The sequence below is a fragment of the Nelumbo lutea genome, chromosome 6, assembly GCF_056320005.1.
Source record: "Nelumbo lutea isolate HS-2025 chromosome 6, American lotus-T2T, whole genome shotgun sequence".
NCBI lineage: Eukaryota > Viridiplantae > Streptophyta > Magnoliopsida > Proteales > Nelumbonaceae > Nelumbo > Nelumbo lutea.
In genome coordinates, this window is record NC_142689.1 from 47,941,588 (window position 1) to 48,013,676 (window position 72,089).

The 72,089-nt window shown below is 37.6% G+C and overlaps 1 protein-coding gene and 1 long non-coding RNA gene across 2 annotated transcripts; one reads left to right on the top strand and one right to left on the bottom strand.

The window, feature by feature from the left end:
- Positions 1 to 5,565: 5,565 nt before the first annotated feature.
- LOC148848842 (uncharacterized) lies at positions 5,566 to 7,157 on the bottom strand. Its single transcript, XR_016100445.1, has 2 exons — positions 6,903 to 7,157; positions 5,566 to 6,018 (listed from the first exon to the last, which is right to left on the bottom strand). It is a non-coding gene; the product is annotated as an uncharacterized LOC148848842 (long non-coding RNA).
- Positions 7,130 to 47,989, top strand: LOC148848843 (coatomer subunit zeta-1-like). The gene is made up of 7 exons (XM_088948743.1): positions 7,130 to 7,782; positions 7,914 to 7,971; positions 29,998 to 30,157; positions 31,452 to 31,599; positions 31,703 to 31,780; positions 47,433 to 47,517; positions 47,663 to 47,989. The coding sequence occupies exons 2-7, from the start codon at positions 7,969 to 7,971 to the stop codon at positions 47,720 to 47,722; spliced, it is 534 nt and encodes a 177-aa protein (XP_088804869.1). The 5' UTR covers positions 7,130 to 7,782; positions 7,914 to 7,968; the 3' UTR covers positions 47,723 to 47,989.
- The last annotated feature ends 24,100 nt before the right edge of the window (positions 47,990 to 72,089 follow it).

Consider the following 72,089-nt stretch of genomic DNA (forward strand, 5'->3'; position numbering starts at 1 on the left):
ATGTAAAAAGATGAAAATTAGGGGACAAAAATAGGGTTTTTTTCAGTCTCATCATGTACTTCTTTCTACATGGATCAATTAGTGTTTTCAACCTGCTATTGATCTAGTTGATTAAACCATTCGAACCGTCACATGACCTTGCTTCCAACTTCAATTCTGTTGAAATTGCTATTTGGTCAAAAACTATTTAACCTAGGTGGTTTAATTGCTAACCCATTCGACCCTGTCGCTATGTCATAGGCTGCACATTTACTTGTATGTAATCTTTCAGAAGTCATAACTTTGCATTCCAATGTATGATTGAGGTGATCTTTATTTTTTTTTATTTTGGGTAATTTTTTGAGATTTATGCATCCAAAGGTGTTGTAAGGTACCTTGCTCCACTTTTTTTGCAAGAAAACTCTTTTTCTGGCCTCAAATCTTAATTATAGACTATCCATTAATAAAATATGTATTTTTACAAACATATAATATATGTGTGTGTATATATTTATTGATTGATTGATAAAATATGTATTTGTTAACAAGCCAACTAGGGCTGCCAATGGTCTATGTCTTGTTCGGGACATGCTAGAATTGTCCTGAATTGATTACTAAAACCAATATAATTATTCCAACTTCGGTTCTATTGAAATTGCTATTTGGTCAAAAATTATTTGACCTAGGTGGTTTAACCATTGACCCATTCGACCTTGTCGCTGTGTCATAGGTTGTGTATTTAATGTGTGTAAACTTTCAAAAGTCATAACTTTGCATTCCAATGTACGATTGGGGTGATCTTTATTTTTTTTTATTTTGGATAATTTTTTGAGATTTATGCATCCCAATGTGTTGTAAGGTACCTTGCCCCACTACTTTTTTGCAAGAAAACTCTTTTTTTGGCCTCAAATCATAATTATAGACTATTTATTGATAAAATATGTATTTTTACAAACATATGAAGGGACTAGAGATCCATCATATGGATGGCTGAAGACTATAGGAAGGTTGGGCAAATTTTCAAAAATTTCTTTTCTCACATCTGGGAATCGCATTCCCTAATTTAGAAAACTGCATTTTCAAGGTTTGTTCTTAATTCTAAAACCGGACCAGGTCTGAAACCAAAAGGGAGGAGAGGGATATACCTGATACGAAGTAGCAATAACTCCCAATGAAGGTTTTCATGCCCAAGGAGAAGACCAAAACCTGCTTCCAATGAAAATGACACAGTGTGTGATGAAGCAGGATCAGCAGGATGGCTCTTCAGCGAGAACCAAGATTCTTCAGCAAGAATGAACAAGGGCTGGTGAGCACGACTTCAGCTTGTTTCTTCAACCAAGGAACAATATCAAGAACCTTTCTTGATCAACTCCACAAGAGGAGAACGAACTGAGTAGGGATGGAAAGAATATGAGAGAATTATACAGGTTGTTGTGTATTAAAACTGAGGAATTTGCTCCTATTTATAGTCTTCTATGGATCAACCTCCTAATCTAATTAGGAGAGAGTTTCTTGATCCAAATCTGATATTTGGATCTGGACTCTTAAATGGATAAGACTTATCTTATCCTTTCAGCTAATCCTAATCAGATTATAAATCAGATCTTGCCTCTTTTTAATTAATTAATTTAAGCCTAGTTCGAATTGGGCTTTAGGCCCATTAAGCTTATGCGCTCACTTACCCCTTATCTTGCTGCCCAGTTGGCTCTCTTTGTATGGCGTGGGACCCAAACATTGAGTCCATCACCATGGGCTCTTAATGGGCCTAGCATTTACACTAAATGGTCCTTGGGTTCATTAATGGTCATTGCCTCCTTTTAATTAATTAATTTAAGCCCAATTCGAATTGGGCTTTAGGACCATTAAGCTTATGCGCTCACTTACCCCTTATCTTGTTGCCCAGTTGGCTCTCTTTGTATGGCGTGGGACCCAAACATTGAGTCCATCACCATGGGCTCTTAATGGGCCTAGCATTTACACTAAATGGTCATTGGGTTCAACCACCTTAAGAAAACCCAATGATGGGCAGATGCAAGATTAGCCCATTAAGTATTACCCTCAATGGTCTTACACTTAACCTCTCAACCCATAATGATCAAACATTACCTGACAAGAGAGGACCCATCCATCGGTTGCAAGGTACAGTGCTACACTCTCTACTCACATGGATCCTGGGAATTAAAACTTTTTTGCAAACATTTTGAAACTATATATATATATATATATATATATATATATATATATGTATATATATATATATATGTATATTGCAAAACCAAATCTCAACGTTTGAAATCAACTGCTAGTAGATTAGGTTTCCATCAGAGAGAGTGCATTACCTAATCATTCACTTTGTCCGACAAAGGGGCTGATCATGTCACTATGATCACCCACTCAAATGAATTCTTGGACTGTCCCAACATACCCAAGTTTTGACCCCCTCTAAAGATTTCACTAATTGGCATATCAAAGACAACCCAATTCGACACCTAGTGTAGTATTATAATTAAGTATAGGGGTCAGGTGTAACATTTTAGTTTTGCCCATTTGTCTCCAAGGTTCAGGGCAATACTGAAATTTGGTCTGATTCAGGGTTTCAAGAAAATCCACACTGCATATACCTCAGGTCTCACTCTAGTAGCTGAGACAAGCCACCCCAACCAACTTGGCGGCACATAAGTGTCAGCCTTAGTAAGATAAATCTCCCCAGATCTATCCAACGACTGTGAATATTCTAAACTAACATGAGTCTCATAAGTGTCTAGTTTAAGGGTATTACATAGAAATATACCACAATGACATGAACCAATGATGTACTTTATTCATTTACTATAAATGCCAAAAGATACATCAACCTAATTGGAGTTAAAGGTATAATCGTCCAACAACATATAATATACATGTGTGTATATATTTACTTATTGATTGATAAAATATGTATTTGTTAACAAGCCAACTAGGGCTGTCTAGGGTGTTGGTCTTATTTGGGACATGCTAGAATTGTTTCGAATTGATTACTAAAACCAATAGTACAAGAGCCGAACCAAACACAATCACTTCTATTATTTTAAAACCGGTACCAAACCAATGGGCAACTAGGAAAATCAGGTCTAACCTGATTGGACTCGATTAAATAAAAAACCTTCTTAATACCTAAGAACTATGATTTTTGTAAGAAAAAAATACAAGAGTTAGAGGTGAATCTCACTGCCATTGCCACTACCACCAATGACGAAGATGAAAAAGAGAAAATAAACATAAATGGAAAAAGCCTTGTTACACTCTAAAGTCTTCAACTTTGAATGATTTGGTTTTTCCAAGTTCAAACTAGAGAAAACACATGCTTTGGCTACAATCTACTTTGATGTTTTAGGGGTTTTTCTGATTTTGAAGTCTTCAAACAATCTTTCTTTAATATGGATTCAATGGAACAAAAATCTTGAACTGCACCTTTACGCTTTGGCCGTTGAGAGAGGAGGATTTCCTCCTTTCAGGTTTGAGGAATGAGAACACAACTTCAAATTGGAAGTTCGAACTAGAAGTTGAGCTAAGAGGTGAGAGCTTTGGCTTCCTCTTTTTTCGTTCAATTTTAGACATGGTCTCTAAAAATGAACCGGAAACAAAACCAGTTAGGGGACTGGTTTCCAATTAAGCGGTTCAACCGTTCGGTCGAACATTTCAACCCGTGATGTCATAAATAAATTAAAAATAAAAATATATTTATAAATAATAAAAATAGCATAAAATTAAATAAAAAATAGAAAAAAGTACAGAAAACAAAACTATCTAAATAAAAAACAATACAATACAAAATACATAGAAATTTTAAAACAGAAATACAAAAAAAAAACAAAAAATTCAAAAAATACAGAAAAAATAGAAAAATAAAACTATCTAAATGCAAAAATAATGAAGTACATAACAAATAGAAAAATACTGAAAATACTAAAAAAATACAAAAAAACAGTAAAATAAAACAAAAAATGCAAATAAATAGAGGAAAATACAGAAAAAATATAGAAACGTGCAAATAAATACAGAAAAAACTGAAAAATAAAACATAAAAGTAAAAATAAGTACAGAAAAAATAAAAAAATAAAACATAAAAGTACAAATAAATATATAAAAAATATAGAAAAATAAAACAGAAAATTGTAAATAAATACAAAAATAATAATAAAAAAATACAAAAACAAAAAACAAAATATTCAAAAAAAAACAGAAAAAAACAAAAAAAAAAGAAAATTGCAAATAAATACAGAAAAAACCAGAAAAATATGAACAGAAAATTGGAAAACAAATATAGAAAAAACAAAAAATTGCAAATAAATATAGAAAAAACAGAAAATTGCAAAAGAAATATAGAAAAAAATAAATTGAAAATAAATACAGAAAAAATAATGAAAAATACAGAAAAAATTAATATTTTATCACTCTTTGACATCATCTGATCATCATCATCATCATTCGCATAGCAAATAAGCAAAGAATTGAAAAAAATTATTAAAACAAAATTAATTAAGCTAATGTTAGTATGTGAATTCTGTAATTAATTAAGCAAAGGATTTAGAAAAATAATTAAGCAACATTAATTAAACAAAGAATTAAGCAATGTTATTGCCACTACAAACTCCCCGCCTGCCATTGCAAACTCGTCGGACAGCCACTGCAAACTCGCCACCCGCCGCTGCAAACTCGCCTACTGCAAAGCTTAGAAGTGTTGCAAAATACGCTAGCCACCGTTGCAAATTTGTCGTCGTCAGTCGCCGTTGGTCGGTATGTGTCACCGTCGGACGTCGGAGGTGCTGGCCGCTGCAGGTGATCAATTGGGTGTGAGGGCTGAGAAGAGGGAAGGGTTAGAACAAAAATGGGGGTTCTAACCCTAAAGGGCCTAAACATTCGATTTGGGATGGGGATATTGAAGTCATTTTATTTTTTGTTTTTTATTTTATTTTATTTAAAACAGTGAAAATAAAAAGGATAACTCGCGAACCGCTGCCCGAGTCGAAGTCCGACCGTCCAGGTCAACGATTTTCTGACTTTTTCAACGTTTTTAAGGAATTTCTGATTTCTAGTATAATCGGACCCCGGGGGGCTGACCGGTTAACGATTTTTCCAATCCGACCGTCCGGTCCGGTTTTGAAAACCATGATTTTAGACATACATAATACTTTTATTACATATAACATAATACAACATGTAAAGTACAATAAATATATATAACCGGTTCAGATCTAATCTGTTAGGGATAGCCAAAACTGGTGTCAAATTGAAAATAATCGGGACAGAAAAATTAAAACCAGAACTGGCTTGTTGAAATAATTCATAAAACTAGAGGTTCGAACGGTTCATGTTTGTTAGGTAGACCCGGCCCATTGAGAGGCCTGAAGCCAGCTAAAACCTTAGGCCCCGTTTGACTTCAATTCTGGGATTTTCGTTCTTAGAATCCTTTCAAAAAAGAATGCATCCTCAGAATTTTCATCTAGAGAACCACCAGATGTATTTGACACAGTAATCTTATTCTTGTTTCTTACAAACAAAATCACGTTTGGCATCATCCTATTTCTTAGAATCAATTCTCAAAAATGAGGTATAAGGAAAATCGTGTTAATTCTAATAAATATAAGCCCAATTGAAGTTACATTGTACTATATTGTGTGTAAATCACTATTACATTCATATAAAAAAAAGGAAGAGAAGTTACATGTTCTTTTCTCTCTCTACCCAAACTTGTGAAATAAAATTTTATTCATACCTTACCAAATTCAGGAATAATAAACAAGAGACCAACGAATAAGCCTGAGCCGAGCTGTATACGGTGAAAAAAAAAGAAGGGAGCGCGATTTTGTCGTTTCCACGTACCCGTCTGATCTCTCTCTGTGCGATAGATTGGATTTAGTAAGTGGTGATCCGTGTGATCGCTGCTGGTCACAACGCAACGGCATTACCCACGTTGTTTTCTTCAATGAAACTGATGGTGGAGTTCATAAACAAGAGACCAACGACACCCACGAAATCCTGCCGGTCAGGAGGCTTTCCCTGAAAAAGACAGGTGACAATCTCCGTCAGACCCGAAAAATCCATTTATTTGGGCTCTCGGGGATTTCAGCTCTGCAAGTCTCTCTCTCTAAACCGAAGACAGATTAAAACTAAATAATTTAAAAAAGAAAAAGAAGAGAAAAGGGGAAGAATTGCAATTTCTTGTATGGCCGAGAGGAATGGAAAACAGAGGAAAGTAAGAAGAAGAAAGGAGAGGAGAAAAAGGGTAAGGGGAAAAAGAAAGATCGGGGGAGAGAGAGAAATGTGAAGAAGAAATCTAAGATAGAAGGGATTATCACTGCTATTATTTGTGTATTGTGAGATCCGGGAAGATGAACAATGTTTTTCTCCCAACGGTGGATTTCAACGAAAGACTAACTCATGGTCATAGTACAAAGGGATCTTTGTGCAAAACAAAGTATAGGGGTCTTTGTCACATACCTCATTATAGTTAAGGGTGTCTTCGTAATTTACCCTAAAAAATCTAGAATGAACCTATATAATCAGGCCTTCATGTCTTCCCAACTTCGATTAGAACGTTACAACACCACCACAGCATAAAAAACAAATCCAAAAGCTGCTGTCTGAAATTGCAGCTTGGGTTTACAACAGAGGAGAAAAACGTTGAAAACACGTAGAACAGAGAAGCAAATGGTTAAAAGAGAAATAAAAAAAAAGTAAACCAGTGCGAGATAATGAGTAGAAGTTTGCTTGCCTAGATTTTATTGTGAGGTGGATGTTTGAGATCTAACGTTTAAGAACAATAGAGCTTGAAGAAACCTGGAAAAATTTTCAGAACGGAGGCAAAGTAGATGTCGGTTGAAAGAGAACAATATGTGAGTCTATAATAGCAAAAAGTTTGAAGAAAACGATGAGATCTTTACCTGGAAAAATTATCCAGGTGCCGCCCATGTTCTCACGTGTAATCGTAAACGACTTTTTCTCGTTTTCGAGAATCTCAGATTTGAAGTAAAAATCCCATCCAGAAACGGAATAATTTTTTTGAACCAACAAGTCCAAAAAGCATTTATCCGATTCGAGAATTATGTCTACCTCTACCCATAAAATACTATTCCATAAATTGGGAACATTTCCCCCTCATATAAATACTATGTAAAGGATAAGGTATTCTCCATCATGGCTGTAATAAATATGGACAGAATTTGTATTGGGGGGACTCCATTTATCCTCGTTTGGCATTCTTATACGGAATCGTTTATGGAGATTGTAGAAAAGAAGAATGTATTTGGTTTTGCCCAGCTTCCATTTCTCATTTGAAATGGGATGAAAAAACGGAAAAGATATATTGCAATTCACTTCAAAATTCTGAATTCCACTATAGAGTTACAATAATTTAAAATGTCAAATAAACTCACCCTATACATCAATAATCACCCTCACCCTCAGTCAACAACGATTCCGAATTGGCATATGCCCCACTTGTAGGTTGGCCTAAGAGCTCTAACTCTGGGCTGAACCGTTATTCTCCCATAAACAAATCCGCCAGAAATTCTCGATTGAGGTGGAAAAATCTGGATTTAGGAAATGAAAATTCTCGATTGAAGTCATTCTCGCGTCGTCATCGTTAAAAAAACGAACTCATGTGACAAGGGTCACACGTGAAGAGTGAAGACACTAACATCTTTCAAACCAAGGATTGCTTTCTTCCCCCGTTGTGAATCTCATTTCAATCGTTTCTTTCTTTGCTTTTCAGTCTCGGAGCTCATTTACAATCCTCTCCAGCGCCGTCGTCGTCACTCACAGGTATGTAACGTTTTCAAATTGATACCATTCCGCTCAAAGAGTCTCTTCTTTTTGAGAGCTTTTTGTCTAGATTCTTTATAGATCGATTCGATTTATAGTAGAAAACCTAAAGGAGTATCTCGCGTTTGCAGAGTGAATTTGGATCTGCTCGTGTTTTGATCCTTCGTGCAGCATAACCCTTCGAATATGGTAGTCCGCAAGCTTCTCTTCTTTTTTTCTTTGAACCGCTTTTGCTTTTAATTTGGTTGCAGTTTTGTTCGTTTTAGTATTTCTGAACATGAAGGTTTATCGGTGTGAAGCATATTCGGAAGGTTTGATCTGAGTCTAAATCCAATAGATATAGATTTAATTTAGTATCTCTGTAGAGGGAAGTCATGAATTGGAATTGAAATCTAAAAATTTTCTTTTCAGTAGCAATTTTGGGGTTTTGTTGTATTGTTAGGGAGTATCTTTCTTTATGAGACTTGTGATGTTAAACATGTCTTCATCGGATCCGCTAAACGAAGAAGTAATTCGATGAAGAACCTAGTCTTTCTCTTTGACTCGTTCACCACCCGGGAGGGGTGGGGGATATATCGAAGAAAAAATCAGTTCAGATTCTACTAAGAATCTTTCACATCCATACACATGAACCTCAATAACCTTTTCGTTTTGGCGGATAAGCTGATCTGATGCAGAAATCAATCATTGGATCTACAGGCCTAAGTACTTATTCCGACCTTCTTAGTTCTTTCTAGCTGCATTTTGGCAAAATAACCTTGGAAAAATTAGTCTCATACATAGCCCAGTAACCAGTATTACTAAGAAGTCTTGTTTCCCCAATTTTGTATGCCTTATCTTCCTTTTTTTGTCCAGTTCCTTGTTTTCCTCCTTGCCATCCAGATTCCTTAATCATTTTGCATAATTGCGTGCCATTAATTGTGCTAACATTTTAAGTTTAGAAATGAGGATCTCTTCTGACATGTTTAATAGGTGAATCTCAAGATTCTAGGACCTTAAATATCATAGGGAACACCAATTCAGCTGAGGACAGCCAATGAGAGGATGTCTCAAATCTAGCAATTGGGAGGTCCACTGAGCTCATCGGTTTCATCTCAACAAAGAAGAAATATTTATTATTTGATGCATAACACAGTGTTAACCACAACGCTGACCATGGAATCAACAATTTTTTTTCTTTGTTTCTTGTTTATTTATTTATTTTATTCACAGGTAACTTGGATGGTTTGTACTAGTCTACCAGACCACCTACATGAAAAACTCCCCAGAATACTTAGTTGTTTGAGGGTTTCCTGTTTTCTGTTTCATATTTAATTTGTAAACTAGATACAAAATGGATCAGATGCCCATTTCAAACAGTCCATCTGTCTTGATCAATCCTGTTTCAGAACATATTTTCTTAGATGGTGTTAATATGATCAAATTGCTGCTAAATTCTAGGTTTTCAGGGTTGCTTAAGATAGCATAGTGGTGAATATTGCATATTACATTATTTAACTAGTGGTGAAGTCTGTTGTGAGTTCAATTGGAACATATTATTCCTCTATTTCTTTTGTGATAAATAATGAGATTAAGGTGGCGTTTGATTAATCTGAAAATTCAGATATGAAAAGTTAAAAAGATATTGTCTGAAATCTGAAAAGAGGCATAGATGCTTTTCTACTTTTTAGAGGATCTGAATTCATAAGTTTGTTTGTTTTGGATCAACCCTTTACCATTTGAAATTTACTGATTTTACTATTTTACCCCTAAAACATACTATTTGGAAATGTTGAGTTCAATTTGCATTATAAAAAATAATTTTCAACCACAAAATAATATTGGAATAATATAAATAAAAAATAATAAATTAATAATTACTAATTATAAATGAAACGATTAAAATAATAAAAATGATTATAAAAATATTAAAATAATTAATAATTTACACAAATAAAAATTAAAATAATTTTTAAAAATTAATGAAATAATTAAAAATTACTAGTTAATAAAAATAATTATTAACTAGGGACATTTCTTCAAGAAACTGGAGGTGTGTCGGGCTATGCCTAAGCCTGTGAAGGAGCTGTTTATGAGTTGGAGATTGGAGGCTCTTAGCAAGAAAGGCAGGCTTGTTTGGAATACTATTCCGCAGGCTGTTCTTTGGTCCATTTCGATGGAAAGAAACAACAGAAATTTTTATAATCAATCAAAAAGTCCAGATGAGATTGTGCATAAAGTGGTGGGGAAGATTTGCTCCTGGGTATCGGTGAATGAGGAGTTTAAAAGTCAGAATGTTTCTCTCCTTCTTTGTACTAAATCATGGATGTTCTTGTAATCTGTTTTGGGCCCAGGAAGATCTAGTTGGCTTGAGTCTTGTTGTAATCTGCTTTCTCACTGAATAAAATTACTTTACCTTTTTCCCAAAAAAATAAAAATAATTATTAATTAATAAATAACACAAATAATTTAATAAAAATAATTAATGTTTAATAAAAATATTAAAATAATTAATAATTAATAAAAATAATTAATAATTAATAAATAACACAAGTAAGTTTAATAAAAATAATTAATGTTTAATAAAAAGTATTAACATAATTAACAATTAATAATTAATAATTAATAAAAATAATTAATAAATAACACAAATAAATATAATAAAAACTAATTAATGTTGAGTAAAAAATATTAAAATAATTAATTATTAATAAAATAATTTATAATTAATAATTAATAAAAATACAAATAAATATAATAAAAACTAATTAATGTTGAGTAAAAAATATTAAAATAATTAATTATTAATAAAATAATTTATAATTAATAATTAATAAAAATATTATTATTATTATTCACCGAACCATCGTTGTTGCATGTTGTAGCGACGGTGGCAGTGGTGGGAAGATAGGGGAGGGAGAGAGAGAGAGAACCAACACGGGGAGAGATAGACACCGCTGCAACTTGCAGCGACGGTGGTGAGAAGACAGGGCAGAGACAGGGCAGAGAGAGAGAAATCATAAGATGATGAACACTGTGAAAGCCCTCTTAGCAGAAGCCATGCGATCCCACTGATGAAGCCCTCTCTATCCCACTGGCGAAGCCCTCTCGACCCACCAACGAAGCCCTCTCGACCCACCAATGAAGCCATCTGTCTTCATAGAAGATGAACCGGTGCTTTGCCCAAACGAGAGAAGGGAATGGCCTAACTGAACTCCGGTGAGAAGGGGGGTAGCTTGCTTCTGAGCTTCACAGAAGCCCTGATTATTTGGCGAAGTCAGTGGCGATACTACGCCGGTCCTCCGCTTCACGTTGAAGGTGGGATAGGCGGTGGAAGGAGCAAGGGGTCTGGGAGGTGAAAGAAATGGAGAAAGAGGGTAGGGGAGTTTTACAGAGCGGGAAGGAGCAATCGACAACATGCGGCGAGAGAGGGAGAGAGAGAGAGAGAGAAGACAGGGAGAGAGAGAGAGAAAGAAGATAGGGGGAGAGAGAGCTGGCGTTGCAACTTGCAGCGACGGTGGCGGGAATACAGGGCAAAGAGAGAGAGCGAGAGCGAGAGAAGACAGGGGAGAGAGAGAGCTGCCACTGCAAGTGGCAGTGGCGGTGGTAGGAAGACAGGGCTAAGAGAGAGAGAACGAGAGCGAGAGAGAGAGCAAGAGAGAAGACAAGGGAGAGAGAACCATCGTTGCAACTTGCAGCGGCGGTGGCAAGAAGACAGTGTAGAGAGAGAGAGACCGAGAGAGACCGAGAGAGAGAGAGAGAGAGAGAGAGAGAGAGAGAGAGAGAGAGAGAGAGAGAGAGAGGTCAAATGTTTAGGTTTTTTGGGTTTGGGGGTATCAGGGCTAACTCGGGTCATTTACAAAAAATTGTAAGGATATTTTGGACTTTGGGACGGCTGTGAAACGCGCCTGAGTGCGTTAAGAGCCAGCCCACGGTCTATGATTTTCAGATTTGAAAATCAGTTTCAGACCAAAGTTAAGAGGTACAACCAAACAAGGGGTGAGGTCTGAAAAGTAGCATTTTCAGATTCAGACCTCTAAAAAGTGCAATCAAACGCCGCCTAAGTTTAGTGTTTGAAACTTATTTTTTATGCATGTTTAAACCATCATGTTGTATTTTTAACTTTAATTATAAGGTGTTGACTGTTGAGTGAGGGTCTAACATGAGAGGTCTAATGACTTACTTCATTTTAGATTTGAAACATCTCAATTGGGACATAAATGGTTATTATATGATGAGGTGGTAAAATCTCAACCGCTAGCACAATGATTTAAATGGCGCGCCTAAGGCTCGCCTAGGCACACAGGTGAGGTGCATTTTAGGGTAGGCGCCTCGCCCAACATCCCAATCGGGAGCAAGCATGTGTAGCTCTCTTATATGGTTGGCACATATATGGTTACTATATGATGAGGTGGTAAAGTCTCAACCACTAGCACAATGATTTAAAAGGCTCGCCTAGGCACACAGGTGAGGCGCATTTTAGGGTAGGCGCCTCGCCCAGGTCCTAGGCGCAACACTTTCAAAAGGTGCACGTCTGGTGCGCCTAGGCATGCGCCTGATGTGCCTTGCACCTTTTGAAAATTTTATGCCTTTTTTCCTTTTTTGATCTAGCGGCTGGGCCGGGGGCAGAGCCCTCGGACCTCGACCATGCCTCTTGAGGCGAGCCCAAACAAGTCCATGTTAGGGTCCTAAATTTTTAGCTCTATTACAAAGAATAATGTTTCTATAATTTTAATTGCTTTTGAAGAAGATATTTTATTAAAATGAATGAATGAACAACATTAGCAAATGGGACCCTAACATGGACTTGTTTGGGTTTGCCTCGGGGGGCGTGGCACAAAGGCGACTCATAGAATCAGGAATGTAATATGTTTTACATCACATTAGCTATTTGAAGTAATGCAATTGAGGAAAAAAGGAGATTGTGGGTGACTAGCACTAGGTGGAGATGTAAACTTGTATATGGGTGTGTGCAGGATATACATTTTGGTGATCCAAATGAGTGAACAGTTAAAGAATAATCACCATCAGAGAGGCATGCTTTCACTCATGTGCAAAGACAATACTAGTGTTAAACCTAAGAAGTTTTTAAGACTTGAGGTTTCTTTCAATCATTTTAATATATCAATGGTTGACTTTATGTATGAACAATATTCTAATATGTTGGATCTTGGATGATTAGAAGTGATACTTGGGTTTGGGAATGTTCAATAAGGAATTGATACCCTCAAACAAGATGTGTCATGGCTGAAGAATTGTAACCGAACTAGGAATCTTGTAGAGGCTTCATAATTAAATTAGGAGTCTTGTGTTAGCTCCTAGACAAAAGCAAAATGATTGCAGGAAGCTTTCTAGTTTAACTAGGAACCCTATGAGAGGTGTCCTAGTGTGATGGGGACTCCTATAGAACATCTGAATGAGAATTTAGAAGGTTTGTTTGGAAAGAAAACCCTGGTGGAAATCATATGAAAGGAAAGCAGATGACCTGCCTTTTGCACGATCCAAAAGACTCTACCAGCTGGGCAAATTCTCCCTTATCATTTTTATTCTTTTCTACCAAGAACTTCTGCAAATTTAGCTTAGCTTTCCACCCTATATCTGTAATGGCGAAGATGATCTCATCCAATAAACCTTTTAGCCATCCTGCTACCTCCTTGTTTAGAATCACCATTGCTCTTTTGTCTTCTCTGATCTTGATAGTAGGACCTTCTATTTTCCTTGAACAGAAAGTAATTCTTCTCCATGCCAGAGTCTTCTTCCACCTGTTCGCTGGAAAGAACTTCTCCTCCATGTTCTTTTTTTTTTATGATTTTCCTATTTGTTAGGGTTCAATCAACTCGCATGTTGGTGTGACTATTTGATAGTGAGGGGGAGCTCTTGTAAGGGAAAAGAGGATTGTAAGTACTCACTTATAAGCTTCAAAATTTTATTGTAGGCCAATTTCTGAGAGGTGGACTTTGGGTGGGTTGGATTGGGAGTGTCTGGATGAGAATCAAGTTCATTCATTAGAAAGGAATTTTGAGAAAGCTGAAGTTAAAGAAGCCATATTCTCTATGGATAGATCTAAGGCTCCTGGCTTGATAGTTTCACATTGGCTTTCTATCAAGATTGCTGGGAGATAAGAAAATTTTATTTGATGAAAGTGTTCAAGGAGTTCCATAGGAGGGGAGTAATTAGCCTTGGGATGAATTCATCATTTTTAGCTTTGATCCCAAATAAGAATGCTGCTACCCAACCAGGGGACTTTAGACATATAAGCTTAGTGACTAGTATCTACAAGATAATTACTAAGGTGCTATCTCTAAGGCTCAAAAAGGTTATTTCTTCTATCATTTCCCTTTACCAAGGATGCTTTGAGAGTTTGGGCTGATGTGTTGGGTTGTGAAACAGGGGAATGGCCTCTGCATTATTTGGGACTGCCCTAGGTGGAAATCCTAGATTGGTTAGCTTTTGGAACTCAGTAGTGGAAAGGTTTGAAAAAAGGTTGGCAAGTTGGAAAAGGAATTATATCTCTTAGGGTGGTGCATTGGGTGAAAACACTAAAATTGTTGGCTGATTTTAAGATAGATGAGTTTTTCAGATCATGGGGAACGATCGCAAACACTACATCTAGAAAATCTACTGTAATTGAATCCTGGTCCCCTACGGATGCTGGGTGGGAGAAACTAAATTTTGATGGAAGATGTTTGGGAAATCTGGGGCCAGCGGGCTTTGGTGGGCTGATTAGGGATGAGAATGAAAATTTGGTTGCCATGTTCTCAGGTCCTATTCAGCATGGTAATGTGGTGAACTTCTGAAATGAAGGCTGCAGTGTTGGCCAATCTCCTAACCCAACCCACCTGAATAGACATATTTCTTGACATCCATTTGAACCTTCTTAAATCATTCTTTAGCTGCTAGGTCACTCCTTCCCCTTTTGCAACCATTTTATCACAGTTTTTGAGTCTCCCTCGATGATCAGTCTATTAATCCCCAGTTCTTTGGCCTTCTCAACCCCATATACTACAGCTAGAAACTTTGCCCCAGCTAAATCCCCCTCCTCCACAGGACCGGAGAACAAAGCCATACTGGAACCATTTTCATTTCTAATGCCCCTCCCCAATACCTAAAAGGCCTGGGTTACCCACACAACTCCCATCAAAATTCAGCTTCTTTCAACCCTCTGTTGGAGGGGACCAGGTCTCACAAACCTGTCACCCTCATAGTTGATGAAGTAGCAATAAATCCCCAAACCTTGAAGAAGTCTTCAACTTTAAAATCTGAAAACTGCTTTAAACTTTTTACCCAATGTGCCACCCTCAATGTTATTGTTTCTGTAGAGAACACTGATGTGGGCCCCATAGCTACGGTTCCACTTTGTTCGTAGGGTAGAAGATGTTCTTAGTCTGCCTAGGGTTAGCTATTGGTCATTTAGTTGTTTCAGTTGTTATTTATTTGTCTTATTTTTTGCTCTATTTGTTATGTAAAGACTAAGGGCAGATCTGTCCTTTCCATGTAATGAGCATAACCTATAAATATTAATTAAAGTGGCGGTGGCAGGAAATTAAGCTTATGCTCCTCCTTTCAACCCTTGTGTTCTATTGCTTCTCCTCCCTCTTCCTCTTCTTTCCTCTTACCTTTCTTCTTATCTTCGATCCTGAAATCCATTAGGGTTCAAGACTGATAATAGTCCTGAACTTCTACTTGGTATCAGAGCTAGGGCTTCTCATGTGAGTCTAGTCCAGCCGACCACATGAGAACCATCTAAGGCTGGAAGCTGAGAAAGCAGAGTCCCAAAGATGCTCAGATACATAGAAAGCACATCGGGACAAACAGAGTGTTTGAGTTCCTGGCAGGACTGAATTCAGAATATGATATTGTGAGGTAGCAAATTTTGACCAGAGATAGTGTGACCCTCTCTCAGGCATACTCCTTAGTGCACAGTGAAGAGACCAGGAGGAAAGTCATGATGCAACCTCAGCCGCTTACACCTGCCTTGGTAGCTGTCAAACCCAAAACAGAGGGTGATTCAGAGAGGGGCAGAAAGAAGGAAGATAAAAGGGATGTGGTGTGTGAGCATTGCAAGAAACCTAAACACACAAAAGAAACATGTTGGAAGCTGCATCCACATTTGGTCTCGACAAACTTGAGAAATAAAAGGGGTAATGCTCATGTGGCTATGACTACTGATTCAGCATCCTCATCTGGCACGAGAGGCACACCATTAGAGACCTTAGCTGCAGTTCGGGCTGCTCTAATACAATTGGAGAAGGAAGTTGGCAGTTCAGCTCAGTTACCGCAGTCATCATCAGCTCCGGCCACATTGGCCTTTGCACACTCAAGTACTCAGCCTACCATGCCTCCGTTCCAGGTACTACTGAACCGTGTTGGGTAATAGATTCAGGTGCATCCGACCATATGATTAGCTTGCCCTCTTTGTTTACTACTTATCACTTATCTTCTGGTAGGGATAAAGTATCTATAGCTGATGGCTCTCTTGTCCCTATTTCTGGCAAGAGTGACATCAAACTGTCGGATACTATATCCTTGTCCTCTGTCTTGCATGTTCCTAAACTGGATACTAACCTCCTTTCCATTAGTAGTATTACTAAACATTTGAACTACTCAGTAACTTTCTTTCCTGACCGATGTGTTTTTCAGGACCTGGAGACGAAGAAGGGGTGATTGGGACTGGCTGTGAGACGAATGGGATCTATCTGCTCGGGGAGAGTTCTCGTCGGAAAGAGTCAGTGGATAAGAAGTTACTTGTTTCTCAGGTTGTGAGTCCGGTTATGCTTTGGCATAACCGATTGGGTCATTTATCTTTTCGGTCCTTGAAGAGTCTGTTTTCTATTTTGTTTGAGTCTGTTGAGTCATCTCAGTTGAAGTGTGAAAGTTGTGAGTTTGCTAAACATTGTAGAAACTCTTATTCATTGAGTAATAAAAGGAGTAATAGTTCTTTTGATATTGTGCATACTGATGTTTTGGGGCCATATCACATTCCTTCTATGGGTGGGTACAGGTATTTTTTGTTATTTGTTGATGAACACACCCGGTTTTTTTGGGTTTATCTTATGCGATCACGAGATGAGGTGTCTGCTCTGACCCAAAACTTCCACCAAATGATCCTAATCCAATTTGATGCCAGGATAAAAGTGCTTAGATCTGATAATGCAAAGGAATACTTTGCTAAGCCATTGGCATCGTACCTCCTTAATCATGGGGTTATCCACCAGAGCACTTGCCCTCATACACCTCAGCAGAATGGGGTTGTAGAGAGGAAGAATAGGCACATCTTGGAGGTGGCTGGAAGTATTATGTTTACCTCCAATGTACCTATTCGCTTATGGGGTGATGCTATCCTTACGGCGGTATATCTTATCAATCGGATTCCTTCTTGGGTTCTTGATATGAAACCTCATTTTCCCTTCTATACCCCAATGAGGAGTTGTTCACTATTCCCCTCAAGACATTTGGTTGTACCTGTTTTGTTCAGCTTCTCGGTCCCCATCACTCCAAGTTTGAACCCAAGGCCTCCAAATGCATCTTTCTTGGTTATGCACAAACTCAAAAGGGTTATTGTTGTTATGATCCTGTCTCAGGGAAGAAGTTTGTATCCATGGATGTCACTTTCTTTGAGGAAACACCCTACTATTCTCAGGTCTCTCCTCAGGGGGAGAGTAGTGAGCGTGGAGATTTGGGCCCTTTTCTTCAGGGGGAGTGCAGTGAGGACAGGGTTAATACCTTTGGGGCTGTTCTCTTACCTATTCCATTTGGTGATGAGGGCTGTAGTAGCGAGGGTGGTCAAAGGGATCGGGAGTTGAGAGTTTATCACAAGCGATGCAGGCAAGTTGATCCTGGTCATCAGCAGTCCCAGCCAGCTCCATATGTGGCTCCAAGTCCAGATATTACAGTCCCAGGGCCCACAGAGACTCCTTCCATTGTTGCTACCTCACCCTCTACAGATGACCTTGACCTTCCCATTGCCCTCCGTAAAGGAAAACGACATTGCACCACATCTACAGCCCACTGCATCTCCCAGTTTTTGTCCTATGATCGCCTATCTCCCTCCTATAGGTCCTATCTCACCTCCGTTGCTGATGTCCCTATTCCGAGAACAGTGCAAAAAGCCCTATCAGTCCCAGAGTGGAGAGGTGCAATGCAAGTTGAAATGGATGCCCTGTTGAAAAATAATACCTAGGAGCTAGTTGACTTGCCCAAAGGAAAGAAACCAATTGGATGCAGGTGGGTATTTACTGTGAAGCACAATGCGGATGGTTCCATTGAGGTACAAAGCTCGGCTAGTTGCAAAATGGTTCACTCAGACTTATGGTATAGATTACTTGGAGACATTTGCCCCGGTAGCCAAGATGACCACCATTCGGGTTCTATTATCTCTTGCAGCAAGCTACACTTGGCCTTTGTACCAAATGGATGTTAAGAATGCCTTCCTGAATGGGGATTTGTAGGAAGAGGTTTACATGCAGTTGCCTCCTGGATTCTATGATACAGAGGAAGGTAAGAAGGTCTGCCGGCTCAATAAGGCATTGTATGGTTTGAAGCAGTCACCTTGGTTCGATAGATTCAGGCTAGCCCTTGGGAAGTTCAGTTATGTACAGGCCCAGTCAGATCATACACTGTTCATCAAGAGGGTGGAGTCGTCATTGACACTACTTGCAGTTTATGTTGATGATATTGTGGTGACAGGAAATGACAACCATGAGATTGAGTCCCTCAAACAGCTCCTTCATCAAGAGTTTGAGGTGAAAGATCTGGGTACACTACGGTATTTTTTGGGTATTGAGGTTGCTAAATCTAAACAGGGGATCTTTGTCTCTTAGAGGAAATATGTTTTAGATCTCTTGGTTGAAACTGGAAAGCTAGGTGTCAAACCTGCAGATACACCCATTGAACAGAACCACAGGATTAGTGCAGAGAGTGGGGAGCTGCTTGAAGACAAAGTTATGTTCCAACGGTTAGTGGGAAAGCTCCTATATCTATGCCTTACCCGACCAGACATCAGTTATGCCGTTAGTGTTATCAGTCAGTACATGCATTCTCCTAGAACCACGCACCTTCTAGCAGCAGAAAGAATACTAGCATACTTGAAGAGATGCCCGGGTAGAGGTATACTGTTCAAGAACAATGACCACATGAAGGTGGAAGTCTATACGGATGCCGATTGGGCTGGGAGTGTTGATGACAGAAGGTCTACCTCTGGATATTGTGCTCTTGTGGGAGGTAACCTGGTTTCTTGGAGGAGTAAGAAACAGAGTGTTGTCTCCCGATCTAGTGCTGAAGCTGAGTACAGGTCAATGGCTAATGGAGTGGCTGAAATTCTTTGGCTGAGATCACTACTTGAGGAGTTGGGTATTGAGTATGAGAAGCCCCTGATGCTGTATTGTGATAATCAAGCGGCTATTAATATAGCACACAACCCAGTGCAGCATGACAGGACTAAACATATTGAAGTTGATCGACACTTTGTACGAGAGAGGGTCTCATCACAAGAAGTGTGTCTCCCATACATCACCTCCAATATGCAACTGGCAGATATCCTCACCAAAGTTGTACCACAGAAGAAGCTAGAGGCAGATCTATCCAAGTTGGGAATGATAAACATTTATTCCCAACTTGAGGGGGAGTGTAGAGAACACTGATGTGGGCCCCACAGCTACGGTCCCACTGTGTTCGTAGGGTAGAAGATGTTCTAGTCTGCCTAGGGTTAGCTATTGGTCATTTAGTTGTTTCAGTTGTTATTTATTTCAGTCTTATTTTTTGCTCTATTTGTTATGTAAAGACTAAGGGCAGATCTGGCCTTTCCATGTAATGAGCATAACCTATAAATATTAATTAAAGTGGCGGCGGCAGGAAATTAAGCTTCTGCTCCTCCTTTCAACCCTTGTGTTCTATTGTTTCTCCTCCCTCTTCCTCTTCTTTCCTCTTACCTTTCTTCTTATCTTCGATCCTGAAATCCATTAGGGTTCAAGACTGATAACAGTCCTGAACTTCTACTGTTTCCACTAAAGCCTCCTTGCATTTTTCTTTACTTTCAAATATTCTATCATTTCTTTCCTCCCAAATGGTCCAAAGTATTGCTACTCTATTGCACCTCCAAATAATCCTTCCCCTCCTTGTCTTACCACTACAACCATTAGGGTTGAATAAACCTTCCAACCGGTCAGGAGAAGACCACCTGCACCCAAAAAGGGAAGTAAACCAATTCCAAATAAAACTGATAAAAGGGCATGATAAAAGAAGGTGGATAGCAGTCTCACCATTCAACTTACACATGACACACCAATTAAGGGACAAGCACCAATTTGGCCTTTTCCTTTGAAGTACATCAAAGGTATTAATACAACCATGAAAGACTTCCCAACAAAAAGCACTGATTTTAGGGGGAATAGGATGGCACCAAATTTCTTTGATTGGAAACTGAAGAGAGACTGTGGTAACCATCAAATGAAGAAAGGATTTACAAGAAAAAGATCCATCAGAATTAGGACCCCAAATTCTAGAATCTGACCCACCTTCCCCCAAGAAAACTGAATTCAGCAATCCTAACAACTCAAAGACCGCAAGTAGTTCAGACTCTCTAAGATTCCTATTAAAACCAAGGTTCCAATTCAATCCTGGAAGGTGAGAATGATGGTTTAGGAAATCAGAAATAGGCTTACCTTTGAATAGACAGATCACAAAGAGAAGGATTTCTCCCCTAAAGGAGTATCCCCAATCCACAAATCCTCCAAGAATCTGATTTTACTACCAGAATACAAATCATACTTGATAAAATTAAAGAACATAGGGAGGACATTATGGATGGCCTTCTAGGGAGCAGCCAAGTTAGCCCTACGTAGACAGTCAGCATCCCATCCATTGCACGACATGCCATGAATGCTTGCAACCACTTTGTGCCATAATTTCTCATTTTCATTTGGAAACCTCTAGAGCCATTTGTCCAACAAAGCCTGATTCTTCATTCTAACATTACCAAGGTAAGCCTAGGTATATTTTGTGCAATCATCAAGGTATAATACAAAATATCGTATCCAAGTCTAAAAATGACAGGAGATGACCAAACATCACTATGTATTACTTGAAAGTGAATAGTAACATGCTTAGAAGAAGATGGAAAAGGCAAAATATGACTTTTCTAGACCACAAGTTATGCAAGATTTACTAATAGAAACTGAAGTAATAGTAAGCAAATAACCAAAAGCAAACAAACAATCCAAGTTCTTAGCGTGTGTTTGGCCTAAATGTCTATGCCATAAATGCCACACATTATTACAATAAGGAGGCAAAACATCACTAGTAGCAAAAAAGTAACAAGAAGTTGGAGATGAAGGTTTTCTTCTCAAACTCAAAAGTAAACACCCTCCCAAGCCTATGCCCCTTCCCCTTCACTTCTCTAGTGTGTTGGTCTTGTATAATGCAACCATCATGAGAAAATAGAACTAGGTTACCATCAATCAACAAGTTGGCTAATAAATATGATATTGGTTGTTAACAAAGTTTTTGGGAGATGGAGAGATGGCTGAGAAGTAGAAAGAAATAAATCATTGTGACCATCAATTTTTAGAGACTCTCCACTAGTAGTAACAATCTAGTCATCACGAGAGTAGGGTTTGGGAGTCTGACCAAATGAGGTGCAAGTCATATGATTTGAAGCACTCGAATCAATAATGCGCATATGGCTAGGTGAAGAACTTGTGGTAGAAGACTTGCCAAACAAGCTGATAGTAGATAAAGCAGAAGAAATAACCGAAGACATAAGCTGCTGTATCTTCTCCATGGTTAAGGTGCTAGAACTAGAAGATTCCCCCTTTTGAGATGGAGTGGAGGAAAGAATATTATCGGATGACTTTGCAATTGCCTGAAGTGCCTTATGCTGGTCTTTCTTGGGGGGCCAAGTTGGGCATTCAGTAACGATATGCCCCTTTTGGAGTAGGTACAAAAATTCTTCTTCTTATAGTGAGAGGTTACAAGTCCAAACTCTTTGCGTTTATAACATTGAATCTTGGAAAAATCCTTCCCCTTAGGTTTAGTGACTAAGAACACTGTCTAGATTATGTTCTCTCTTGCTATCAAGAGATGACTAAGTATGCAGTCTAGTCTCTTCTCTCAGAAGTTCACCAAGTATAGTGTCTAAATCAGGCATATTTTCTCTACTGAAAATGCTAGACCTTATCATCTCATAATCTGGTCTAAGATGCATAAGAAAATGCATTATTATCCTTTGATCTAAGTGTTTCTTCATAGTCTTCACACAATAGTCGGTAGTAATAGCCCCAAGATGAACAAGTTGATATTCTGTCTAGAGATTAACAAATCTGTATAGTATTCCTGGATCTTCCTCTTTCCCTGAGTATATGAGAATATGTTCATTTCAATTTGATATTGTTTGGACATGTTTAACTGCTGATAGACATTCCCTAGATAGTCATACATCTCCTTAGAGGTAGGAGATGTTTAACCGACAACAACTAGGGTGATCAAAACAGACCTAATCTCTTCTACTGATCGGAGAATATTGTAAATCCTAGTAGAGGGTAGGATTACTGCATACAATAAGTGTCAAGCAATAAGGAAATCAATTAGAGAGCAACCTGTTCTGATACCATGTTAGTTCTAGGCGAGAAAGGCAGGGAACAAGAAAGACACTTGAATTGGAGGGGTGTGTCCAGTGTACCACAAGCTTAGAAAGAAAGAATATATATTGAGTGAATGGACAAGAATAAATAAAATACAGCAGAGCATAGAAGTAGTGTATAAAGAGAGATAACCCCCATCTTCTCTACAAATGAAGCTGGAAGAAGCTCAAACCACTACCAACTAAGGGCCTTATTCTTTGAAAGGTAATACCCTACCCCCTTGTCTCTCCTTTGCTTCCGCCACCACCTTCCCCTACTAGTCGCTGTCAACCATCGCCATTGGAAGCCCCCTTTCTCTTTTGCCTTCGTTGATGGCACCACTTTTGTTGTTGTAGATTTGGATGCATCAATTTTGTTGTGTTGCTTCAAAGCTCAGGATCCTCTTCATCATACTCTTTTGTGAAACTAGATGAAAAATAGCCTGATAGGGAAGCATACGACGTACAATACACAAACAAGGTGGGTCAAAGGGGGCTCATTGTGTTGTCCAAAGAGCAACTCCAGAATGAATACAAGTTTGGGATCAGTGATCTCCCAAATACTTGTGCTATGTGACTTGGCATGTTATGCTAGTTGATTGTCCACGAGGTTACTATCCATTGACACCAAGACAAATGTTGGTTATTTTCATGGCAAGGATTCTAGTGAGGAGCAGGAGCGGTAGTGATCCCATCTTGTTCTTCCATCTTTGAGAATGAGAGGATTGGATCAGATATTTTTTTTGAAAATTTGTAGAACAAGCAAGGGTAAATCTTTTCATAAATTTCGTCTATCATTAATGGCCCAGTACTCTAACATTGGTACTAGTAGTCATATTAGCAAACAAAAGGTATGCTTTAGTATTTGTCAAATAGATGGTAGGTTTAAGTATTTAACCTTTTAAGTTTAATTAAATTTGGCAAGGCATATGAGTCTTGAGAAATGACATTTATCTTCTAAAGCTAGATATAAGTGCATATTAGGAAATGGAGAGTTGCATTTCCATTTCCCATATCTATGTTCGTGTCCATATCTGTATCTAGGCATCATAACCCTCCACTTGTTTTTGTTGAAGATTTAGTCAGTTTTTGTGTTGTTTTAGGAGTAGTTGTTTTATGTTATTTGTTAGATAGGAAGTAGGGACCACAACAGTTATGTTGGGTCCATTATTTATTATTTCTTTAAGTCTTTTATGTGTTTTTTAGTGTTTGCCGCCCTATAAGGGCATAGTAGTCATTGTACTTTTCTTATATTTCTAATATAAATATTAAGTGAAGGGGGCGACAAGATTATGCTCTCCTTTTCTTTCTCAAGTTCTTATCTTCTCTTCTTCTCTCTTTCTTCTCTCCTTCAAGAAAATACTTTTTCTTTCATAGTTTTTTAATTCAGCAGTTTTCTACTTGGTATCAGAGCTTTGGCTAGGGTTCTTGGAGTTTTCTCATGCAGCCTTAGATCGGCTAACTGCATAAAGGGCTGATCGATCTATTGCAAATTGCCCAGTTCTTGGATTTTTTGGTGGGATCTAGTCATCAGGAAGTTGATCTACTTTTCGGCATCAAAATCAGGAAGAATTGGAGTATGGGGAAGAGTCCTAGAAAAGCTGGACTCTTGATTTTTGGTCTGATCTTGGGCGCTCACGTATCGTTGGATTTCTCTTGTTTTTCTGTTGGGGGTAGTTAGGTTTTTGGAGTTTTCTGGGCCTCCTGGAGTGGCTGATTCACTTTTCTCTCTGGTGGGAGACAGTGGGAGGAGAGAGATTTCTCTCCAGATAGGGTTTTCTTCTTCCGGAAAGGTTTGTTTCTATGTGTGTGAGATCAAATTGCTCTTGGAAGCTCTCAAACCTATTTTTTCTTACTGTTGAATTGTTTGAAGTAAGATGGAGAGTTGGAGTATCAAGCTGAAATCCACCGGTACCATGGGACTGGGTGTTGGAGGTAGTAGTGATATTTTTGGGTTTGGAATCATTACTATAGTGAAGTTTGGTGGTACAAATTATTTAGAATGGGCACAATCAGCCAAGATGGCTATTGGTGCCCGTGGAAAATTATGGTACATTAGTGGAGAGGAGAAGAAACCTGATACAGATTCTTCTCGATGGGTGTAGGAGAATTACATGGTGATGTCCTGGCTATGTAATTCTATCGTACTTCACATTGGCAAAAATTTTCTATGGGCTAATATTGCGAAGGAGATTTGGGATGGAGTGACTGAAACTTATTCTCAGAAGTAGAATGTAGCCAGAGCCTATCAGTTAAGGAATCAGGTTATTAGTATAAAATAGGGAGATAAACCCCTTGCCATGTATTTTTCCATGCTGAAAACCCTTTGGCAGGAGAAAGATCACTTAGAAACTGTGGTGTGGGAAGGTGTAAATGATGCAACAACTTATCAGAAATTGGTAGAGAAAAATAGGGTTTTTGAGTTCTTGGCAAGACTAAACCCTCAATTCGACATTGCTAGGCAGCATATCCTTTCTAGAGAGAGTGTGACACTCTCTCAAGCCTATGCCTTTGTTTCTATAGAGAAGAGGAGGAATGTCATGCTGAGACAGCCTGGGATTGACTAGTTTGCTATGGTTAGTACAACCAACCCTAAGCCAAATGGAGACAGTGGGAGTAGTAAGACTAGGAGGGAGGATAAGGACTTGGTGTGTGATTATTGTAAGAAGCCTAAGCATACCAGAGACACTTGCTGGAAGTTCCATCCACATCTCATACCTGCTCGGATCAAGAATAAGAAGGGAAATGCAAATGTGGCCATTACAGGTGACTCTTTGGCCCCTTTTCCCAAACTGATTGGGAGTCCATTGCAATTGCAGTAGCAGTAGTTGGAAAAAAATGGAAAGGTTTGGATAGCTTATGAGTAAGAAAGATGCAACTAGTTCTAGCCCTTCAGATGGACAACAGAGTGCAGGAGCCAACTACACCACTTCTTTTGCTCGTCCAAGTAGTTCATATGCAACTGCAAAATTTGCATCCACTTTAGGTAAGGAGGGACCTCCCTAGATTATAAATTCATGAGCATCTGAGCACATGACTAATATACCTACCCTTTTCAGTTCTTATCAGTTGTGCTTTGGTAGAGACAGAGTCTCTACAATAGATGGTTCACATATTCCCATTGCTGGGAAGGGGACAGTTAGAGTGACCAATGACATTACTTTATTTTCTGTCTTACATGTCCCTAGACTCCATACCAACCTTCTTTCTGTTAGTTCCTTAACAAAAAATTTGAATTGTTCAGTGACCTTCCTTCCTAGTAATTGCGTTTTGCAGGATCTGGAGTCAAAGAAGATGATTAGGAGTGGTCATGAGATGAATGGATTCTACCTTTTGGATGGGATTCCGAGACATTAGAGCCACCATGTTAGGAGCAGCAGTAGTAGTGGATCAGAGTTAGCGAGTTAGATTATGCTCTGGCATAATCGGTTGGGTCATCTTTCTTTTAGTTCATTAAAATTCCTTATTTCCAAAGTTGTTTGAGTCTGTCTAGTTATCTATCTTAGAGTGTGAGAGTTGTCAATTGGGAAAACATTATAGACATTCTTTTAAACCAAGTAATAAAAGAAGTGCTTTTGCTTTTGATGTTGTTCACAGTAATAAAAGAACCACTCTTTATCAGTCCTTCTAAGGCTCTAGATTCAGCAGATACAATTCCAAGTATTCCCCTTGAGCCTGAGCTTGAGCCTGTTATTTTTTTTTGATGATAATGTTCCTGTTCCTAATACTATTGTTGCAGCTGATCCCATTGACCTTGATCTTCCCATTGCACTTTGAAAAGGGAAGAGAAAGTGTATAGCCCATTACATTTCATACCATCTCTCCTACAGTGCATTATCACCCTTCTACCGAGTTTTCCCTTCTTCCTTGGATTTTGTGTCTATACCCAGGAATGTTATTGGGACTCTCTCTGAACCTAAGTAGAAAACAACCATGCAAGAAGAGATGGAAGCCTTGGTTAAAAATCAAACTTGGGAAATAGTTGATCTTCCTCCAGACAAGGAGACAGTCGGATGTAGATGGGTGCTCAATATGAAGTATAGGGCCGATGGCAGGATAAAGAGGTCTAAGGCAAGGTTGGTTGCAAAAGGGTATACTTAGACCTATGGCATTGATTATCTGGAAACCTTTGCACTGGTTGCTAAGATGAGTTCAATCCGTATCCTCTTGTCTCTAGCAGCCACCTATTCATGGCCCCTATTTTCGCTTGATGTTAAAAATGCATTCCTCAATGGTGATTTGTAGGAGGTATATTTGGACCCCTTACCCCAACTGGATCTTTTTCTTGTGCTTTCTTCTTTAAAGTTTTAAGCTAGTCCACTGATCCTGTTACCCCCCTCCTTGGTGCAGACCAATTCCTCATAGGGTTGGTAGTTTTTGTTGGGAAGCCTATCTGGAAAGAATTAATACTGGTGATTTGCTCCAAAAAAAGAGACCCAATACTTGTCTCCTCATTGGTGTGTTCTCTGCAAAGCGGAGGGGGAAATTGGTTTCCACTTACTGGCATCTTGCCAATATGCAAAGTCTGTTTGGGAGTGGGCCTTTTCTCTCTTTGGGTGTAGCTGGAATCCCCCATCAAACATGTAGAGTCTATTCTCCCCTTCTTTTTTCAGGTGGACAGTGAAAAGAGGAAAGATTATGTGGAAGGGACTGAGGGCTGCAGTATGTTGGTCACTATGAGAAGAAAGAAACTCCAGGATCTTCTCAGAAGTCGAGAGGGGGGTTGATGAACTGAGGGCCACAATTCATATTAGGGCCGTACAGTGGCTGAAATCCTTAGCGCTATTTACAGATTACACAGTGGATGATATGCTGAGGAAGTGGGGAGAAATTGCAAATTGTTTGCAGAGCAAATCAGCAATGAGTGTGCTTTGGACCCCTCCACCTGCTGAATTCTTAAAACTGAATTTTGATGGCAGTAGTAGAGGGAACCCTGGACAATCAGGGATTGGAAGTGTTTTCAGGGATGAGAATGGGGTCATTTCTGCATTATACTTGGGTCCAATTGGAGTGGGGGACTTCCTTAGAACTGAGATTTATGCAGTTATGGAAGGGATACAGAAAGCTAAGGAGATGAATATCAGAAAAATCATAATTGAAGGGGATTCAGAGGTGGTAATAGGGTGGCTGAATAAAGATAACAGTAGCCTATGGAATTACAGTAATGAGAGGAAAAGGTTTAAGTGGCTGGTGAGGGAGATGGATGTGAAGATGAGGTGGGTTCAAAGATTGGCTAATTCCTTGGTTGATGGATTAGCTAAACGGGTAGAAAGGGACTCAATGTTTTGGGCCAATTTGTAAACTATTGTTTCCATTTCCTCTTCTTTTCTTAAGTTCTCTAGCTGTATGTGGAAGACAAGAGTGCTTGTCTTCTTCTTTGTAATCATCTATATCCTGAATTAATGAAATTGCTAATGAATGCGTTATTGATAAAAAAAATCTGAAGCTAGAATCTTATACAGATGTAGATTGGGCAGGTTGTTTAGATGATGGGAGATATACATCAGGAGTATGTACCTTTGTAGGTGGAAACTTGATCTCATGGAAGAGTAAAAAATAGGCAGTTGTGGCTAGGTCAAGTGCAGAGGATGAATATAGATCCATGGCTCATGGTGTCTCAGAACTACTTTGGGTTAGATCCCAATTGAGCGAGATTGGGGTAAAAGCAGAGGAACCTATGATGTTACATTGTGACAATCAAGCTGCAATCAATATTGCCCACAATCCAATTCAACATGACAGGACAAAACACATTGAAGTTGGTAGGCATTTCATAAGAGAAAGGGTAACAACTGGAGAAGTTTGCTTGCCTTATGTCTCTTCAGAGTTGTAGTTGGATGATGTCCTCGCTAAAGGGGTTGCAAAGAACAAGCTTGAACATGATTTACGCAAGTTGGGAATGTGTGACATTTACTCCCAACTTGAGGGGGAGTGTTGAAGATTTAGTCAGTTTTTGTGTTGTTTTAGGAGTAGTTGTTTTATGTTAATTGTTAAATAGGAAGTGGGGACCACAACAATTGTGTTGGATCCATTATTTATTAATTCTTTAAGCCTTTTATGTGTTTTCTAGTGTTTGCCGCCCTATAAGGGCATAGTAGTCATTGTATTATATTTCTAATATAAATATTAAGTGAAGGGGGCAGCAAGATTATGCTCTCTTTTTCTTTCTCAAGTTCTTCTCATCTCTTCTTCTTCTCTCCTTCAAGAAAATACTTTTCTTTCATAGTTTTTTAATTCAGCAGATTTCTACTTGTTTCAATCATGTTACTCTTATAGATGATACCATTGCTCCTATGGGACCATCTTCTGATACTCCTATGCTAGCCTCCATCACTGTACAAGGAAGGAGATTATGTCCATCACCCATGAAAAGTGAACAACTTTGACAGTTTGTTCCTTCCTCAAGTAACACGACTACTCATGTTAGGGGGCAGCAAGATTATGCTCTCTTCTTCTTTCTCAAGTTCTTCTCATCTCTTCTTCTTCTCTTCTTCAAGAAAATACTTTTCTTTCATAGTTTTTTAATTCAGCAGATTTCTACTTGTTTCAATCATGTTACTCTTATAGATGATATCATTGCTCCTATGGGACCATCTTCTGATACTCCTATGCTAGCCTCCATCACTGTACAAGGAAGGAGATTATGTCCATCACCCATGAAAAGTGAACAACTTTGACAGTTTGTTCCTTCCTCAAGTTACTCTTATAGTAATACCTATGCTCAAACAGGTATTGCATGCCTCGCCTCACAAAAGCATCAGACATACTTTGGGTAGTTAATTTTGGGGCTCCAGATCATATGACTGAATTTCTAGGATGGTTCTCTATCTCATTCATCTACTTCCTAGTTTGTTACCCTTGTTTATAGTAAGCACTACATCATAAATTTTTGGTATTGGTAATGTGACCCTTGGCTCACCCTTATTTTATTTTAAACATTCCCAAATTTCCTTTTAATTTGTTGTCCTTAGTAAATTAACCAAGTTTTTTCATTGCTTAATATCTCCTAGGTGAAATTCATGCAAGAACATCACCCAATCAAAATGCTTGTTTTCTCACTCTCAAATTCAACTCTTATATTACGATCATGATAGGAAGTCCAGGAGCACTATGTTTCCTCGTTTTGAGTGATTAAAAATCAATACCAGGGTACAAAGAACCATCTGATACCTCAAAGTGGCATGAACAAATCTTAAGTGGATGTTAAAAAAATAAAGGCAAGTCTCTGAAAGGGGCAGGCTCATGTTAGGTCTTGTTAAGTATCACATATATTTTTTGCATATTTTATCAATTTTCCTTTTGATTGTTATGCCCAATGAGAATGTTCAGATGTTTTGGTTTACAGATATAAAAATTTGAAACCGGACTCAATATTCATGTTCTGGAGTTTGGTATCCACTTGTACCCAGTGTTGGTAAACAAGAAAAAAAATGATTTAACCTATAAAATAAGGTGGCAAGCCTACAATGGCTAAGCTATAATATGAAAGAATACATCTTAAATAATAAAACAATAGTGTCTTGTTTATAATGCCATATATTATTCCAGGTGCTTTTTTTTTTTTTTTTTTCAATGTTTTGTTTTGTTTCTAATCATAACTCCTGTATTCTTCTTTTCCACAGGAAACTTGCCCTCTGGTAAAGAATATACTACTTCTGGATTCTGAAGGGAAACGTGTAGCTGTCAAGTACTACTCAAATGACTGGCCAACAAACAATGCCAAGCTGGCCTTTGAGAAATCTGTCTTTACTAAAATTCAAAAGACAAATTCCCGTACAGAAGGTGACTTATTTCTCCGTTAGCTTGTTTGTTGTCAGTCAAAAATCAGATGTGTCAACAGTGTTTTCAGTTTACCTGACTTTCTCAGCAATTAAATCAGTCAACTGAGATAATTTTTTATTTTTTGAAAGAAGATAATGGAATTTAATTAAGATAGAAACTGGTACATGAGAAGATGTACAACAGCATCAAGGCTCGCACAAGGGAATGCGAGAATTACATGGATAGAACTGTCACTATACAGAGACTCCCTAAGAATACCAGGTTTAGCTAGAGCATCTGCCCATGAATTTAACTCTCTCAGGATCCAAGTAAGATAAACTGTCATTGTAGCCAAGTTGTCTCTTGCCCTGGCCAAGTAGTGAGTCAGCCTCCAGGGGGCCCCCACCGTTTCACCTAGCCAAGTGATTATGTTTGCTGAGTCACCTTCAATGGGTAAAGTGGAAATGCCCAAACCTCTTGCTATCTGTAATCCAGTTAAGACTGATAAAACTTCAGCATCAGCTTTAGATGAATCAGCTATCTTAATCAGACCACTGAAAGCCTAACAAATGTTGTCATTCCTCCTCCAATATCAGCTGCATCTGGGTATCCTAGAGCATTTCCATCAAAATTTAGTCTTATCACCCTTCCATTCTAGAGATAGGGCCCCTAGAAGGAAGCAAAGTCATTGAAGAAGAGTGTAAAATTCTCCTAGTTCCCACAAAGAATTTCTAAAAACTGGTCAGAAGTACATGGCCCTCATACTCGGCACATAATTTGTACAAAAATTAACATCTGTGTGCTAATTAACATCTGTGTGCTTAAATTGATGGAGCAGGACAGTCCATCAGAGCCCTGTGAAATGTTCTTGTACATTGTTGAGCTGTACTGCTTATCCCTTGAGATCCTATCCCTGATCTAACAGAAAAGCCAAATATGCCTTTTTCTTATGCTTTGGCTCATCTCCTGTTGGTTGTGTTGCAATGATGCTTTATGACTAATTATTTATTCCACCTCAGGATGGCATCAATCTTAGCTCTTTGTCAAATGGTCTCTCATCTTCTGAAACTGTTTCAAAAGTCTTGCATTTTTAACAATATTTCAATATTGATAGTAGCACACAAGTTCCCATTAGAATAGTAAGAATTACAACAGTAACAAATACTTCTTCCAAGTTCTTAGAATTATATGGTAGAGTTTTGGCATCTAGTCTATTATGTTTAGTTGGCTTGCAAAGAGCTAATATATTCTGATCCATAGTTCAAGTTTTTGTTTCTTCTTAACTAATGAATATGCTTCTATTTCACCATCACAGCTGAGATTGCAATGATTGATAGCTACATTGTTGTCTACAAATCTAATCAAGATCTATACTTTTGTGTAACCGGTGGTGATGATGAGAGCGAGATCATTTTAGCAACAGTTCTTGATGGGTTCTTTGATGCAGTCACTATTCTCCTCAGGTCCTGGTTGTCATAGTTGTGCACTTTTGTGTTTTCTTCTTTGCCTTTGGTTTGTTACCATCTCTAATTTGGTTTCTTACCATGCATATTCTTGATCTACCAGAGAAAATGTCAATAAGATTGCAGCACTTGAAAACTTGGATCTCATCTTCTGTTGCCTTGATGAGATGGTTGATGGAGGGTATGGACAAATGTGCCTCTCACATAATTAATGCGTAGTTAACCCTTCACTGATATTTGTGTTGTGATTTATCTTGCATTATTATTTAGATATGTTATTGTTCTTTTTCTTATTTCACATAGGCTGGTTTTCTTTTCCAAAAACAAATGTTATATTCCCCAAAAGAGGTATGCACTATACAGTACTGACCCTTGAAGAAGTGATGCATGGGAGATTAAAAAGAATCTTCAATTTTTGTAGATCATTACCTCTAATTAGTACAAACATAAGAAAAGGTCCCTCAAGGCATTGTAGAATCAAGAGCATCTGCCTGTAGGCTTTAGTGGGTAGTATCTTCACAATCCCCATAAAGGCCTTTGTTTGACTTTCTGAAAGGCCTGAAATCAAAACCATGTGTCCTTGGTGCAAAGTATTGGCTCCAATCCACCAAATGAGTGAAACGACACTTGTTTTTTCTTTATCAGTTCTATTGTACATTCCTTTTAGCCCATAGGAAGCAGGGAAGAACAAAAGAAATTATTCTGGAATTTACAAAATGATACCTCAAGTGAAGTCCCTGCTTATGGTATGGAACATTTCCCTTATGTATGGCTGATCTTCCAGCCTGCAGATCATGTTGAAGGGTTCAAATTAGGCACCTTTCCAGACATCACCTTAACAACTAGATTCAACAAGAAGAGCTTTGTCTGCTCAGTGTAGTTAGCAATCATCGATGGCATGTCAATGGAGAAGTGAGTGGACGATTGAGAAGAAGAGCTTCATCTTAGAAGAAGGTAATAGTCGAAATCAATTGATTTTAAAGCTCAGGAAGAAGGGAGAGCCACTAACTTTTTATTAGGAGAAGCAGTTCAGTGGCTGAAAGGCTTCACTGATGGAGCTCTACTTGCTATTAAGATGGATGGGTGGAAAAGCTATTTGAATCTGCCAAATAGAAAGTATCAAGTGACCTGAAGATACAACCGAAAAGGGTGCTTTCTGGAGATTATGGGATTCTTTGGAAGAAATAGACAACAATGCATTTGTATCCCAGAAGGAAAAAGAGGCTGGGGTTGGAGATTGGTGTCTCAGAAGCTTCAAAATTTTTTGGTTCTTAAGGCAGATGATTTGGCCATCTATAGATTGCTGGCTTTCAATGGAGGAGAACCTTCTGAGCTCTTTTCCGAGAGTCCTTGGTGTGAAGGAGATCCAGAGTGCAATGATCTCGAGTAAGTCCGTCAACACTTCTCGATGGCTAATAAGTGAGAGGAAGTACAGAAACAAATATTGGTTGTTAGTCTAGGAAAGCTTAACGATGGTAGAGGTTCGGAAAGAAGACAGATTTTAAAGGCTATGAAAATGGTTCCTGATTGGCAGTTGATTGTGGAGGCTATTATGAAGAAGCTACTTGTACCCTCTTGAGTATCGGTTTATCCTTTTGATGACAAAGATCTATTCTGGATACAGGGTTGATAATGGTTAATTTCAGGTCTGCAGAGACTGATTTAGGGGTGGTGGAATTAGAAAATTGGACATTCTCATTAGGTGGAGGTTGTGGCTAGAGCTTTTGAGATAATGATTTTCAGATTACCTTTCACATTATGGAAGAAAAATTCCTTTCAAAGAATCTCTCAAGCTCTTGGGGGTTCTCTTCTAGAGGTCGACACAACCATTTTGTGAGCAGTGAGGATGAAGATCATTGGAATTACACCTACGGACGTTCCTCGTAGTCGTACGATTGACATTCTTGTCAATGGTCTTGGCACCAAGTTTGGTTGGTGACGGAATATGAGTTGCCGTTATGGAGGAATGGGACGGAGATTGAAGACAATGATGACCTGGCATTTATGAGCACACATGGCGATAGAGGTAAGAAAGGGGATAAAGATCTGTATGGCATGCTTTTGGAAGGAGAAAAGTTGAATTTGGGGCCCAACACGAGGTAGGCCTAAAAAATGAAAGTGATACTAATTTTTCTAGCGGTAAATTTAATTCTATGAGTTAGATTTCCAACGCCAAAGTACTAGGGATGGGGCTCGGTTAGGGGTGGCAACGAGCTGAGCTTTTCATGAGCTGCTCGAGCTCGGCTCAGCTCGAGCCCAATTCATTGGCTCGATTATAAAACGAGTTGAGCTCGAGCATACTAGAGCTTCGCTAGTGAGGCTTGCAAGCTAGCTCGAATATATATATAATAAAGTTATAGAAAATAATATATATAATAAAAATATTATAATTATTAATTATTATAATTCTTAATTTTTTTAAATATCAAATAAAAATTATTTTTATTATATAATTTTTTATTTTTATAAAATATTTTTTCTTAAAATTGAGCTCGAGCTTATGAATTTTTGACTCGAGCCAAGCTTGAGCTCAAGGTTCTGGCTTGAATTGAGCTCGAGCTCGAGCTCGAGCCTTGTAGCACAATCTCGAGCTGAACTCGAGCCTGGTACTATTCAGCTTGGCTCGGCTCGAATCCACCCCTAGGCCCGAATATGCCGATCTGAGCCGGATGGGGGCCTACCCCAATCAAATCTGATGCTTGGGAATATTGGAGAAATATTTAATATGGCTCCACTAGATACTGTGCCAATCCAGATGTTCATGCAGGCCCTAGATAATGGGTGTGAGAAAATTGGTCCAAGTGAATCATTACAAAGGCATTTGGCTAAGTTTATAGATAGTAGTTCTTGTCTATCATCGTCTAATGTTACCTAGTTGGTTTGATCAAGGTCTTACTGTCCTAAAAGACTTTTAAGAGGTTAGGTATTTAAGTACTAATCGTAGTGGCAAAAGGGAGATTTGTAGGTTTGGAAGAGGTAAAGCGGACAAAAGATCGAATTTAGGCCCCAATAGAACAATTTTTAAAAGAGATAGGACGTTTGGAAGGTGTAGGTGCCATAGACTCCATGTTCAGCATGGCTTGGTCAAACCTTTGAAGGTCTAAAGAGAATGATAGGGAAGAGAGGAGAGGAGGAAGAAAGAGAGATCTTCTGATCAATCCTAGGGTTGGGGTTATATGGTTGCCCCCGTGGGGAAGAGTTGTTCCCCACGGTTATATAGGGAGGACAACAAGGTTGTAAGGAGAACGATTTAAAAGGAGACCTTTCTTATTAGGAAAGGGGATCTTTATCTTTATGTTGACTATTAAGGGAGCACCATTGGGATTTCACCACGTGTTCAGCAAGATCCTTCAAAGACAAAGTTTCCTTTCTCTTGAAGATTCTCATGGGGCACGTGTAGGGTACGTTCCCTTATGGGTTTCCTTATAACCACGCGTTAAGGACAAGATCTGAATCTGACTAGCGTGCTTGGATGTTTGCTCGATCACCTTCGAGATGCCTCATCGTAGCTCGTTGTGACCAGAAGGAATGTCAATCTTCTGTAGGCGGGTGTTGTCGGCTTTAGGGGTGTCAATGGACCAGTTTTGGGTTGGACCCCGTCCAAATCAAAATCCATTTGGATGGATTGGATGGACCAATAAGACATATTGAATTTGGACGGACTGGATGGACCAATATGACATTGGATTGAACCTGGTCTGTCCATAATGAATTTATATTAGATTGAACCAATAACCGGTCCATTGATAGAAGATAAGAACATAAGTGTCAGTGGTCCAGTTTGAGTTGAAATCAATATAAATTAACAAGAATTTGAACAGATTGGACAACATCTGGATCAGTCCAAAATGGTCCAAAATATTCATTGGACTGGATTGGACCAGGTCCATTTGTAATGGACTCTCATTGGACTGGATCGGATTGGACCAAATCCAGTTCAATTGACACCCCTAGTCGGCCTCGGGGTTTACCATTCATTACAACATGGGCTGTCGTTTCGTGTCCATCGCAAGGTGCTAGTAGTAGTGTATAGGGTTTATCTTAGACTGGCGATGCCATTTTATGTCCATTGCAAATCTTGGGCAACATTTATTGTTCATCATAGGTTCCAAGAGGTGTTTTATGCTCATCGCAGGTCTTGGTTGGCTCTGTGTGCTCATCGCAAGTGTATGAGCTTTCCATTGCTTTGATAGAGTGTTTTTGTACCATTATAGGGGTATCTGGGCCGGGATTTCTCCATAAGGTTTTTCCTTTGATGTCCTCATCGTAATCTAGTGATGGTAAAATACATGTAAACATGTACTTACAATTGGCCCCCCTACTTATTGATAAGAGTATTCTTACCAATAAGCATCCTTCATAGTTGTCTTCTATTTGATCTTACAAGCATGATAGGTAAGGCAATGTCTGGCAATTTGCATCTTGTAATTTGCATCCTTTTGGGGGTGACGAAATTATTCAGTGTTTATTCATCGAAATTAGGTGTCGCTTGGCTGGCGGCAAAAATTGAAACAAATCTTTGTTCATTTCATTATTTTCTATGAGAGTGTAACCATTTTGTTGTGTTGTGTCCTTAGGCTTCTAGGTTGGCTTTGTTGCATGTCATAAAATGCGGAACATGAAGATTTGTACATGGTGGTTCTGAAGGGAGGGAATGTTGTCATTAGTGCCTTTGTTCGATGGTGGTTATGATTTGATGTGTCTTCTTTCATATTAGCCCCTCCGTTTCTTGATAGAAGTCATTGTATCAAGAAACACTTAAAGTAAATAGCCAGTTATTTTAATGTTTAGCCCCCCTGTATCTTGATAGAATGTCTTCTATCGAGAAACACCTAAATGCGGTTTGTTGGGTGTAGTATCTTTGCTGTCCCCTTATGTTAGTGGGAGGGAGTTGAGTCACCATGTGTGCTTAGCGGGCAGCCCCCCTACATTTTGATAGAAGGCATTATATCAAGAAACAAGTAGAGCATCTAGGCAATGGTTTAAATTTTCAATTCCCTATGGCTAGATGGAAAGAATTCTGTCAAGAAGTATGTCAAATTGAATTCATAGCCCCCCTTTTTTCTTGACAGAAGGCATTCTGCCCCCAAAAAAAAAAACATTCGAGAGAGAGATGGTCGAGTCCATTTTGGAGCCCCCACATTTAAATTCTTCTAGGGTTGGGCTGATCATGTTTTGTTGAGAGGTATATATAGAAGCTCAAGCACATGGGTACATGCCAAAAGTTGTTGAAACACCCAAATGCTTGCACAGCGTTGTTAGTAAGTATATGTTACGAGATTTGATGTGGTTGATGTGCCTTGGCAACCCTATAATCTTGGTGTGAGATGGGCTACTATTGAGTTCTTTTGCAACTGTTTCGATTATAGTAAGCTTTGCAGTCTACTATATTTGTGTTTGTTTGTGATATAGACAAAGATAAAGTAAATTACTATTGCTTGGGACTGGGTACCTAGAGTTTCATAAGCAATGTGCAATGCCTGGGGTTGCTAGGGCTTTGTGAGGCACTCACTTGGGGTTGCTAGGGCTCTTTGAAATATTCACCTGGGGCTGCCAGGGATCTTGTAAGGTTCAAAGTATCGATACGATATGAGTTTCGGCCGTATCGTATCGACACTTAGAAACGGTCGAAACACCTAGAAGCAGGCGTTTCGGACCGTATCGTTTTCAAAAGATATGATTGGGTGTATCGTATCGATACTTTGAACCATGCTTATAACTTATTCGGTTGGGGTTGTCAAGTTTAGTGATATGAGCACTTGGGGTTGCCAGGGTTTTGTATGTGAGCGCCTAGGATTGCCAGGGTCTCCAAGGGTTGCTAGGGACTTGTGATTGAGCACTTGGGGTTGCCGAGGGATTGTGATGAGCTCTTGGGGTTGCCAGGGAACTACGATGTGCACTTGGGGTTTCCAGGGAACTGAGATGTGTGCCTGGGGTTGCCAAGACCTTCCTGGGGTTTCTAGGGAATTGAGGTGTGCGCTTGGGGTTTCCAGGCCATTCCTGGGGCTATCAGGGAATTATTATGCACGCCTGGGGTTGCCAGGGCCTTCTTGGGCTCTCTAGGGAACTGCGATGTGCACCTGGGGTTGCCAGGAAATTATGATGTGCGTTTGGGTTTGCCAGGGCCTTCTTGGGGTTGCCAGGGTCTTCCTAGGGATGCTAGGGAACAAAGATGTGCGCCTAGGGTTGCTAGGGAATTATGATGTGTGATTGTAGGTGCCATAGACTCTATGTTCAGCATGGCTTGGTCAAGCTTTCGGAGGTTCAAAGAGAACGACAGGGAAGAAGGAGAGATCTTTTGAGAAACCCTCGGGTTAGGGCTATATGGTTGTCCTCGTGGGGAAGAGTTGTTCCCCTTTTTATTGGGAGGACCCCAAGGCTGTAAGGAGAATGATTTAAAAAGGAGAACTTTCTTATTAGGAAAGGGTATCTTTATCTTTATGTTGTTTATTAAGGGAGCACCATTGGGATTTCGTCACGCGTCCAGCGAGATCCTTTAAAGACAAAGTTTCCTTTCTCATAAGGATTCTTGCATGGCACGTGTAGGCTATGTCCCCTTATGGGTTTCCTTGCAACCACACATTAAGGACAAGATCTGAGTTTGACTGGTGTGCTCAGGTGTTTCTCGATCGCCTTCGAGATGCCTCATCATAGCTCGTTGTGACCAGAAGGAATGGCGATCTCCTGTAGGTAGGTATCGTTGGCCTCAGGGTCTACCATTCGTTATAGCATGAGTTGTCATTTCGTGTCCATCGTAAGGTGATAGTAGTGTATTGGGTTTGTCTTAGACTAACGATGTCACTTTATGTCCATCGCAAGTCTCAGGCAACACTCATTTCATCACAGGTTCCAAGAGGTGTTTTATGTTCATCGCAGGGCTTGGATGGCTCTGTGTGCTCATCATCGCAAGTGTATGATCTTTCCAGTGTTTCGATAGTGTTTTTGTATCATTACAGGGGTATTTGGGCCCGGATTCCTCCATAAGGTTTTTCCTTTGACGTCCTCATCGTAATCCCAGTGATGGTAAACTCCATGTACTTACAAAGGGTGCGCATCTTTGGAGTCTAAAAAGAGAATGGGGAAGAGGTGGGTTTGGGTGATCGCCAAATATGATAAAAGTGGGAAGAAGAGGTTGGTTAGAGGAATAGGTGATTTTCTTGCTGATGAACAGGCTTTTGTGGTGGAGAGCGAACTTGGGAGGTGCTTACTTGCTACCAAAAGTTCTATGGAGGGTTGCACTATGTATGAACCTGGGGCTGCAGAGGTGGATCCTCAAGAATTAAAATTCGATTCAGAAATTACAGCTGCGTCAAGCCTTGAGGGGGACACTCTTAAGGGGTCTGAGGGGTTGGAGGAAGGAAAAAAGAAAGATGGGAGCAATCAATCTATCTTTTTTTTTTTTTTTTTTTTGATAAATAACATCAATTCCATTAAAATAATGAATAGATATAAGAAGATCCCCGTAGAGGCGCGAGGATCAGCCTCTCCAAACAACAAATACACAAACTACAATAGAGAAAACATGAATGTTGAAATTAAAACAATAGTTACAATTGTGCCCAGAACAATGTTTCCCCATTTATCCCTTGTTTTGCCAAGACATCAGCAAAAGCATTAGCTGATCTCCCAACCCATTGTACTGTTGTAGACATATTTCTTGTCAGCCATTTGGATTTCTTTAACTCATTTTTGTAGCCCCAAGTGACATCCTTCGGGTTATTTAACCAGTCCACCATCGTCTTAAAGTCTCCTTCATTTAGAAACTGCTCCACGCCCACTTCTTTTGCAAGAAGTATTCCTTGTATTGCAACTAATAGTTCTGCCTTCCCAATTCCTAAAGGGCCAGAGTAGATTAAGACAACCTCTCCAGCCTCGTTCCTTGGTACACCTCCCATCCCAGAGGGACCCAGCTTACCCTGGTTACTCCCATCAAAATTCATTTTCAAAGAACCAAGAGGAGGGGGGACCCAACTAGTCACTGCCCTTCCCGATGAACTTGACGATAATCCCAAAAAGGAAAACACGTCTGGAGAAGAGGGGATTACGATTGCTGGCGGTGGTGGGGGTAATAAGAGTAGAAATCACTGTTTGGAAATCTAGATGAATTCCTTTTGAAGAGAAAGAAGAAGAAGATGAAGAGTTTCAACAGTAGAGAAGAAAAGAGAAGAAAGAGTAGGATGTCAACCAAAATTGAAAATTAGTTTTGGCCGCCAACCCCTCATTATATTTTATACTTAACTTAAAAGAATAAGAGATTACAAGAATGCCCTTAGTAGGGCGGCTACTAAAGTAGCTGAACAGTCACAACTTAAAAACATAAGTTAATGGGCCTAAAGCCCAACAACTTCCTAACACAAAAATATAAGAGCTAAATAACTAGGCCCAATAACTAGAAATCGGCCCAACTCAACACTCCCCCTCAAGTTGGGAGTAAATGTCACACATTCCCAACTTGCATAGATCATGCTCTAACTTGTTCCTTGCAACACCTTTTGTGAGAACATCAGCAAGCTGCAGATCAGAAACAATATATGGGAGACAAACTTCCTCAACTTTCTCTGATGAAATGTCTATCCACTTCAATGTGCTTTGTCCGGTCATGATGAACTGGGTTATGGGCAATGTTGATTGCTAACTGGTTATCACAATACAACATCATAGGTTCTTCTGCTTGTATACCAATCTCTCCTAACAGGGAACGGATCCAGAGAAGTTCTGAAACTCCATGTGCCATGGCCTTGTATTCAGCTTCAACACTTGATCTTGCCACTACTGTCTGTTTCTTACTCTTCCACGTGACAAGGTTACCACCAACGAGGGCATACTTTTGAAGTAGATCTCTTGTCATCAAGGCATTCTGCCCAATCTGCATCTGTATAAGCCTCAATTGTCCATGATCAGCAAACAAGATGCCTCTGTGCGGGTGTCCCTTCAGATAAGCAAGAATCCTGTCAACAACTTCCCAATGTTGGACTCGTGGAGCATGCATATATTGACTTACCACACTTACTGCATAGGAAATGTCTGGTCTTGTCATACACAAGTATAGCCTTGTTTTCAACTCCGTTACCCTCCATACTTCTCAAAAACATACTTCTCAAAAAGGGGATAGAAGATTACTATAATATGCAAGAATATCAAATAAATCACTTTTGGTACCAACGACACCCTTCTAGTGCCCTAGATGGTCCTTACACAAAAGATTCCTTTTCTGCGAGATGGGAGAAGAGAGAGAAGAGGCAGCCGCTCTCTCCAGAAACCTCCAAATCAGGCAGGACTTGAACCACCCCTACAGAAAAACTCCAAGGAACCCTAAAAAATAAGGGCGCCACTTCCTAGGTCAAAACTGAAGAGTCCAACAAAAACAGGACTCCCCCTTTCTCCAGTTTTCCCTGATTTTGATGGAAAACCCTAGACCAGCTACATGGCAAAACAAATCCACTAAAAAATCAAAAAACTGGGCTTACTTGAGATCTTTAATCAACCTCTTAAATCATCATGTAGTCGGCCGATCTAGGGTTACATGAGAAAACAACTCAAGGAACCTTCGGCCTGCTCTGATACCAAGTAGAAATCACTGTTTGGAAATCTAGATGAATTCCTTGTGAAGAGAAAGAAGAAGAAGATGAATAGTTTCAGCGGTAGAGAAGACAAGAGAAGAAAGAAAAAGTAGGATGTCAACCAGAATTGAAAATTAGTTTTGGCCGCCAACCCTTCATTATATTTTATACTTAAAAGAATAAGAGATTACAAGAATGCCCTTAGTAGGGTGGCTACCAAAGTAGCTGAACAGTCACAACTTAAAATCATAAGCTAATGGGCCTAAAGCCCAACAACTTCCTAACTTAACAACTTAAAAATATAAGAGCTAAATAACTGGGCCTAATAAGTAGAAATCGGCCCAACTCAATAATAAGGATCAAAGTAATATTGATGACCACTTATGTTTTGAGGTGCTGGTTGGAAAGTTAATACTAGAAAAAATCGCATCTCAAGAAATCATAATGTTGTGCACGTAACAAAAATTTTTTCTAGGCTAAAGCTCGGATTGATCGGGAAAGGTCCTACAAAGTACTACAAATGGGTTTATAGGAGAATGGGTGCAAAAGGCAATGTGATAATTGGAAGTGATCAAAGGGGGTCTACAATGCAAGTTCAACCATCGGATCCCCTATTAGGGAAGGAACATCTAGTAAACAAGGTGGATGTTGAAGGTGTAGGTACATAGTGGTTGCTAAGACCATTAAAGTACAGAAGGTGTCAAACCAACACTACATGGACGCCTGCGATGAATTGATAACCCATTGCACGTTTGCGATGAGTTCATACATCGCAAATATGCGATGAACTCATACCCGGGACAGGTCGCAATGAACTTCGGCTAGCACGAATATGCAATAAGGTTTAGACATGCGCGAACCTACGATGATCTATAAGACGTGTGCGGATTTGCGATGAACTCCAAACACGTACGGAATTGCGATGAACCCCGAGCACGCGCGAAGTTGCGATGAACCCGAGATTGTTACGGAACCATGGAATCACAGAAGATCAAGAATAAACGCCGGTTACACGTGTGCCTTTAAATTACGCATGTGAGTTTTATGAAAGTACGCCTGCCAAACTATGATGTCACCTGCGCCACGTCAGTTTGATAGGGTCGCATACGGAGAGAACCCGGAAGGGATATGATCCTCTAATAATGATAGTCAAGCAAAAGGAAATATCTCATTTCCTAACAGAAAAGATTCTCTTTCTTAACAGGAAAGAACTTCCTGGATAACCTCAACTTTCTCTCTATAAAAGGGGGAGAGCAATTCTTCCCCAGGGGGTTGACCTGTTCATGGGCCAGGTAGCCTGATGGCCCGTCCCGCACCCTAGTTGGGCTTGGTCATGTAATTAGGCCCGTGGGACTGACCTTAGGCCTAACATAGTAAGCCTGACTGTGTTTCGGGCTAGGCTTGGGATTTGTCAAAAAGCCCGGCCTAAGCTCGACCCGACCCGACCCGATTCATCATTATATATTTTATAAAATACATAATGTGTATTTTATATATTATATAAAATATATAAATAATATAATATTTATTGATTTATATATATTTATAATCTAATAAATACATTTTTTATTTTTTTCTTTATAATTTCTCTCTCTCTCTCTCTCTATTCAGTCGCTTCAGCATTAGTAACATCATGGGCTAAATTTCGGGCTCGGGCCCAAGTTGTAGGCTTGATGGTTGGGCTGGGCTTGGGCTCGGGCCTTAGAAAAATCTGTTAGTACAGAGTGAAAGCCCGACTTGAGCCCGGCCCGGCCTGGCCCGACCCATGAACAGGTCTACCAGGGGGACAAGAGAACAATAACTTTGGACCTAGGGTTTTCTCACAAGGGGACTTTCCCTTCTCTCCACTCCCCTACTCTCTTCCCTATCGTCTTCTCTGGACTTAGAGGGACTAGACCGTTCGCAAGTTGCCTGACCACCCCCAACCTATAGAAGGTGCTGACTCTGGTGAGAACTTGTTGATACAAAAAGCAATAGAAAGGATGATTCAGGTGGCATGCCTATCTAGAAATTAGTGGAAAAAAGCTTAGGATTATTTTTTTGGGGTGGCAAGGAATTTGCTAAAAGGGTCTTTCAATTGGAATGAAGCAAGGTTTGGGATGGGGACAATTCAGGGCAAGAAGATGCTCTAGTGGATGAAGATTGAGGTTGTGAGTTGAGGCTTTGTCAGTTGAGCTGTTTGTTTGGTAGTGGTCTTAGTTCTAGGGGATTTCTTTTCTTGTTTGGGGTGTTTAGTTGTTCTCTGGTAAAGATTGATTTTTGTTTGTTTGTGTGCTTTGGGTTGGATTTGGGATGGCTGTTGTCTCTGAAAGGGTCTTTTGATGTGCCTCTTTCTAGGGTGATACCTTATCACCTTTGCTTTGTATTCTTTATATTTTTAATAAAATATTTTTTTTTCTTATTCTTAAAAGAACAAAAAAGATAAAAGGAGGCTTTCTTGTTTTGTACTTTGTAATACCTGCCAACTCTGATAGGTTCATTATATGGTGTGCCACAAGAACATCATTTTTTTTGTTAAGATGAGCAAGTACTTGGCATATGGAATTGCTTCTCATGTCCAACAGTTTAAGCAATTTTATTGGGAGGTTGCATTACAGATGATCAGCATAGGAGAGATCCTTCAAAGGAGACTGAAATTTGGTCTATCTCCTCATGTGTGTTTTCTTTGCCTAAGTAGTAGGGACTGGGGAGAGTATTAGGCACCTTCTCTCATCCTGTTAGTGTGCTTCTCAGGTACAGAACCATTTCTTTATCTTTTCAGAGTCTTTTGGGTGCTTCCATCAAATATCCTTAGCCTGTTTTCTGATCAGTAATTTGCTATTAGTTGTTAGTAGTTAGTATAAAAATCAATAAGACTGTTACGTAGTCAATTTCATGGAGCTCATGGGAAGAGGAATACAAAACTTTTGAAAACAAGGAACATAGTGTCCAGAGGCTGATAGAACTTACCATTGGTAACAATCTCTCTTTGGCTGCTGAGCAGTTAGGAATTCAAAAGAATCTCTATGGGTGTAACTACAAAGGGGCTGGAAGATAGTGGTTGGGTATTCATTAAGAAGATAAGTGATTGTTGAATGGAAGGCACCTGAGAATGGAAGAGAAACTAAGTTGTAGGTGCAGTGGTAAGGTGATGGAGTTTGGTCAAGTCTTTGAAGGTCTGGAGAGGACGGCAGGGAAGAGAGAATATGAGGCCAGATATTGGTTGTAGTGGACAGTGGGAGAAGAGTGTAGAGAGAGAGAGAGAGAGAGAGAGAGAGAGAGAGAGAGAGAGAGAGAGAGAGAGAGAGACCTCTGAGATGCCCTAGGTCAGGGTTACATTGGTATTATCTGACGTGGGGGAGAGTTATTTCCCTATTTATAGAGAGGACCCCAAGGCTATAAGGAGACCTTTCCTTTTAGGAAAGGGGATCTTTATGTAATCTATTAAGGGGGCACCATTGGGATTTCGCCACGTGTCTAGCGAGATCCTTCAAAGACAGTTTCATTTCTCTCAAGGATTCTCACATGGCACGTGTAGGCTACGTCCCCTTATGGGTTTCCCAATGGTCACGTGTTAAAGGACAAGATCTGACTGGCAATGTTATCGCAAGTTTCAGGCTACGCTCATTGTTCATCGTGGGTCCCAAGAGATGTTTTATGCTCATCGCAAGTCTTGGAAGGCCTTTCGTGTTTAACGCAGATCCCCGATAGCTTTTAAGCTCATTTTAATTTCTGCGATGGATATTAAGCTCATTGCAAGTTTGCGATGGTTATTAAGCTCAGGCGACGCCCATTGTTCTCCGTGGGTCCCAAGAGATGTTTTATGCTCATCGCAAGTCTTGGATGGCCTTTCATGTTTATTGCAGATCCCGGGTAGCTTTTAAGCTCATCACAATTTCTGCTATGGATATTAAGCTCATCGCAAGTTTGCAATGGTTGTTAAGCTCATTTCAGGCATAGGTGGAACAGTCAGAGATGACAATGGACACATTGTTTGAAGTTTCTTGGGACCAGCTTGATTTGGAAACTCCTTGAAGTCATGAGCAGTGACTGCAGTTCAAGGGCTAAATTTTTCTATAGGAATACAAATTGAGGGAGATTGCCAAGTTGTAATAAATTGGCTAAAATCAGGGGAAGTATCTTGGTTTTACCTTTTTTGGTTAGAAATTTAAGTGAAGCCAAATTGATAAAAAAAAAAAAAATTAAAGTGACGCCAAGAATTTCTTGAATTGCTCATTCAGATTGACCAGAGAAGCAAACAGTTTGGCAGATGCTCTAGTTAGGGCAGGGGTTTAATGAACAGTTGTGTTGAGGTGAGCAGAGCCAGGCAAATCCATGTAACAGAAAACAGTAGTTAACATGTGTGTGTGTGTGTGTGTATTTGCTAAGTAATGCTTCAATTTATTCATTTGTGTAAAATATATACAAAGGGGTTGTGCCAAGCACTGCAAATTGTACCAGTATCTTACCCTTTCACATTACATTTATAAGTGTGACAACCCCGTAGTGATCATCATCATCCAAGCCTTATCCCAACTATATGAGCTTGCTTGCTTGGAATCTTTTTTGCCAATCTGTTCTGTTTAATGTCATATTATTGTCACTTAAATCCTTTCTCACCACTTCTATCCATGTCCCTTTTGGTCTACACCTTATGGGTTCTGTTAATGGTCTTCTATGCACGTGAGCAAACCATCTTAGTCTACTTTCTTTCATTTTATCATCCATTGGAGCTACTCCTAGGTTACTTTGAATGACTTCATTTCTGATCCTATCCTTTCTAGTTTTTCCACTTGAAAAGATAGGATCAGAAATGAAGTGTGGCAACCCCATCCCTTGATTTATGTTTCCCCAAAAAAAGCTGTTTCTTTTCACTCCTTGTCTGGCCATTTGCATTTGCCACATTGTTTGGTGATCTCTTCACCCTCTCAGCTGATGCCCTTAACTCCTTTCATTAACTCTGCTCAATCCCTTCAAAGTCTCTAAGGATTAGAGCTCATGAGACGATCATTCCCTGATTGGAATTGGAACCAATCATGGACTGCTCTTCACATCTCTTCCTTTTAAAAATTTTATTACATCTTTCTTTCTATTGACAGCAACAAATTGCAAAAGGAGTTCAACTCTATAAGATTCACCCTCTGCTACTAAAAGATCTCGCTGGCCAAAGTCCACTGAACCCACAAGGTCACCAGGGATGACCCAATTACAGTAGAACAGTTTCACAAAGTGCTACCACACCCTGGTAGAAAATCTAGATTGAACAAGTTGATGCTGCACCATCTCCAGAGACTAATCGCATAACACATTCATCTGTCATAACTTTTTCCCTTTCAAACAGCAAGTCTATGAGTTCTGTGTTATTTTAAAGAAATACCTGCATCATTGTGGGATTAATGAATCTAGTCATACATGGTTCATGGTCATGTCAGTGCTCATGTGACTAAACCAATATTTTCTAGCTGCTTATTGTGGAATATATTATAATCTAATAGTATAGCAACAGCCTGCATTTTGATGTTGCTAGTGAAAGACACTGCTTTAATGATGCCTATCAGATTTCCGTGCTAAACAAAGTGAAACCTTCCTCATTGCTCACCAGTAGCCCTCAACTTCCTCTTGGTTTAAGGATTTTGACAAGTTCGGCTCTGCTCAACCTCCCTTTTGCACTTTCTGTTATCTTTTTCTGCATCTCCTTAGCTTCCACAAAGAGAATTTACCATCAAAGCAAGCGCTAACATTTGTATGGGGAAAGGCTAATAGGATATGGAGAAGGGAAATAAAAACTTCACCCAGACACCCATTCTACCAGAAGCTAGATCCACCTAAGCCAGACTGCAAATTGAAACTTGGATGACCTAGGTCTTCAAGATGAAGCCTTGCCTATTCCTGATATTCTTCTATTACTTTAAGATACTTCTCCACAATCTTGAACAGGATTTAAAGTCCTTTTAAATTTATATCTAGAGGGGGAGATAAAAGTCCAAGGGCCATTTGATTATGGATGAAGTGACTGAACTGAATGACTTGTTACTTTGTCCTTTTAAGGTATATAAGTCATGATGGAATATTATTATTTATGGTACAGGAATCATCAAAACATGCCATTCAGCACCTAATTTCTTTCTTGGGGCCATTTGATAATGGCTGAATTGGTTGGATTGAATTGCCTATCCATTTGCCTTTTCTCGGTCTTGCAAACAAATCAAGTATAAACGTTTAGTGAATAAATGTCCACGGTTCCAAACACATACTACAAGTGGTTGATTTGGAGTGATGGTTGTGTTCTTGCAGGATCATTCTTGAAACTGAAGGAAGTACAATTGCAAGCAAAGTTTCATCCAATGGTCTGGAATCTGCAACATCATTATCTGAACAGGTAAAGCAATTCTTTTTAACCAATGAATGGAGAATAGAAAAGATAAAAACTACAATATAATATAAACAGAATAAAAGATCAAAAGATTCTCCCATCTTTCCTGAATCTCCTTCAAATTCTCTAACCAACTTTTTTTTTCTCGCAGACAATAACCCAAGCACTAGCTACTGCACGGGAACATTTAACAAGATCCCTTCTTGGATGATGGCACATAAGCAGAGAAAGTTTCATCATTTCCTTTTCTTCATTCTTGGTGGGACGGAGGTGGTGATAGAGTAATACTTTTCCAAGTGGCCTTTTCCCTCTCTTTTACCTTTTCTTTGGTAGAAAATCAGCCAGGCTTGTGGGCTGAACCTGAGACCTTTCAAACTAGTTGGCGAATTTTTTTTTTTTTTCTTAATGGCGCTTCTGTTACTGTATGAATGTTTACAGTCAAAATTTTCGATTACATTTTACAGTCAAAACCAACAAACCATGAATTGTTTTTTTTAGTGGTAGAAACAAACCATGAGTTGTAAAAACAAACCATGAGTGATGACTGATGAATTCAAGTGGCGCTATACTAGGCCGTGACGTGGTGTATTGTAGATTGATGCTGCCTTATACAAAAGGTTGGGCAGTAACTGCAACTTGCAGCGGCAGCGGTTCCGCCGTTCTCTCTCTCTCTCTCTCTCTCTCTCTCTCTCTCTCTCCCTCCTATCTTCTCACCACCGCCTCTGCAAGTTGCAGTGGTGGCGGTTCTGCCACTCACTCTCTCTCGCCATTGCCACCGCCGCTACAAGTTGTTCCGTCGCCCTCTCATTCTCGCTCTCTATAATAATAATAATAATAATAATAATAATAATAATAATAATAATAATATTATTATTATTATTATTATTATTATTATTTATTATTATTATTTATTATTTATTAAACATTATTTTTTTATATTTTATTAATTATTAATATTTAATAATTATTTTTTATTAAGCATGACTAATTATTATTTATTTTTATGAAATAATAATTTTTAATTATTTCATTAATTTTTAAAAATTATTTTATTTTTATATGTGTAAGTTATTAATAGTTAATTATTTTAATATTTTTGTAGTTAATAATTATTTTTCTAATTTTAATCATTTCATTTATTAATTAGTAATTATTATTAATTTACTATTTTTTTGTATTTTTTCAATGTTATTTTGAGGTTGAAAATGATTTTTTTATGAAATAATACAAATTGAACTCAACATTTACAAATAATATGGGTAAAATAGTAAAATCAATAATTTCAGATGCTAAAGGGTTGATCTAACACAAACAAACTTATGAATTCAGAGCCTCTAAAAAGTAGAAAAGCATTTATGCCTCTTTTTAGATTTCAAACACTTTTAATATATTTTTAACTTTTCATATCTGAATATTCACATTTATCAAACGTCACCTTAATCAAAATCCAATTTGAAAATAAAAAACCAGACCAATCGTTGTCCATTATAATGCAATCTGATCCAACTCCTTATGCAAGACATGACTTTAATTAGGGATGGTAATTTTTCCTGTAGGGATCTTTCTCTTCTCTGCCCCAAATTGGGTGGATTTTCTTTGATTTCAAGCAAGGATGGGAAAAATTATTTTTGCTCCAAATTAGGGACGGAGGAGATAGACTTTGCATATAATTCTTTCATTCCAATGATAAATTATTAAAATACTAGTAATGAAGCACATGTGTTGCATGTGAGAAAATTTTCTTCATATTAATTACTTCAATTTTATAAATATTATAATTAAGATAGAAATTGAAAATTAACAAAAGTAATAATATGATTAAAAATAAATTTAAATGTTTTTAGAGAATAACATTTATTATTATTAAATTTTGTATTGCATCTTTATCATAAATAAAAACAATTTTTATTTTAACAGTTATAATATGACGAATATATAACATCAGAAACGTTCTCAAATGTTTTTGACAACTCTGTACATTTTTTTTTGTGTTCTATCTTTTTTTAAATATTTATTATTCAATAATAACATGGGTTTCTTTGAAAAGTTGGATCATTGACCCACCATCTAGATAAGAAAATAGTTTTGCTTTTGGATTAGTTTTAAATTATGGAAAATTATAGTCAGAATCGACTATACATTTAAAATTAGACTACAAATTGGTCTATAAACCAACAAAACTCTAATAACTAATTCTACATTTCAAATTATAAAAACCCTTGCCATGTCATCATAGGCTTATGTTATTGTTGCCAACATGAGACTCTTGATCCATGTTAGACATAATAAAAAGTTTATCCCTCACTCTCCCACTCTCACAGTCATCTTTATCTGCTCAACGACTATGTAATTTGAAAATAAATAAAAATGATTTTTGGTTTCTGTATTTACGTTCTTTATATCAATTTCTCTCATTGTCTCTCTCTCTACCTATTGTTCTCCCTTAATCTCTCTCATTCTCATTCTCAGTCGATCTCTCCTCCCTTAATTTCTATCGTTCTCCCTCAGTTTCTCTCTTACTCCCTTTTTCATTTTTCTTTTATTTTCTTACACACTTATATGGTATTAATCAAGTCGTATAAAAGAACATGAAACCAACTTGGTATGGTTAAAAAATCATTATACCAATAAAAATTCACAAGAAACTTTTGGCTATGAAATTTACACTAATTGGAGAACGATAGATATTGGCAGAGGAGTTTTGACCAAGAGGGAGAGTGAGGGAGAAGAATGAGAGAGATTAAGAGAAAACGATAGAGAGAAAGAGAGAGAGGTTTTGATTTGGCTACATACCGAAGCCGAGAGAGTATGAGAGATAGAGGGAGCGGCGGGAGACTGAGAGGTGATTGTGAGAGTGAGAGAAGGGAGGGAGATCGAGAGATAGAGGTAGTGGGAGAGAAACTAAAAACCTAATTTCGGTATAGGCTTTTTGTTGTGTCCAACATGGACTAAGAGTCTCATGTTTGCAACATCCACATATAAGCCTCCGATGACATGGCAGAGGCTTTTATAATTTGTAGTGTAGAATTGATTATTAGAGTTTTGTTGGTTTTTGGACCAACTTGCAACCTAATTTTAAATGTACAACCGACTTTGGCTATAATTTTTTCCTTTAAATTATATATTTCATTTACATTATATAAAATATTTTTTACTTATCACACATAATTTTTGTTTGTATATGGTATTATTTGACTCAAACCACTAACCCACCATCTAAAAAGAAATAGTTTGATTTCTAAGTTGACACTAAATTTTGTATTAAATTTATATAATTTTTTAAATGATTTCTTATGTATTAAACTTCTTTTTGTTCAATATAATGAATGCATAATATTAGAGATGTACCTGATATTTTATTTTTTTATAAATATATAACATTAGATATGTGTCCAAAATTTTCTCTCTCTCTCTCTCTCTCTCTCTCTCTCTCTCTCTCTTTTTGTGATACTTTGTATTTTCTATTTTTAAAAAATTTATTATTTGGCTATGACATCATTTCATTTTTAGGTAGATTTTAAATTTGGCATTCCATTTTCATCATTAATAAAAATACTTCTTACATTTCATAGTTATTTATTTTAAATTTTTATTATTTAATTAATGGTTGAATTGCTTGGCCACCACCGAGAGGGAATAAAATGGTTTTGTTTTCAAATTAATTTTCAAAATATTTACTTTTATACTATTAAAATTAATATTATGGATTTAATTACAAGATTTTAATAATGTGAAAAATATATATCAAATATAGGATTTAATGAGAGAGAATAGGAAAAAATTTAATTCCAACTGGTTTTAAATTTTACATTCAATTCCATCATTAATAAGAACACTTCTTATTTATCATACTTATTATTGTTTAATATGTATGTTAAAAATGTTTTCAATTTTTTTTAATTTCTATTTTTTCATATCTATTTTTTTTTTCATTTTATTATTTAAATGTGGCAACATGGATTGACCCATTTGACACAAAATGATTTAATTTCTTACTACCACCTAGATGAAGACACTAATTTTGTTAGGCAGATTTTAAAATTATAAGCTTTTATGTTATTTGAATTATTAATTTATTAAGTATAGATTTAATTAATAGAACTTAATGATGAGAATAAACAAAATGACTTAAAATTTATTAAGTATGGATTCAATGAATATGAGTGCAAGTTAATAACTTAAATGTTGGGTTTAATGAGAGAGAATTGAATGCATTGAATATCTTAAAATTACCTCTTTTCAACTCATTTAACATCAAGAACCAATTACCCTATTTGCCCTCATTTTTTGTCAATAAATTTAAATATACATGGGTAAATTTTGTCCTTAAAAAATTCAAAAAATATTAGAGTTCATTCGTACTTTTTAAAGTAGTATAGATGTGTGGCTACAAGACCCGAAGGAGAGGACAGTTTAAAATATGATGTGTGGAGTCGCCAACTAATTTTTTTTGGAAATGGGAATTTAAGAGAACCCAGGGTTTTTACAAGAAAAACATTTTGTTTTCTTGGTGACTCGTAACCCAATGGAGATGAGACTCTTAGGGTTCGGGGACCAAGGTGCGGTTTGGGAAAGTGTTAGGCAGCCAACACATGCCCAATTAAACCGGCCTTTACTTTGCCAATATTCCAAGGAAAATTTTATAAGTTTTGGGCATTAAAAAAAAAGAAAATTTCTTTCGAGCAATAATTCAACTTAACAAACATAACACAAGAGAAAAAAAAATCTGATCTAACACGAGAGAGATTTATTCATAACAAATAAGTAAAGAAACTATGTGAAAGTAGTCAAGAATTCAAGAATCAAGTACTTGCAAAAAGAAAATTCACAATGGAAATGCATTATTGGTTAGAAAACTGGATAACTAGCAAACTAGAAGCACAATGATTATGCGAAATCTCTAAATGCAACCTTGAGAATGTTGACTGTAAAATCCTAAGCAATTTTACTAAGGAGATTTCTTAATTTGTATGCTGAGATAAAAAAAAAAAAAGGGCCGAATCGATTATCTAGGATATGTACTAAGCAAATCATCTAATCTAGAAACCTAGATGTGTATTAAAAAAGACAACACTATCGGTTAAACTTATGAGTAATTGGGAGGGTGCAAGCAAATCAATTAACCACACTATCTTGTATTCTTGTACATGCTGACGTCAAGATGGCACTAAAAACATATTAATGATAATATAACTCACTCTAGGGGATAAAGCTAGGAAATGAAAGTCTAACGGTGGGCTTAATAATAATCTATTGATGAAACCAAACAACATTGATTAAAAAAATGACTCGCTGATATCTAATTAAACAAATTAATAACTATCAAAGAAATCTGAGTGGCACTAATCGAATTTCTTGTACTAACCAAACTAGTGAATGAGACGATGCAGAAAATTAGACAGAATTGTAACGACTATTTATTGAAAACAACGAGAGAGAATCTAGCAATGTAAAGCTTGTTTTCGGTTGGCTGGAAAGCCAACCCTACTTGGCTACTTAACAAGAAAAGGAAAAATAAAAGCAGATCCTACCTAACTACTGAAAAAAAAAAAAGAAAAAAACTGATCCTAACTAGCTTCTAAACGTTAACAGAAAAGAGAAAGAAAAAAAAAAAACTAAGTGGAATCGGCAAGTATGCTGGTGCATTCCCATCACCGTCTTTGGAGTATGGTGATCTCAACTTCTATCATCAAACGTCCACCATGCAGCTAATGCCTTGGAGTCTCCCCTCATGCCTTTTGCTCAATTGATTACTAGTCTAGGGGAGTCTAGGGAGAGGTATGCTTGAATGTACCCCAATGGTAAGGACACCTCTGGAAATTGGACAAAGCTACAGAATTATAAGATTCACGCTCCAAACGGATTGAAAAAGTATGGATTTAATTTTTTCTAAGAGGGTCTTCAAGCAAATGGTGGATGACTTCGACTAAATTTGGAAATGGGAAAAGATAGAGAGAGTGGGGATGGGAGTGATGGGTTTGAAGCTACTTGGGATGTGAAGGGGGGATTCTCAAGGACAATGGGAGTAGAGCTCTTTCCCTAAGCTAGATTGTCTTAAGTGTGAGAAAGAGGGTGTATTTATAGATTTTTGAGAATGGAATGGAGGGCTGAGATAAGGAGATAAGCATATCAAAGGCTGAGGTTTAAAGAGTTTTTGGAGGGAGATTGATTGAGAGAATGAGCTGTTAAGACAGTTTTGGGAGAGATCCTCTCAATCAATCAAGACAAGAAGTGGAAGACTTCACCAATTTGCCTAAATTGGACATCCCAAGTTTAGATGATTGGCATGATTGATTTGAGGCTCCTACTTGGTCAAATATTGAATGGTTGTATAGGCTGAGAGGAAGCATTAGTCGTGGGATGCCCTAGGTTCGAAGTTGTAGGAAGAGGATTCCAAATGGAAGGCTTGGATTGAATCTAGCTTTGGGTCTCAAGATGGAGGGGTTAACAGTATCAAAATTGGACGATCTTGATACCATTGGACATGGAATTTCAAGATCAGTCAATCTCTAAGGTTGGATTTCAGATTTCATGTGAAATAGGGTTAAGGATAAAAAATGATCCAAATTGGATGATCAAAATCAGTTCCGGTTTTGGGTCTTGAGATGAAGGGCTAAATGATGTCAGATTTGGGTGATCTTGGTGTCATTGGATTTGGATTTTTGGTATCTACGTATCTATGGTTTTGGATTTTTGAAGCCTCAACTTTTGTAAAATTCCAAAAATACTCCTAAGTCGGCTGAGAGGTTAACTGAAGCATGCTTGAAGCTCGAAGTGCTAAAAAAAGACTGAAGGACGCAAAAATGGGGTTTCTACAGATTGCCCCTCTTTGTTGGAAGATCCAAACTACAAAGCTTGAGGAGACAACCCATTTTTGCGCATAAATGCGATGGAATGACTATCCTATTAAAAAAAAATGTTGCTTGAAAAATTTTTTCATGGCAAGAGTGTTGATGATTCAAACAAGATTGTTTTTTATTGAAAATGACTCCCCTGGAATCTCCTCCTATGGTATGCTTCTATAGCTGTCTAGCACTTGTTTGGCTGTTGACAGAAGGATTGTAGTATGTAGGCCAATCCCCGGATCTCCCCAAAGGGGCTTTTGAAATGAAATCTCTCACCCACAACATTTATGTAGTTGTCTAAGACTACAGTTGCTCCTACAACAGAGGAATTGCAGAATTTCTCACTGGCTAATTCCCTAAGATTTTTCGGGATGCATGATTTGATAGACAAATGATGAAGAAAAAGAAAGATGACCTTTGTCAATGAGAAAATCTTTTTTGCATAAAGCTATTGAGTGTGAGAAAGTCATTCCAACGTATTTCCTTGTAAAGTATAATTAAAAGACATTCAGTAGGTTCTTACACTTGAACCATGTATGTTTGACATGGGCAAGTCAATATGTAGGATCTTTGGACATTTGGCTTTGAATTCCGAAGTATACTTTGATGTTGGGAATTGGGTCAGCCACCTACTATGAGGATTAGGGGTGTATACGACTCTGGGTGTGAGTAAGGAGGTAAGGCTACGTACGAGGATCTCCTTGAAGGACAAAGAAAAACCAAGAGCAGGAGGTAGGATAAAGGCTAGGGTAAATGGGGTGATAGAATGATGATCCTGTTATGAGTTGGACCCCTATTTATAGGGAGAGATCTTGAAGTCCTGAAAGGAAGGAGTCAAAAGTGTTTGATTTCCATTAGGAAATGGATCTTAGATTCGACATCAGTTGTTAGGGAACACTACTAGGGTTTTGCCATGTGTCATATGAGATATCTCAAGGACGAGCTTTCCTTTCGTTTGAGAATTCTCACAATACACGTGTGCTAGTTCCTTTCGTGACCCTCTTAAACCGAACTGGCACGAATGCCGCCACTACTTATCTCGTGTGTCTTTATTTAGTTTACGAAGCATCCTGCCACATGCGTCGTCAACAACACGCTTATTCCTTTTGCTTGTTTTTATTCTGCAATGAACTTGCACCCATTGTGGGTGTACGATGAACTTAAGCTCATCATAGATCTGTGTGGGTCTTGAGCTCATCGTAGCTCATTTCGGGTTAAGACCTCAGCGCATGTCTACGCGGATTTTGAGTTCATCGCAGATGTGCGATAACCAGACCTACACAAAGAAAAATTAAATGAATAAACCTAAATCAACACAAACAATCCTGTCTAAAAAATCTAAAACATTTTGAGGGAAAAACATGACATAATCAATTTAACCAACATAACTTATACCACTATCTAGATAACCTAATTATTCTAAGTTAAACAAACCCAACATAATTAGAGAAGCAGGGAAGTCAACTCAATTCCATAAAAAAGTGAAAATTGACATACTAAAATCATAGCAAAGAATAAACATGCATCAATCCAAACAAGCAAGTTTAAACCCGTTTTAACTTAGATGAACCAAACAAATCTCGATAAGCTAAATCTACTCACTAGGAATTATAAGTTCCAAAACCGAAACAATTGGAATAGATTCAAGGTACTCTCCCTGGTCGCATAGACGTCCCTATGCCAAACAAACTCACTACACTTCTAAAAACCAAAAAAGAACTTTTCGTATTTCAAAGCGTTAATTATTCTTGGCACCTACAATTACTCAATCAGGCAATTCTTCAAAAACCCTAAGTGATAACACGTTATTAGTTTTGAAAATTATAATCCATTTTGACTCTCAACCTCTTAAAAAAATCCTCACAATAGAATCCCGTACAGCACAACACAAACCAAACCTAGCATGGCCAACCCCAATTCGAACCAACAAAACCATGCAAGGTCGGCCGAATTAGTCACTCAGTAACCGATGTAATAGAAGCGTAGCAAGAAGTAATCCACTTTTTCTAACAAAATCCAACCAAATCTATCAAGACATTGCCAAAGGGAAGCCAAGAAAGCAAAACGTAGTTGAAATCAATCCAATCAATCCAAGACCATCCAAACTGACCTAAACTATAACTAAACGAAATTCAACAAAATCGAAACAAGATGCAGACAATATTAGATAACTCACTTTCAAACCAGCCTATCCTAATACAAATGAATCCAAATTGACATAAATAAAACCATTTGGTAGACATCGAATATAGCTTAGCTTAATTAAGCACACTTTTAAAATAACGGGAAATTGAGTCTTGCCAAACCTAGGTAAAACCAACTAAACATTATCCAATACTTACCAAGCCCTGGCCAACCAACCAACCATCAATCAAAACTATTCCCACTTACAAAATATAACCAGACCGACACAAAGGAAAATAAAACGAATAAACTTAGATCAAACCAAACTATCCCATCTATAAAATCTAAAATAATTCGAAGAAGAAACCTGAAAAAAATCAATTTAACCTATAAGAATAGGGACTTTTGCAACTCTAATCTCATTAATCTAACTTAAACAAACCCACATAACTTATACCACTGACTGGATAATCTCATTATTCTAAGTTAAACAAACCCGACATATTTAGTGGAATAGGGAAATCAACTCGAGTCCAATAAAAATATAAACCCGACCTACTCAAATCAAAACAAAGACCACAAACATGGATCAATCCAAACAAACCCGTTTAAAGAACGAGAAAAAAACACAACATGAAAACTTGACATAATCACATCAACCAACAAGGGAACCAAGCGTATTAAAACACTAAAGTCACTGTTTAAACTTAGATGAAACCAACATATTTAGAGAAGCAAAATCTACTCACTCAGGATTATAAGTCCCAAAACAGTAACTATGGGAACAAATTCAATGTACTCCCCATTGGTCGCATAGACGTCCTTGTGCCAAACAAACTCACTAGACTTCTAAAAACCAAAAAATAAGTTTTCATTTTTTGAAGCACTAATTATTCTTATCACTTACAATTACTTAGTCAGAAGAGTCTACAAAAAACCCTAAGGGATAATAAGTTATTTATTGATTTTGAAAAATCCAAACCATTATGACTCTCAACTTCTTAAAAAAATTCTCACAATAGAATCTATTACAATGGAGCACAAACCAAATCCAGCATGGACAACCCAAATTCGAACCAACACAACCATGCAAGGTTGTACGAATTTGTCATTCAGTAACAGATATAACAGTAGGTTTGGTAGAACTAATCCACTTTATTTAACAAAATCCAACCAAATCTATCAAGACATTGATAGAAGGAAGTCATCAAATCAAAAGGTAGTTGAAATCATTCTAAACAATCCAAGGCTATATCCAAACTGACCTGACCTAAAGCTAAATTAAAGTCAACAAAACCAGAACAACATGCAGATAATTTTAGATAACTCACATTCAAACAACCTATCCTAATAGAAATGAATCAAACTCAACATAGATAAAACCATTTGGTAGACATCGAATATAGCTAAGGTAAATCAAGCCCATTTTTAAAATCCTGGGAAACTGAGTCTTGCCAACCCTAGGTAGAACCAACTACATTTTATCAAATACTATCCAAGTCCTGGCCAACCAACCAACCATCAGTCAAATCTATCCACACTAACAAAACTTATAAGAACAATAAACTCTCTTTACTAATTGAAACGAACCCAACACACCCAGATAAGCTTGGAAATCAAGTCAACACCTTTAAAAAATATAACCAGACCTACACAAAGCAAAATTAAATGAATAAACCTAGATCAACCCAAACAATCCCGTCTAAAAAATCTAAAACATTTCAAATAAAAAACATGACGTTATCAATTTAACCTATAAGAACAGAGATTTTAACAACTCTAACCTCGCTAAACTAACTTAAACAAACCTACATAAATTATACCACTGCCTGTATAATCTAATATTTCTAAGTTAAACAAACCCAACATAATTAGAGAAGCTGGGAAATCAACTCAATTCCATAAAAAAGCGAAAATTGACATACTCAAATCATAGAAAGTATAAACATTCATCAATCCAAACAAACCATTTTAAACCCGTTTTAACTTAGATGAACCCAACATATTTAGATAAGCTAAATCTACTAACTCAGAATTATAAGTGCCAAAACAGAAACAATTGGAACAAATTCATGGTACTCTCCATTGGTCACATAGAAGTTCCTATGCCAAACAAACTCACTAGACTTCTAAAATCCAAAGAAATTAGTTTTCATATTTCAAAGCGTTAATTATTCTTGGCACCTATAATTACTCAGTCAAAAGAGTCTTCAAAAACCCTCAGTGATAACACGCTATTAGTTTTGAAAATTATAATCCATCATGACTCTCAACCTCTTAAAAATATCCTCACAATAGAATCCATTACAGCAGACCACAAACCAAACCTAGCGTGGCCAACCCAAATTTGAACCAACAAAACCATGCAAAGCTGGCTGAATCAACCATTCAATAACCGATATAACAGAAGCGTAGGAAGAAGTAATCCACTTTTTTTGAACAAAATCCATCCAAATCTATCAACACATTGCCAGAGGTAAGCCATCAAAGAAAAACGTAGCTGAAATCAATCCAATCAATCCAAGACTATCCAAACCGACCTAAACTAAAGCTAAATGAAATTCAACAAGATCGAAACAAGATGCAGACAATTTTAGATAACTCACTTTCAAACCAACCTATCCTAATACAAATGAATCTAACTCAACATAAATAAAACCATTTGGTAGACATCGAATATAGCTAACGTTGATTAAGCCCATTTTTAAAATAACAGGAAATTGAGTCTTGCCAAACCTAGGTAGAACCAACTACACATTATCCAATACTAACCAAGCCCTGGCCAGCCAACCAACCATCAATAAAATATATTCCCACTTACAAAACCTATGAGAACAATAAACTCCCTTTACTAATTGAAACGAACCCAGCATACCCAAATAAGCTTGGAAATCAACTCAACACCTTTAAAAAATATAACCAGACCAACACGAAGGAAAATAAAATGAATAAACCTAGATCAACCCAAACAACCCCGTCTAAAAAATCTAAAATATTTCAAATAAAAAAAATGACATAATCAATTTAAAAAAATCCTCTTAAAAAATCCTCACAATAGAATCCATTACAGCAGAGTGCTAACCAAACACAACATGGCCAACCCAAATTCGAACAAACCAAACACTGCAAGGTCGGCCGAATCAGTCTTTCAGTAACCAATATAACAGAAGCGTAGGAAGCAGCAATCCACTTTTTTTTTAACAAAATCCCACCAAATCTACCGAGACATTGCCAGAGGGAAGTCATCAAAGCAAAACATGGCTGAAATGAATTCAATCAATCCAAGACTATCCAAACCGACCTAAACTAAATCTAAATGAAATTCAACAAAATCGAAACAAGATGCTGGCAATTTTAGATAACTCACTTTCAAACCAACCTATCATACTACAAACGAATCCAACTCAACATAAATAAAACCTTTTGGTAGACATCGAATATAGCTAAGGTTGATTATGCCCATTTTTAAAATAACGGGAAATTGAGTCTTGCCAAACCTAGGTAGAACCAACTACACATTATCCAATACTAACCAAGCCTTGGCCAGCCAACCAACCATCAATAAAATATATTCCCACTTACAAAACCTATGAGAACAATAAACTCCCTTTACTAATTGAAACGAACCCAACATACCCAAATAAACTTGGAAATCTACTCAACACCTTTAAAAAATATAACTAGACATACACAAAGGAAAATAAAATGAATAAACCTAGATCAATCAAATCTATTCCCACTTACAAAACCTATGAGAACAATAAACTGCCTTTACTAACTGAATCGAACCCAGCATGCCCAGATAAGCTAGGAAAACAACTCAACTCGTTTAGAAAATATAACCAGACCGATGCAAAGGAAAATAAAATGAATAAACCTAGATCAACCCAAACTATCCCATCTAGAAAGTCTAAAATAACTCGAAGAAAAAACATGAAATAATTAATTTAACCTATAAGAACAGAGATTTTTACAGCTCTAATCTAACTAATGTAACTTAAGCAAACCCACATAACTTATATCACTGACTGGATAATCTCATTATTCTAAGTTAAGCAAACCCGATATATTTAGAGAACTAGGGAAATCAATGTCCATCAAAAAATTAAACCTAACTTGCTCAAATCAAAACAAAGACAATAAACGTGGATCAATCCAAACAAACCCGTTTAAACAACGAGAAAAAAACACGACGTGAAAACTTGACATAATCACATCAACCAACAAGAGAACCAATCATATTAAAACCCTAAAGTCACTGTTTTAACATAGATGAACCCAACACATCAAGAGAAGCAAAATCTACTCGCTAGGAATTATAAGTGCCAAAACAGAACCTATAGGAACAGACTCAAGGTACTCTCCATAGGTCAAATAACGTCTTTGTGCCAAACAAACAGTCAAGACTTCTTAAGACCAAAAAAGTAGTTTTCATTTTTTGAAGCATTTATTATTCTTATCATTTACAATTACTCAGTCAGAAGAGTCTATAAAAACCCTTAGGGATAATACATTATTGGTTTTGAAAATTATAAACCATTATGACTCTCAACTTCTTAAAAATATTCTCACAACAGAATTCGTTACAATGGAGCACAAACCAAACCCAGCATGACCAACCCAAATTCGAACCAATACAACCATGCAAGGTTGTCCAAATCTGTCATTCAGTAACCGATATAACAGAAGTGTAGGAAGAAGTAATCCACTTTATTTAACAAAATCCAACCAAATCTACCATGACATTGACAGAAGGAAGCCATTAAGTCAAAACGTAGCTACAATCAATCCAAACAATCCAAGACTATCCAAGCCGACCTGACCTAAAATTAAATTAAATTCAACAAAACCGAGATAAGATGCAAACAATTTTAGATAACTAACATTTAAAGGAACCTACCCTGATAGAAATGAATCAAACTCAACATAGATAAAACCATTTGGTAGACATCGAATAAAGCTAAGGTAAATCAAGTCCATTTTTAAAATCCTGGGAAACTGAGTCTTGCTAACCTAAGGTAGAACCAACTACACATTATTCAATACTAACCAAGCCCTGGCCAACCAACCAACCATCTATAAAATCTATACAAACTAACAAAATTTATTAGAACAATAAACACCCTTTACTAACTGAAACGAACCCAACATACCAAAATAAGCTAGGAAATCAACTCAACACCTTTAAAAAATATAACCAAACCTATGCAAAGTAAAATTAAACGAATAAACCAAGGTCAACCGAAACAATCCCATCTAAAAATTATAAAATATTTCGAAGAAAAATCATGACCTAATCAATTTAACCTATAAGAACATAGATTTTTTCAACTCTAACCTTGCTAATCTAACTTGAACAAACCAACATAACTTATACCACTGGTTGGATAATCTAATTATTCTAAGTTAAACAAACACTACATAATTAAAGAAGCTATGAAATCAACTCAAGTCCATAAAAAAGTTAAACCTGTCTTGCTCAAATAAAAGCAAAGACAATAAACGTGGATCAATCCAAACAAACCCATTTAAAGAACAAGAAAAAACACGACATAAAAACTTGACTAATCACATCAACCAACAAGAGAACCAAGCATATTAAAACCCTAAAGTCACTGTTTTAATTTAGATGAACCCAACACATCTAGAGAAGCTAAATATACTCACTAGGAATTATAAGTGCCAAAATAGAACCTATAGGAATAGATTCAAGGTAATCTCCACAGGTCGAATAGACATCTTTTGCCAAACAAACTCACTAGACTTCTAAAAACCCAAAAAGAAGTTTTTGTTTTTCGAAGCGTTTATTATTTTATCACTTACAATTAGTCAGTCAGAAGAGTCTTCAAAAACCCAAAGGGATAATATGCTATTGGTTTTGAAAATTATAAACCATTATGACTCTCAACTTCTTAAAAAAATTCTAACAATAGAATCCATTAGAACGGAGCACAAACCAAAGCCAGCATGGCCAACCCAAATTCGAATCAATACAACCAGGCAAGGTTGTTCAAATCAGTCATTCGGTAACTGATATATCAGAAGCCTAGGAAGAAGTAATCCATTTTATTTAAAAACATCCAACTAAATCTAACAAGACAATGATAGAAGGAAGCTGCCAAATCAAAACGTAGCTGAAATCAATCCAAACAATCCAAGTAAATCCAAACTGACCTGACGTAAAGCTAAATTAATGTCAACAAAACTGGAACAAGATGTAGACAAATTTAGATAACTCACATTCAAAACGAAGCTGAAATCAATCCAAACAATCCAAAACTATCCAGACCGACCTGACCTAAAGCTAAATTAAAGTCAACAAAACTGAAACAAGATGCAAACAATTTTAGATAACTCATATTCAAATGAACCTATCCTAATAGAAATGAATTAAGCTCAACATAGATAAAACCATTTGGTAGACATCGAATATAGCTAAGGAAAATCAAGCCAATTTTGAAAATCATGGGAAACTGAGTCTTGCCAACCCTAGGTAGAATCAACAACACATTATCCAATAATAACCAAGCCCTGGCCAACCAATCAACCATCAGTAAAATCTATACACACTAACAAAATTTTTTAGAACATTAAACTACCTTTACTAACTAAAACGAACCCAGCAAACACAGATAAGCTCGAAAATCAACTCAATACCTTTAAAAAATATAACCAGATCTATGCAAAGTAAAATTAAAAGAATAAACCTAGGTCAACCCAAACAATCCCATCTAAAAATTCTAAAACATTTCTAAGAAAAAACATGACATAATGAATTTAACCCATAAGTACAGAGATTTTTCCAACTCTTACCTCGATAATCTAGCTTAAACAAAACATCATAACTTATACCACTGGCCGGATAATCTAATTTTTCTAAGTTTAACAAACCCAACATTATTAGAGAAGCAGGGAAATCAACTCAATTCCATAAAAAAAATGAGAATTGACATACTCAAATCATAGCAAAGAATAAACATGCATCAACCCAAACAAACCCGTTTTAACTTATATGAACCCAACATATCTAGATAAGCTAAATCTACAACCTTGGAACTATAGGTGCCAAAATAGAAACAATTGGAATATATTCAAGGTACTCTCCACTGGTTGCATAGACATTCCTATGCCAAACAAACTCACTAGACTTCTAAAATCCAAAAAAAGTAGTTTTTGTATTTCAAAGCATTATTTATTCTTGGCACATACAATTACTCAATCAGAAGAGTCTTCAAAAACCCTAAGGGATAACATGCTATTAGTTTTGAAAATTAAAATTCATTATGACTCTCTACCTCTTAAAAAAATCCTCACAATAGAATCCATTACAGCAGAGCGCTGACCAAACATAGCATGGCCAACCCAAATTCGAACCAACAAAACACTGCAAGGTCGGCCGAATCAGTCTTTCAGTAACGGATATAACAGAAGCGTAGGAAGCAGTAATCCACTTCTTTTAACAAATACTAACCAAATCTACCGAGACTTTGCCAGAGGGAAGCCATCAAAGCAAAACGTAGCCGAATCAGTCTTGAAGTCGTTGTTTTAACTTAGATGAACCCAACACATCAAGAGAAGCTAAATCTACTCACTAGGAATTATTATTGCGAAAACATTTCCTATAGGAATAGACTCAAGGTACTCTCCATAGGTCAAATAACGTCTTTGTGCCAAACAAACTGTCAAGAATTCTAAAAACCAACAAGTAGTTTTCATTTTTCGAAGCATTTATTATTCTTATCATTTACAATTACTCAGTCAGAAGAGTCTTCAAAAACCCTAAGGGATAACACGTTATTGGTTTTGAAAATTATAAACCATTATGACTCTCAACTTCTTAAAAATATTCTCACAACAGAATCCATTACAACGGAAAACAATCCAAACCCTGCATGGCCAACAAAAATTCGAACCAATACAACCTTGCAAGGCTGTTCGAATATGTCATTCAGTAACCAATATAACAGAAGCATAGGAAGAAGTAATCCACTTTGTTTAAAAAAATACAACCAAATCTACCATGACATTGACAGAAGGAAGCCATTAAATCAAAACGTAGCTGAAATCAATCCAAACAATCCAAGACTATCCAAACCGACCTGACCTAAAGTTACATTAAAGTCAACAAAACCGAGACAAGTTGCAAACAATTTTATAAAACTCACATTCAAACGAACCTATCTTGATAGAAATGAATCAAACTCAACATAGATAAAACCATTTGGTAGACATCGAATATAGCTAAGGTAAATCAAGCCCATTTTTAAAATTCCGGGAAACTAGGTCTTGCCAACCCTAGGTAAAACCAATTACACGTTATCCAATACTAACCAAGCCCTGGCCAACCCACCAACCATCAATAAAATCTATACACACTAACAAAATTTATTAGAACAATAAACCTCCTTTACTAACTGAAACGGACCCAACATACCCAAATAAGCTATGAAATCGGCTCATCACCTTTAAAGAATATAACCAGACCTATGCAAAGTATAATTAAACGAATAAACCTAGGTCAATCCAAACAATCCCGTCTAAAAAATCTAAAACATTTCAAAAAAAAAAACATGAGATAATCAATTTAACCTATAAGAACAGAGATTTTTACAACTCTAAACTCTCTAATCTAACTTAAACAAATCAACATAACTTATACCAATGGCTGGATAATCTAATTATTCTAAGTTAAATAAACACAACATAATTAAAAAAATTGTGAAATCAACTCAAGTCCATAGAGAAGTTAAACCTGACCTGCTCAAATAAAAGCAGAGACAATAAACGTGGATCAATCCAAACAAACCCGTTTAAAGAACGAGAAAAAAACACAACGTGAAAAATTGACTAATCACATCAACTAGCAAGAGAACCAATTGTACTAAAACTCTAATGTTACTATTTTAATTTAGATGAACCCAACACATCTAGAGAAGCAAAATCTACTCACTAGGAATTATAAGTGCCAAAATAGAACCTATAGGAATATATTCAAGGTAATCTCCACAGGTCAAATAGACGTCTTTGTGCCAAACAAACTCACTAGATTTCTAAAATCCAAAAAAGAAGTTTTCATTTTTTGAAGTGTTTATTATTTTATCACTTAGAATTACTCAGTCAGAAGAGTCTTCAAAAATCCAAAGGGATAATACGTTATTGGTTTGGAAAATTATAAACCATTATGACTCTCAACTTCTTAAAAAAATTCAAACAATAGAATCCGTTACAACGGAGCACAAACCAAACCTAGCATGGCCAATCCAAATTTGAACCAATACAACCATGCAATGTTGTTCAAATCTGTCATTCAGTAACCGATATAACAGAAGCCTAGGAAGAAGTAATTCACTTTGTTTAACAAAATCTAACCAAATCTATCAAGATATTGACAGAAGGAAGCCATTAAATCAAAACGTAGCTGAAATCAATCCAAACAATCCAAGACTATCCAAACTGACTTGACCTAAAGCTAAATTAAATTCAACAAAACTGGAACAAGATGCAAACAATTTTAAATAACTCACATTCAAACAAACCTATCCTCATAGAAATGAATCAAACTCAACATAGATAAAACCATTTGGTAGACATCGAATATAGCTAAGGTAAATCAAGCTCATTTTTAAAATCCCAGGAAACTGAGTCTTGCCAACCCTAGGTAGAACCAACTACATATTATCCAATACTAACCAAGCCCTGGCCAACCAACCAACCATCAGTAAAATCTATAGACACTAACAAAATTTATTAGAACAGTAAACTCCCTTTACTAACTGAAACGAACCCAGCAAACCCAGATAAGGTAGGAAATCAACTCAACACCTTTAAAAAATATAACCAAACCTATGCAAAGTAAAATTAAACAAATAAACCTAGGTCAACCGAAACAATACCATCTTAAAATTCTAAAACATTTCGAAGAAAAAACATGACATAATGAATTTAACCTATAAGAACAAAGATTTTTATAAATCTAATCTCGCTAATCTAGCTTAAACAATCCATCATAACTTATACCACTGGCCGGATAATCTAATTTTTCTAAGTTAAACAAACCCAATATAATTAGAGAAGCTAGGATATCAACTCAATTCCATAAAAAAATGAAAATTGATATCAAATCATAGCAAAGAATAAACATGCATCAATCCAAACAAACCCATGTTAGACATTGTATGCCCTTAGCTCTAATCAGAATGATGTACATTATGGCATTTAATGTAGATGAATAAAGTACATATTTGATTCATGCTATTATGGTGTGTTTCTGTGTAATACCATTAAACTGGACACTTACGAGACTTATGTTAGTTTAGAATCTTCACAGTCGTTGGATAGATCTGGGGAGATTTATCCTGCCAAGGTTGACATTGATGTGCCACCTAGTTCGTTGGGGTAGTTTGTCTCAACTGCTAGGGTGAGACCTGAGGTACATGTAGTGTGGATTTTCTTGAAACCCTGAACCAGACCAGAATTCCAATATTGCCTTGGACCTTGGAGATTGATGGGCAAAACTGGAATGTTACACCTGACCCTAGACTCGATTATGATACTACACTATGTGTTAGATTGGGCTGTCTTTGATATGCCAATCAGTGAGATCCTTAGAGGGGGTCAAAACTTGGGTATGTTGGGACAGTCTGAGAATTCATCTGAGTGGGTGATCATAGTGACAGGATCAGCCCCTTTGTCGGACAAAGTGAATAACGATCAGGGATGCATTCTCTCTGATGGAAACCAAAATTGCCGACAACTGATTTCAATCGTTGAAATTTGTTTTGCAAAATAATATATATATATATATATATATATATATATATATATATATATATATATTATGGTTTCAAAATGTTTGCAAAAGGTTTTAATTCCCAGGATCCATGTGAGTAGAGAGTGCAGCACTATTCCTTGAAGCTGAGGGAGAGGTCCTATCTTGTCGAGGAGTGTTTGTTCATTATGGGCTGAGAGGTTAAGTGTAAGACCATTGAGGGTAATACCTGATGTGCTAATCTCGCATCTGCCCACAGTCCTTGGGTTTTTATAAGGTGACTTGACCTAGGAGACACTTAGTGTAAGCATTGGGCCCATTAAGAGCCCATGGTGATGGGCTTAGGGGTTCACTGTATCCTATAGTGAATTTGGACAAGCCTTGTAACAAAGGCTGGGCTGAACCCATGTGGCTGATGTGTAGATCAATGTTCGGATCCCACGCCATACAAGGATACCCAACTGGGCAGTAGTTTGGAGGCTGAATGAGCACATGGACTTAATGGGCCTAAAGCCTAAATCGAACTGGTTTAATTTGATTAATTAAAGAGGGGAAATTCTGAGATTTAGATCCATAAATAGGAAAGGGAGTTATCCCTATCCATTCAAAGAGTCTAGATCCAAATAAAGATTTGGATTAGGAAACTCTTAATAAGATTAGGAGGGCTGATCTTTATCTGCACATAAGTTAAGGGTCTATCCTTGTCTCTTAAAGAGAGTGCAGATCCAAATGAGATTTGGATTAGAAACCTCCTAATAGGATTAGGAGGAGCTCTCTTTAAGGCTATAAATAGAGGAGGAGGGTGAACCCCAATTCACCCAAGCTGATTACAGAAACAAGAGAGATGACAACCATAGTAAGATTGATGCCATCTTCTGCTCTTGCCTCTTTCTATTGCTGCCGCCATTGCTAGTTAGTTCTCCACCAGTAGGAGTGATCCAGAAGTGTTCTTAATATCAGTTTTTGGTGAAAATTTGGTCTGAACTCATGCTCACTCGCCCTCCATCGGATTCTTGGTGAAGAATCAGGTTCTTGCTGAAGGACCACCCTGCTGATTCTGCTCCATCCTACACTGTGTCATCTTCAGTGGAAGCAGTCTTTAGAGATATCCTTGGGTGTGAACACCTTCATTGGGAGTTACTACTACTCTATATCAGGTATATCCCTCTTCTACCCTTTGGTTTCAGATCTGGTCTGGTTTTAGATTCAAGTTTGATCCTTGAAAATGTAGTTTTCTAAAATAGGGAATGTGATTCCCATGTGGGAGAGACAGAAATTTTTGAAAATTCGTCCTTCCTACCTGCATGGTTCAGATATCCATATGATGGATCTCTCATCCCTTCAGTGATATCAGAGCAAGGTTCAAATCTTGAACCGAAATAGATCAGATTTGAACTTGTGCAAATGGGCAGAAGGCGTTCTACCCGATTTGCGTAGATGAGAGATTTTTCTGGGAAATTGGTTCCCAGATTAAGGGCGACTGATATGAAATTATGTCTTTTTAAATCTGATATATATTTAGAATGGTTCTTTATATTTTTCTTGATTTATGGGTTGTTCTTACGGTGGAGATAAAAGTCTTTATTGGTGTAGGAAATCCGTGTTTTTGCAGTTCTTTAACTTTTGGTCTGTAATTATTTTTTTTTTAATTTCTAGACTGAATGTACTGGAATTCGATCTGATGTAATGTTAATAGAAAATTAGGGTTTTTCTATTTTATTTTATTCAACATTGAAGCTGATTGCACGGAAGGAGGAGATTTCGCAGATTGAGAATTCACTATCTTCGATTTGTAGTTTGTGAAATGGCAAACTGTGGTCTAACATCTGTTTTGTAGGTAGCAGATGTGCGAACAACCCTTGTACTGATTTTTTATTTTCTTTAATCGGTAATTTAATTTTAGATCAATTCTTGGATTAAAAATCAAACCCTAGACCCATTCGAACGAGATTGGACCAAATTGGTTGGACCGATTTTGTGGTTCGATGGGGGCTATTTTCAGCCCTAATTTCCCACTCTTGGGTCAAGAGATTGATATTTAATTGCAAGACCTAATTCAGCCCACACCTGTAAAGCACAATTTTAAAGTGTTAAAACTGCTTAAGCCCACTAACTGCATAAAAGCTATATGGGCCGAATTGCTCTTTGCTATTCAGCCCATATACCTAGATAATGTTAATCAGTAATATTATGGATCATTATGGGCTTTCATGATGGGCTTTACAGATATTAATTGATTGGATCAATTCTATCCCTACATGTGATGTATGGATGTGTGATTAGCTACGTCCATGGGCCATAAGTACTTGACCCATACTGATACGATAATGGCTCTTGCGCACGCCATGGCTGAATGCACATCATTGCCATGGTGTCCTTATGGTCATTGGATGACCTCCCTTCACAGTAGGCCCCACACCTCCCCTAAAGGGGAACCATGCGGAACCCTAGCCGTTTAAGGCCCACCAAAATTTGGCATTATGAAAATTAGTGGAAGCCACTTTGGTTTGACCTAAATTAAACTAGGGCATAACTTTTGTTCCCTCCTAAAATATGGGTGCATGTGATAGGGAGATTCATATGATGAACTCTCTAAAGGCCTTCCATCATTAGCATGAAGATGGGTTCTTTAGTAATGAGAAAATGCACCATAAAATTAGGTTATCCATTTGCTGCTGGATATGTTGAAATGTTTCATAAGATGATAAGGGCGTCATAGACCGATGTGGGAGGGGCCTATCCTAAAATGGAAGACTCTCTCATGGTACTTTGGTGTTCACGAATATGATGGGAGAACACTCACTGGATAGAAAGGTTTAAACTAAAATGGCAATGAACCTTGTGTAACAAAGGCTAAAGGGAAAACTCATACGATGAGTGGATATATCCTTCATAGAAAGGTGGTGGGGTTATGCAGCTAAAATAGTTGGCTCCATGCACCCTATGTGATTTCCCACATTTCCAAGAGACATAATTGGTAGTCTCCGTTACTGAGATAGGAAGGAAATCTTGGAGATGAATAAATAGAAATGGAACATAGATTAAAAGTCATATCTATGTGGATAACATGAACCAAATTAGGTTTTGGACTAATGCTTGCTTTTTATAAAACAGACAATTCACTAAGCTGTTGGATGACAACAAACTTAAGGGACCTAACTATGCTGACTAGTACCGTAATCTTATGCTTGTCCTAATGTCTGAAAAATTAGACAAAGTAACTAAGAATCTTACCCCGGAGCATCCGGGGGATAGGACTTCTAAGGTCCGAAGGAGGGACTAACAGGAATGGGAAGAGAAGAATTACCTAGCCCACTACTACATCATTGCCTCCTTGGATAATCCGATACAGAGACAGTTCGATCAAATTGAATTGTCCAAGGACATATTGGATAGTCTAAGGATGATGTATGAGGAGCAAAATCATTCTACTCATTAGAAGGTCCTGAAACAGTTCATGACCATACAGATGACCAAGAACCAGCAGGTTCATGACCATTGTCTTTGGATGATGGGTTACATCAATGAACTTGAGGCTCTTGGATCCGGGCTTGACCATGTCATGAAGGTAGATGCCATCTTGAATTCTCTGCCTCCTTTCTTCAATCAGTTCATCGTGAACTATAACATGAACAAGCTGAATGTTAGCATCCAGGAACTCAACAATATGTTGCAGAGGGCCGAAGAACTGATTAAGAAGGATGAGCCCATAGCCATGCTTGTTAAAGCTGGAAAATCGGGTAAGAAGAAGAGGAAAGCTAATAGAAAGCCCCAAAAGAAGGCTGCCAAGTCTAAGAGGCAGAAGAAGGACAGAGCATCAGATGCTTGTCACTTCTGCAAGCAGACCAGCCACTGGAAGAGGAACTGTCCTCAATACCTAGAATCCAAGAGACAAGGTAATCTCGAATCCTGTGTCATAGAAACCAATTTGTTGGTAACTTCTATTTCCTAGTGTATTGACTCCGAGGCTTTGACTCATGCGTGTAACTCACTGCAGGGGTTCAGGATAAGCAGAAGACTGAGTGATGGAGAAGTAACTCTTTACTTGGGGACTTCTGCAAATGTTGCAGCTATGGCTATAGGAACCGTAGAGTTAATTTTCAGAGAAGGAATAATTGTACTGAAAGATTGTCTTTATGTATAAAATTTGAGAAAAAATTTGATTTCTGTTTCAAAATTAAAGTCAACAAAAACGGAACAAGATGCGGACAATTTTAGATAACTCACAGTCAAACGAACCTATCCTGATAGAAATGAATCAAACCCAACATAGATAATACCATTTGGTAGACATCGAATATAGCTATGCTAAATGAAGCCCATTTTTAAAATCCTGGGAAACTGACTCTTCCAACCTAAGGTAGAACCAACTACGCAAGGCAAAATTAAATGAATAAACCTAGACCAACCCAAACAATCCCATCAAAAAATCTAAAACATTTCGAAGAAAAAACAATTCCACATAACTAATACAACTGGCTGGATAATCTAATTATTCTAAGTTAAACAAACCAAATAGAATTAGAGAAGTTGGAAAATTAACTCAAGTCCATCAAAAAGTTAAACCTGACCTACTCAAATCAAAACAAATACAATAAACATGGATCAATACAAACAAACCCGTTAAAAGAATGAGAAAAAAGCATGACGTGAAAATTTGACATAATCACAACAACCAACTAGAGAACCATGCGTATTAAAACCTTAAAGTCACTGTTTTAACTTAGATGAACCCAACAAATCTAGAGAAGCTAAATCTACCAACTATGAATTATAAGTACCAAAACAGAAACTACAAGAAAAGATTCAATGTACTCTCCACAAGTCGAATAGATGTCTTT

Coding starts and splice junctions, on each gene's coding strand:
- LOC148848843 (XM_088948743.1), top strand. Junction 30,158..31,451: donor GACAAATTCCCGTACAGAAG/GTGACTTATTTC, acceptor TCACCATCACAG/CTGAGATTGCAATGATTGAT. Junction 31,600..31,702: donor GCAGTCACTATTCTCCTCAG/GTCCTGGTTGTC, acceptor TTGATCTACCAG/AGAAAATGTCAATAAGATTG.